Genomic DNA, 72,089 nt, shown 5'->3' with positions numbered 1-72,089 from the left:
CCGGCTGCATGCCGTCTTGTCTCCAAGAGACTAACATATCTGTGTTAACAACATGAAACCTCTCCTGGGCGTTTTGTAGTTGGTACCCGAAGTTCCACTGTCAATTCACTGTAACACTAATACCGTCCTAGTAAGGATGCAACACAGAATCTCCGTCGCGAATGAATACTACAGCCTCCATGACGATTTTTCTTCAATAGACTAACACGGATACAGTCGCTAAATGAAACCAGTCCTGGGAGTCCTGTAATGCGCATCCGAAGCATCAATGCCCACTTACTGTAACCGTCTCACTAGCCTAGTAAGCATGCGGCACAGAAATTGCGTCCAGTTTGAATACTACAAACTCCATGCTGACTTTTCGCCAATAGACTAACACGGATGCGGTCGCCACTTGAAATCTCACCTGAGAGGCCTGTAGCATGTATCCGACGCAGCAATGACCTTTTACTGTAACTGTCGCACTGTCCAAGTAAGAGTGCGACACTGAAATTGCGTCGCGATTGAATACTATAGGCTCCATGCCGACTTTCCTCCGAGAGACTAACGTGGCTGCGGCCTCCACATGAAACCTCTCCTGGCAGTCCTGTAGTTTGTATCTGTCGCACCACTGCCCATTTACTGTAACATGCATACTGTCCTACTAAGGATGAAACACAGAACTTGTGTCGCGAATCAATACTAAAGGCACCATGGGGACTTTTCTCCAAGAGACTAACACATCTGCGGTCGCCACATGATACTTCTCCTGACAGTCCTTTACTTTGAATCCGACGCAGCACTGCCCATTTACTGCAGCAGAATCCTAGTAAGAATGCGACACAGAAATTTCGTCGCGAATGAATACTACAGGCTCCATGCCGACTTTTATATGAGAGACGAACTGGGCTGCGGTCACCACATGAAACCACTCCTGGGCTTCTTGTAGTTAATGACCGATGCTCCACTGAGAATTTACTGACCTAGTAAATATGAGACACAGAAATTGAGTGTGATTGAATACTACAGTCTTCATGCCGACATTTCTCCAAGAGACTAACACGGCTGTGTTGCCACATGAAACCTCTCCTGGAAGAATTGTAGTTTATATCTGACGTACCACTGAGTATTTACTGTAACCCTCGCACCATCCTAGTAAGGATGAGACACAGAGATATCGTCGAGATTAATTAGTACAGCCTCCATGGCGGTTTTTATCCAAGAGCCTAACCCTGCTTTGGTCGCCACATGAAATTTCTTCTGGGAGTACTGTCTTCATGCCGACATTTCTCCAAGAGACTAACACGGCTGTGTTGCCACATGAAACCTCTCCTGGAAGAATTGTAGTTTGTATCCGACGTACCACTGACCTCTCACTGTAACCCTCGCACCCTAGTAAGGTGACGTCACAGAAATTGCGTCGAGATTGAATACTACAGCTTCCATGGCGGCTTTCATCCAAGAGACTAGCACTTCTGCGGTAGCCATATGAAAGCTCTCCTGGGAGTCTTGTAGTTCATATCCGACACACGACTGACCATCTACTGTAATCCTCGCACCATCTTAGTATGGATGTGACACAGAAACTGCGTCGAGTTTAAATACTACAGACTCCATGGTGGCTTTTCACCTAGAGACTAACACGGCTGAGGTCTCCACATAAAAGGTCTATGGGAGTTTTGTAGATTGTATCTGACGCACCACAGACCATTTACTGTAAACCTTGCACCATCCTATTCACGATGAGGCACAGAAATTGCGTCGAGGTTAAATACTACAGTCTCCATGCAGCTGTTCTCCTAGAGAGTAACACGGCTGTGGTCGCCACAAGAAAGCTCTCCTGGGAGACCTACAATTTGTATCCGACGCACCACTCACCATTAACTGTTACCTTTGCATCGCCAAAATAAGTATGCAACACAGATATTGCGTTGGGATTGAATACTACAGGCTCCATGCCACCTTTTCTCCAAGATACTAACGGGCTGCGGTCACCACGTGGAAACTCTAATGGTCATCTTGTAGTTTCTATCAGATGTACACACAAATTGCGTCGCGATAGAATACTACTGGGTCATTGCGGACTTTCATCCAAGAGACTAACATGGCTGTAGTCACAACATGAAATCTCTCCTGGCAGTCCTTTAGTTTGTATCCGTGGAACCACTGCCCATTTACTGTAACCCTTGCTCCATCCTAGTAAGGATGCGACTGAGAAAATGTTTCGCGATTCATTACTAAAGGCTCCATTTTGCCATTTCGCCAAGCGAATAACACAGATCTAGTCAGCGCATGAAACCTCTCCTGGGGGTCTTGTAGTTGGTATCCGACGCACCCCTCTACTAAGGATGCGACACAGAAATTTAGTCGAGATTAAATACTATAGGCTCCAGGGCGGGTTTACTCTTACAGAGTAACACAGCTACGTTCGCCACATGGAAGCTGTACTGGGATTCTTGTAGATTGCATTCGACGCACTAACGCCAATTTACTGTATTCCTCGCACCCTTCTACTAAGGATGCGACAAAGAAATTGCGTCGACATTAAATACTATAGGCTCCAGTCTGGGTTTTCTCCTACTGAGTAAAAAGGCTAAGGTCGCCACATTAAAGCTGTACAGGGAGTCTTGTTGTTTCTATCTGACGCACTACTGCCCATTTAATCTAACCCTTGCACCTTTCTACTTTCAATGCGATAGAGAAATTACGTCAAGACTAAATACTATAGGCTCCAGGACGGGTTTACGCTTACAGAGTAACACAGCAACGTTCGCAACATGAAAGCTGTACTGGGAGTCTTGTAATTTCTATTCGACGCACTACTGCCCATTTACTGTAACCCTCGCACCCTTTTAGTTATGATGCGACACAGAAATTGCGTCGAGATTGAACACTATAGGCTCCAGGACGGGTTTACTCCTACAGAGTAACACAGCTACGGTCGGCATATGAAAGCTGTACTGCGAGTGTTGTAGTACATATCAGACGCAGTACTGCCCATTTACTGTACACCTCGCCCCCTGCTACTTAGGATACCACACAGAAATTGCGTCGAGATTGAATACTATAATTTCCAGGGCGGGTTAACTCCTACAGAGTAACACGACTACGGTCGCCACATGTAAGCTGTACTGGGAGTTTTGTAGTTTGTATCCGACGCAGTACTATCGATTTACTGTATTCTTCGCACATATCTACTTTGGATGCGACACAGGAACTGTATCGAGTGTAAACACCATAGGCTTCAGGGTGGGTTTTATCCTAGAGAGTAACTTGTCTGCGGGCTCCACATAAAAGCTCTCCTGTGAGTCTTGTAGTTTGTATCCGCCGGACTACTGCCCATTTACTGTAACCCTCGCACCCTTCTACTTAGGATGCGACACGGAAATTGCGTCGAGATGAAATACTATAGGCTCCACTGCGCGTTTACTCCTACAGAGTAACACGGCTACTGTCGCAACATCAAAGCTGTACTGGGGGTCTTGAAATTTGTATACGACCAACTAAAACCCATTTACTGTAACCTATGCACCCTTCTACTAATGCTGCGTCACAGAAATTGGGTCGAGATTAAGTACTGTAATCTCCAGGACGGGTTTTCTGCTACAGAGTAACACTGCTACGGTCGCCACATGAAAGCTGTACTGGAAGTCTTGTAGTTTTTATCCGACGCACTACTATCCATTTACTGTAATCTTCGCACAACTCTACTTAGGATGCGACACTGAAATTGCGTCGAGATAAATTACCACAGGCTCCAGAGCAGGTTTTATCCTAGAGATAACACGTCTGCAGCCCCAACATGAAAGCTCTCCTGGGAGTCTTGTAGTTTGTATCCGACGCACTACTGCCCAGTTACTGTAACCCGCGCACCCTTCTATTTGGAATGGACACAGAAATTGCGTCAAGATTGAATGCTATAGGCTTCAGGGTGCGATTACACCTACAGAGTAACACGGCTGCGGCCTCCACACGAAAGCTCTCCTGGGAGTCTTGCAGTTTGTATCCGACGCACTACTGCCCATTTCCTGTAGTCATCGCACCCTTCTATTTGGAATGGACACAGAAATTGTGTCGAGATTATATACTATAGGCTCGAGGGCGGGTCTTACTTCTACACAGTAGCACGGCTATGGTCTTCACATGAAAGTTGTACTTGTAGTCCTGTAATTTTTATCCTGTAACAGTTTTGATACTAAATGTAACTGGGTTTTCTCTTTTGATACTAGTCAATTGTCAGGATGAGCATTTCTGCAAAGGGCATTTGTTTCTAAAGCATTATGTCAGTGTGAAAATTCTAAATTAATTAATTTTTCTCTCTTAACAACCTGTGGGCAGGGTGGGTTCTTCCTTGGCTCGGCTATGAGGTAGAATGAAACAGCATATTTACATAAGATAACTTTTATTGCAAGTTTCGTACTACGGTTTTCTTACTGGATTGTACTGGCTCGGAGAGCAGCAGCTGTGTTCTCTAAGCGCCCGCGTGTGTTGTGCGTTGGCCAGTGGAGCGGCAAAGTGGGGGAAGACCAGTGTCCCGGACGCGAACAATGGTCTCCCGCTTGCCAGACTTCGGCTGACAGATCTTCATCCCAGCTCAAAGGCGACTGCTGATGTGAGGCCGTCTCCTTCCCATCCTCACGTGTCACCCGGGCACAAAAAAATCAGACTTCAAACACCTTTTAACTTCTGTCTTCTGGCGCCGAGGCTGCTGCTTGCTATTCCATTACAGTGGCGGTCTTGGTGCGTCTGTGCATGATGTAGTCTCTTCTTGCATGACGGTCTTCAGCACCGAAACCGACTGGAAACTACTGCTAATCTTCTCTTCTTCCTTCGTCTTCTTCGTCTCTCGTCTCCGTCTGTCGGGCCCACTGCGTCTCGCGTATTTATTCACTTCAGTTTACTGGAGGTGAACGACTTCACGGTCATTGCCTCTTCTGTCACGTTGAGAAGCTTCTCGAAGAATCTTCTTAATGTCGGTCATTGGCTCTTGGAATGTAGGCGAGGGCCTTTGCTCACATGCGACAACTGAGAAACATGTGTGCCGGTCGGGCGATGGCCTGACGGCTGAATCGACAGTGCCTGCTTATGTGGAACTTGCTGACTTCACAGTCATTGTCTCTTCTGCTCTGCTGTTCTGCCCGCTGTTTGCCAGTATGTAACTCTCTAAACTAAACCAAGTGTTTCATTTATATTCTAATTTCTACTTCACTTTGATTTCACTAATTTATTTACTTAAGTACCACTCACCATTCCTCCTCCCTTCAGAGAAATTCGCCCTCGAATTTACCACTCAACATTCCTCCACTCTTCACATGGCAAAAGAACTAACAGAAGCAATGAAATCTCTCCACTTAGAAGATTACACACGCTTCACATTAAGTATGTTGAAAATACTTTATCACCTTACAAAAGCACTGTACGCTCATGAATCACATAGTTCACACATATAAGAAGTGTAACAAATCTTGATGACAATGAATAAACAAAAATAGATTATTCACTTAGAAAGTTACATAGCAACACCTGTTTAATCTACCCTATATTAATGCTAGAATATCTATTCTACAGTATTGTTTACTTTAACATAAGACTGTTTAGTAAAGAGTGAAGTACAATAAACAAAATTAATACACTAATGCTCACAAGTAACCACTGAAGTACACCAGTTAAGAGTGTGGTATCCAATTAATGGGGATTTGATGAAGTGGTATATTATTATTTGGCTTATTTTTTCGTCTTAAATAAAAGAAAACTGTACAAAGCAGAAACACCAACACAAAGGTTCCAGATATACCCGCTCCTAGCATTATAATTTCAGTTTTGTGTTCACTTTTTAATTTTAAGACATGTTGCATCACAACATTGGCATCAATTTTGCCTTGCTGTGAGTTTATGAACATATCTAATGACTTCAGAATGGAACTGTTAAGGGAGCCATTGAGTTAGGATAGGTTTTGTGAAGGAAATGCTTTGCATGGCGTTTTCTGAAAAGAGCAAACAACGTGGTTATGGTCCTACGATCCTAGTAAAAACAAAAACAAGAAAAAGAAGGAGTTAACTTCAAGATCAACACGCTTCTACGTTCAACTTTGGTTTTCCTAAATAATAAACCATTATCATTTATTAATTATTTAGATTTGTATACTATCCACAGTCAACTACGAGTCAACTAGGACATTCACACCCTTGGTCGAAGATTGTATGGTGCCATGTCTGTATGTTGTGCTGGCGTGACCACTCTTTTTCCTTTTTGGGTACTACCTCCACCCTTTGGAAAAGCAGACACTATTGTTGAAGGAATTACATCTGGAGCGCCCTTAAAAGGTTTTAAACGACTTGCATGGACAATAATAGTTCGGGTGGGAAGTTGCAGTTTAACGTGGACTAGTGACGTGATCTCAATAATTTGATAAGGACCTCTGTAGTTTGTTACAAATTTCTTCGTTTTTCCTTTCGCAATATATGGGGTAGACAGCATCACCCACTGACCGATTTTGTAATTTGGATATTTAGCTTGGGCGTTACCTATTCTTTCCTGTCGTTCCAAAGCCTTTGTATTAGATTTTTGAACCTTTTTCCATACATCCTTCATCATTCGACTGAAATCTCTTACTGTATCTCCGACTTTTCCGTTTTTCTGCCTGATTACATCAAAAGGGGATGGCATTTTTCTGCCATAGACCACTTCATAAGGTGACATGCCAGTTGCTTCATGCGTTTTGGCGTTGTATACCGACACGATTATTGGTAAATACGTATCCCAATTAGAATGTTGTTCGTTAATATAATAACTAAGCATCTTGCCAATTGTCCGATGGACTCTTTCTGTGCGTCCGTTGCACTGAGGGTGTAATGGAGTAGTGCGTAATTTACGTATTTTTAGTAAGTGGCATAGCTGTTTCAAACTCAACAATACGACGCAGTACTGTCCATTTACTGTAACCCTCACAGTCTTCTACTTATGATGCGTTACAGAAATTGCATCAAGATTAAATACTATAGGCTGCAGTGCGGGATTACACCTACAGAGTAACACGGCTGCGGCTTCCACATGAAAGCTCTCCAGGGAGCCTTGTAGTTTGTATCTGACGCACTGCTGCCCATTTACTGTAACCCTCGCACACTAAGGATGAGACACAGAAATTGCGTCGAGATTAAATACTGTAGGCTTCAGGCAGGGTTTACTCCTACAGAGTAACACAGCTACGGTCGCTACATGAAAGCTGTACTGGGAGTCTTGCAGTTTCTATCCGACTCACTATCGCCCATTTACCCTTCTACTAAGGATGCGACACAGAATCTTCGTCGAGATTATATACTGTAGGCTTCAGGTCGTGTTTTATCCTAGAGAGTAACAGGTCTGCGGCCTCCACAAGAAAGTTCTCCTGGAAGCCTTGTAGTTTGTATCAGCCGGAGTACGGCCCATTTACTTTAAACCTCGCTCCTTTCCACTAAGGGTGCGACATAGAAATTGCGTCGATATTGAATACTATAGGCTCGAGGGCGAGTTAACTCCTACAAAGAAACACGGCGCGGCCTCTACATGTATGCTCTCCTGGCAGTCTTGTAGATTGTATCCGCCAGACTCTGTTTGTTCTAAGTCGTGTCTCCCTACGACTTTCGCGCAACGACGCTCTGAGCGTGTTTTTTTAGGAAATTGACTAGTTTGAACATGGGACCTGTTGCTGGTAAGGAGACGCCAGACCACACATGACATGTAGAGTTCAGAAGAGTTCAGTGAGACTTGCGATGATATAACCTAATACTTAATGATTTCAGCGTCAGCTCCACTGCACTCCCTGTAAAAGAATCTTAATGCTAACTAAATTTAGTGGAAGGAGTACAAGGCTTTCCTATTTTTAGTTAGCTGGTAAAATAACGTCGAAAAGCAGTTAAGTTTACCACTGGAAATTTTACTCTACTCTCAAAACATTGTTTATAAATTGCACTATTGATAAAAGGAAATGTTTTAATACAGGATGATAAAAACCAACTGCGTTCAACAAAAATGTGAACGAATATTCCCTGAATGGGTTTCCAAGTTCTATCATGGATCGAAGAATGACCTATGCCATATCTCATCTATAATCTAGGTTTAAATTAAGTTTCACAAAAGAGAAAACTATCAAAATGGTCTACAGTGACCCTCAATTATCTTTAATTACTTATCTAACTTGTCGTAAATTACAGTGGATGATGTGGCTTCTCAATAATTTTATAATAGAAAAATCATCGCGTTTCAGATTTTAACTTATGTAGCAAATGTGAATACCATGAGCATCAATTGACGATCGACACTAGTATTACGTAAAAAGGGGATGTAATAGATGAGACTTCTGCAGTTCTAAGTGAAGTCCTATGCGCTCACCTTGCCGGTGTTCATCAGGGGGCGGCGGCCAGGGCAGCTCCATGCATCTCGCCGTCTCGGAAGCAACTCTTTTCTAACTTCTCCTTACTACAATTTACCGAAGCTGGTTTAAAGAAAAGAAAAACTATCAGGCTGTGTTTTCATCCGACCAATCAGGGTCTCAATGTTAACCTTAAGCTCCACCTACAAAAATTCTGTCTATCCAATGAGAAACGTTATACTTTTCGTGGTGGGGCAATGTTTTTAAAGTTTGCAACGTAACAGAGACGCGAAAAAGTCTCACGCTAAAACTTGTAGCTAGTGTGGCCGTTTTAGTGTTATCATAAGATCTATACTGTTCTTCTGGAGGGCTCTATCTTTTAACACGGGCTGGGGGGTAGTCCTGGCGGTTACTTTTTGTGGTGGGGCAATGTTTTTAACGTTTGCAACGTAACGGAGACGTGGAAAAGTCTCACGCTAAAACTTGCGGCTGGTGTGACTCCTTTTGTTTTATCGTAAGATCTACACTGTTCTTCTGGAGGGCTCTACCTTTTAACATGGGCTGGGGGGTTGTCCTAGCGGTTAGCTGGCGACGTGGGTGTCCGTCCCTTATCGTAGGGCCTTCTAGCTTAACACGGTTCTGCTCTCGGCTTCTGTTTTCGTTTCTGCCCTCGGAAATGCGTCTGTCTCACGGTGGGAAGGTATGACATGCATTTAGGCATTCTTGTGTTAGTCTGTGGTACTTCATTTGCTCACTCGTTACTCGTATTACTTTGGTTAATTTAATGTCACGATTAATTCGGAGCTATGTGACAGACTACTGGATTTGCTTATCATGTCAGGGTTTTCATGGAAGGTGTTGGATTTGCGTGACACCTTACATATCACCACCCTTGAACTTAATTTTTGCACTGAAGTTAGGCAATGATTGAATCGTTGTCCAAGCCAGTCAAAAATTATTCCTTTATCTAAATTTTGTTGCCTACTGTTCAGCCACGTTATTCTGGTTCTATGCTGGTTTGTATTACTAATTTATATTTTTATATTCTTCCACATTATTCTCAAAAATATGTTTATATTGACAAGAGAAGAATATTTTTATATTATTATATATTATTAATTCTTAATTATTTTCTTTCTTTATTTAAGTGTGAAGTTTGTTTTTTGAGAATTTTGTTATCGAAAGTGAGGAGTCTTTCACATCGATTTTCTTAGAAATATTTTTTTTTATAAATGTTGTAATTAAGTAAAATCTATTCCTAACACATTTTCTAAATATCATGTACAAGTAAAATGTTTTTGTTTCTAGACACTCATTTCATCATTGTTACAGTAACAAATAAGAATTATTTCCAAGAATTGCTTTGACAAAGAACTATACATGCACAAGTATTGAGATATTATCCTAACAAATGGTACAAATGTTTAAAAAAAGGGAAAACATCCAACAAGATAATTTTTTATTCTTTGTTTTCATAAGGAGAAAATAAGTAAAATATAGCTAGTTATTCTTTTATTTTTATGAGGAGAAAATAAGTGGCTTATGGTTTTAGAGTTTATTATGCTTTACTTTTGTTCTTTATAAACTGTCCATTTCAGAACTAATGACTTATTTTCATCGATAGTCTATTTCTTACTTTAGTCCATAGTCAATGACTGTTATTTTGTAGTTTAATACTGTCTGGTGTGCTTAACTTATTCAGTTTTTCACACATTTCTTTGCACAATTCCTACATCACATAATTTGATTTCACACATTCCTATTGCGTTGAGATTAAATACAATCGGCTTCAGGGCAGGTTTTTCCTAGGAAGTAACTGGGCTGTGGCCTCCACATGAAAGCTCTCCTGGGAGCCTTGTAGCTTGTATCCGACGCACTACTGTCTATTTACTGTAAACCTCGCAAAATTCTACTATTGATGCGACACAGAAATTTAGTCAAGATCAAATACTTAAAGATCCAGGACGACATTTATCCTATAGAGTAACTCTGCTGCGGCTCAACATGATAGCTCTCCTGGGACTCTTGTAGTTTGTATCCGACGTAATACTGCCTATTTACTGTAAACCTTGCACCATTCTTCTTAGGATAGGACACAGAAACTGCGTCGAGATTTAATACTATAGGCTCCAGGGCGGGTTTTTTCTAGAGAGGAACAGGCCTGTGGCCTCCACATGAAAGCTCTCCTGCGAGTCTTGTAGTTTGTATCCGACGCAATACTGTCTATTTACAGTAAACCTCGCACACGTCTACTGTTGAGGCGACACAGAAACTGCGGCGCGATTAAATACTTAAGGATACAGGGCGACTTTTATCCTAGAGAGTAACTCGGCTGCGGCCTCAACATGAGAGCTCTCCTGGGAGTCCTGTAGTTTGTATCCGACGCACTACTGTCTACATACTGTAAACCTCGCGCCCTTCTACTTACGATGGGACTCAAAAATTGCGCCAAGATTAAATACTATAGGCTCCAGAGCGGAATTACTCCTACAGAGTAACATGTCTGTGGCATCTACATGAAAGCTCCCTGGGTGTCTTGTAGTTTGTATCCGACCCACTACTTCCCTTTTACTGTAAACCTCACACCCTTCTTTTTAGGATGGGACACCGTATTTGCGTCGAGATTAAATACTATCGGCTCCAGGGTGTTTTTTATCCTAGAGAGTAACTGGGCTGCGGCCTCCACATGAAAGCTTTCCTGGGAGTCTTGTAGTCTGTATCCGACGCACTACTGTCTATTAACTGTAAACCTCGCAAACTTCTACTATTGATGCGACACAGAAATTTAGTCAAGATTAAATACTTAAAGATCCAGAACGACATTTATCCTATAGAGTAACTCTGCTGCGGCTCAACATGATAGCTCTCCTGGGACTCTTGTAGTTTGTATCCCACGCACTACTGTCTATTGACTGTAAACCTCGCACCCTTCTACTTACGATGGGACACAGAAACTGCGTCGAGACTAAATACCATAGGCTGCAGGGCGGGTTTTTATCCTAGAGAGTAACTCGGCTCCGGCCTCCACATGGAAGCTCTCCTGGGAGGCTTGTAGTTTGTTTCCGACGCACTACTGCCTATTTACTATATACTTTACACGCTACTAGTAATGATGCGACACTGAAATTGCGTCGAGATTAAATACTATAGGCTCCAAGGCGGAATTACTTCTACAGAGCAGCACGTCTGCGGCAGTCACATGAGAGGACCCTGGGAGTCTTGTAGATTACATCCGACGCATTACTGCCTATTTACTGTAAACCTCGCACCCTTCTACAAATGATGCGACAGCGAAATTGCGTCGGGATTATGTACTACTGGCTCCAGTTTGGGTTTTACCCTAGAGAGAAACTCGACTGCGGCCCCCACATGAAAGTTATCCTGGGATTCTTGTAGTTTGTATCCGACGCACTATTGCCCATTTACTGTAAACCTCGCTCACTTCTACTTTTGAAGCGACACCGAAATTGCGTTGAGATTAAATACATAAGGATCCAGGGCGACTTTTATGCTAGAGAGTAACTCGTCTGCTGCCTCACATGAAAGCTCTCCTGGAAGTCTTGTAGTTTGAATACGACGCACAACTGCCTATTTACAGTAAACCTCAAACCCTTCTACAAACGGTGGTACACAGAAATTACGTCGAGATAAAATAGTATAGGCTCCAGAGCTGAATTAATCCAACAGAGTATTACGTCTGCGGCATCCACATTAAAGTTCCCTGGTAGTCTTGTAGTTTGTATCCGACGAACTACTGCCTATTTACTGTAACCCTTGCTCCCTTTTACTTATGTTGGGACACACAATTTGCGTCGAGATTAAATACTTAAGGGTCCAGGGCGACTTTTATCCTATAGATTAACTCGGCTGAGGCCTCCACATGAAAGTTCTTCTGGGAGTCTAGTAGTTTGTATCCGACGCACTACTGCCTCTTTATTGTAAACCTCGCACCCTTCTACTAAGCATGCGGCAGAGAAATTGCGTCGTGATTGACAACTGTAGGGTCCATAGCGGAATTACTCCTAAGGAGTAACACGGCTGCAGCTTCCACTTGAAAGCTCTCCTGGGGGTTTTGTAGTTTGTATCCGACCCACTACTGCCCATTTACCGTAAACCTCGCACGTTTCTACTTAGGATGGGACAAAGAAATTGCGTGGAGATTAAATACTATAGGCTCCAGAGTGGGTTTTATCCTAGAGAGTAGCTCGCCGGTTGCCTAAACATGAACGCTCTCATAGGAGTTGTAGGTTGTATCCTACACACTACTGGCTATTTACTGTAAACCTCCCACCCTTCTAAATACGATGGGACACAGATATTGCGCCGAGATTAGATACCAAAGGGTCCAGCGCGGGTTTTATCCTAGAGAGTAACTCCTCTGCAGCCTCCACAAAAAGGGTCTCCTCCGATTCTTGTGGTTTGTATCCAACTTACAACTGCCTATTTACTGCAAACCTAAGGATTCGGCACAGAAATTGCGTTGAGATTAAATACTATACGCTGCAGAGTGGAATTACTCCTACAGAGTATCACGGCTGCAGCATCCAATTGAAACCTCCCTGGATATCTTGTAGTTTGTATCCGACGCACTACTGCCCATTAACTGTAACCCTCGCACCCTCTTACTTAGGGCTGGACACAGAAACTGCGTCGAGACGAAATACTATCGGCTCCAGGGCGGGATTTTCCTAGAGAGGAACAGGGCTGTGGCCTCCACATGAAAGCTGTTCTCGGAGTCTGCAGCCGAGTTACTCTCTAGGATAAACCCGCCCTGGACCCTATAGTACCTAATCTCGACGCAATTTCTGTGTCCCATCGTAAGTCAAAGAGTGCGAGGTTTACAGTAAATATGCAGTAGCGCGTGGGATACAAACTACAAGAGTCCCAGGAGAGCTCTCATGTGGTGGCCACTATAGGCTCCACAGCAGAATTCCTCCTAGAGAGTAACACGTCTGCGTCATCCCAATGAAAACTCCCTGGGAGTCTCGTAGTTTGTATCCGACATACAACTCCTCATTTACTGTAACCCTCGCACCCTTTTACTTAGGTCTGCGTAACACGAATACGGCCTCCACATAAAAGCTTTCCTGGGAGTCTTGTAGTTTGTATCTGACATACTGCTGTCTATTTACTGTAAACCTCGCACACTTTTACTATTGATGCGACACAGAATTTGCGTCGCGATTATATGCTTAAGGATTCTGGGCGACTTTTATTCTAGAGAATTAATATCGACGCAATTTCTGTGCCGCATCGCTAGTACAAGGCTGCGAGGTCTACAGAAAATAGGCAGTAATGCGTCGAATTCAAAGAACAAGACTCCCAGGGGAGCTATAATGAGGAGCCGCAGCCGAGTTACTCTCTAGGAGAAAAACCGCCCTGGAGTATATCGTATTAAATCTTGACACAATATCTGTGTCTCATCCTAAGTAGAAGGTTGCGAGGTTTACAGTAAATAGGCAGTAGTGCGTCACATACAAACTACAAGACTCCCAGGAAAGCTTTTATGTGGAGGCCGTATTCGTGTTACGCAGACCTAAGTAAAAGGGTGCGAGGGTTACAGTAAATGGGGAGTTGTGCGTCGGATACAAACTATGAGACTCCCAGGGAGTTTTCATTGGGATGACGCAGACATGTTACTCTCTAGGAGGAATTCTGTTGTGGAGCCTATAGTGGCCTCCACATGAAAGCTCGCCTGGGAGTCTTGTTCTTTGAATTCGACGCATTACTGCCTATTAACTGTAGACCTTGCAGCCTTCTACTAGGGATGCGGCACAGATATTGCGTCGAGATTAAATACTATAGGTGACAGAGCGGAATTAATCCTACAGAGTAACACGCCTGCGGCTTCCACATTAAAGCTGTCTTGTGAGTCTTGTAATTTGTATCCGACGCACTATTGCCTATTTACTGTAAACCTCTCACCCTTCTACTTAGGATGGGGCACCGAAATTACGTCGAGGTTAAATATTATAGGCTCCAGGGCGGGTTTTATCCTAGAGAGTATCTCGGCTGCGGCCTCCACAAGAAGGCTCTCCTGCGAGTCTTGTAGTTTCTATTCGACGCACTATTGCCTATTTACTGTAAACCTCTCACCCTTCTAATTAGTATGGGACACCGAAATTGTGTCGAGGCTAAATATTATAGGCTCCAGGGCAGGTTTAAACCTAGAGAGTAACTCGGCTGCGGCCTCCACAAGAAGGCTCACCTGCGAGTCTTGTAGTTTGTATCCGATGCACCACTGCCCATTGACTGTACCCTCGCACCCCTTTAATTTAGGTTGGGACACAGATATTGCGTTGAGATTAAATACAGTCGGCTTCAGGGCGGGTTTTTCCTAGGAAGTAACTGGGCTGTGGCCTCCACATGAAAGCTCTCCTGGGAGCGTTGTAGCTTGTATCCGACGCACTACTGCCTATTTACTGTAAACCTCACACCCTTCTACTAATAATGCAACACGGAAATTGCGTCGAGATTAAATACTTAAGGCTCCAGGTCGAGTTTTATCCTAGAGAGTAACTCGTCTGCGACCTCCACATGGAAGCTCTCCTGGGAGCCTTGTAGTTTGTATCCGACGCACTATTGCCTGTTTAGTGAAACCTGGCACCCTTCTACTAACCTCTTCAGTCCAGAAGATAAACAAAGAATGGAAAAATGTTCCATTGCTTTTTTGGTGCATATGATGTCAAAGTAACACAAAAAAACTAATTTTGAAATTTTATTTTATATAATGTTTGAGTAATTGAATGTACACAAGTGTGTACATTGGGTCTCAACAGAGAAAAAAATGCCGATCTCATAGTATTTTCATATTTTTACTATCAATGAAAAATGCACACATTACTTCTCATTTTTATGCACACATTACATTTTATGAACACATTACTTCTCATGTTTATGGAATTTAGCCAAACAATTGTTTTTTGATATGCACGAAAAAACTTTGCACTTTTTATACATTATGCAGGAACTTGACTTGTAACCTGGTAACCGACACCTTGAGGCAAAACTACTCTCAATATATTCAGAAAGGTGGTCAACCCTGTCACATTTGCTTCCTCTAGTTGGCTTTGGTACAATTCGTCTTCGTTTTGTGGGCTGATGCTGCTCATCCTCATCAGAACTGCTGACATACTCCTGTGTCACACTTCGGATTTGCTTCCTCTAGTTGGCTTTGGTACAATTCGTCTTCGTTTTGTGGGCTGATGCTGCTCATCCTCATCAGAACTGCTGACATACTCCTGTGTCACACTCGGAGAAATTTCTTTCGACAGTTCCAGTGAGTCTACAATTTTTGAAGACTTTACCAAGTCGTGGGACAAGTGAATTCTGAAGTTTATGAGAGACATCCACTTTTGTTTCGGTATCCCTTCTTTTTGACAATACCTTTCATACATAAGCCATGAATTAATTATGGCTGAATCAGTGAAGTGGTTGAATATTCTGACAGTCCACTTTTTTGTTCTGATGTTTGACTTATAGTATGCCATGTATCTATCACAAAGATCAATGGTTCAAATGGCTCTGAGCACTATGGGACTCAACTGCTGAGGTCATTAGTCCCCTAGAACTTAGAACTAGTTAAACCTAACTAACCTAAGGACATCACAAACATCCATGCCCGAGGCAGGATTCGAACCTGCGACCGTAGCGGTCTTGCGGTTCCAGACTGCAGCGCCTTTAACCGCACGGCCACTTCGGCCGGCAAAGATCAATGCCACCCATATTGCGATTATAGCTTTTGATGATGGCTGGTTGTTTGGCACTAACCTTTGCTTTTTTCTGTAGTGCACCATCATTTGCAGGTACCCTCTGGTTCGCTCCCTAAACGCGAGGATAACAAAGTGACGGATTTATTGTCGTTCCATTTGAGGGCACAAATTTCCTGGTCCTCCCTTACGTACTCATCCCATTGCCCCCGCTGCAGCTCCTGATCTCTCTTGAACTTATAAGCTACTTCTTTTATTCTACTGGCCACCACAGGTCCTGTCTGAAATATATTCCTGTCTAGTAAAAGCTGAACAGATTTTGAACTGGTGAAAAATCTGTCACTGTAAATTACATGATTGTAATCATTGGGTATAGTTCTAGCCAGTAGTTTGAGTATACCCGCTCCCAGGCCATGCGCCTTTTCATCGCTGTCAGGAATTGTTCCTTTGCCAGTGTATATAGCAAAATCAAGGACAAGTCCATCTGATGACGCTAAAATAAAATTTTTGAGGCCAAGTGGATTAGGTTTGGAAGGTACATATGTTCGCATCTTTCACTTCCCCGTGAATGGAATCATCTGTTCATCCACAGAAAGGTGTTGAGACCAGGGTAAACTAATACATTTAGTTCTAAAAGCATCAATTAAAGGTCTAACCTTCCAAAGTTTGTCATTTACGTCATGATCTTCCAAATTATTTACAAAATGCAGATTATTTCGTAATTTGTAGTATCTATCTCTTGTCATGATTGATGATACAAGTGGAATATCCAGTTGCATATTCCAGTAAAGTCTTGCCTGGGGCAATTTCAATGTACCCATCAATATCTCAATTCCGACAAGGGACAAAATTTCATCAGTATTTGTATCCAGACTTTTAGAGTTCTTTTGGCAATGATATAAATTAGTTTGTCCTGCAACATTTTTCCAGAAATTTTTATCGAAGTACTCGAAGAAAAACTGTGAAGTGTTTCTCAGTTCACCATCAGTCTGTTCTTCAAATTTGTCGTCAGAGGGCTGTCGATTACACATCCTGCAAACAAATAGTACCACTGAAAAATACTGATCTAAATCGTGTCAGATGACACACAAAACTACACAAATGTATTGCTTACTTAGATTGCCTCCATCTTAGGGGACGACAGTGAGGAGATGAAGCTGACGCAGGTGCCTCAGGAGTAACATCCACATTGCATCCTTCAACTTCAAGCACACCAATTCGTTCAGGTGGAGTTGGAGGTTCATCAACAGGATCAACTTCGTCTGAAGGAACTCAAGTCACTCGTCTCGAGCAGTTTTATAATTTCATCGTCTATTAGAGCTCAGAAGCGAAAATGAAATAAAGTAACTGTTGATGTAATGGAATAAAGAAATGAAACTGAACCTAATAACAAAATTAAAAACTTTTGAGTTTTCACCAGGATTGGAACCCAGAATCTATGTGTTCCGAATCCAACACGCTACCCATTTTTTTCTTATTTTTATCTCATTTTGTTCTTTATTGTTCGTTCCATTTGTTCGGGGCGGACGTCCTATGACAGCCATTCAGGTTCATCGTTGATCTATTAACTCAGTTTTTTGTTACAGAGGGCGACTAACCCTCTGACCGAACACGCTGAGCTACCGTGCCGGTTCCATTAAACCACAACAACCACAATAACTTACGAGCACTCCTAGAGTATTAGTAGCTAAACTTTCGACTTTAATTTAGATTACGTTTTAAATTACGATTTCAGAATGACATCAGTCTTAGCGTTAGTACCACTAGATTCTGTGAGCTAAGACCGGATGTACACAAATGTGTACTTAAAATTCAACAGTCGATGTTTGTAAAATTACGAAACTATCGGTTTCATTGCATACACATATGACTTTCTTGATGTCTTGTTTGGAGTAAGACACGATAGAAACAGTAATACAATTCAAAAAGGATTATTGAAACTGAATTTACCTTTCTCGCGTGTCGCAGATGACGCCATCCTTCAGATCGGAAGTTTCAGGATGCAAGAAAACCCGCCAAAACTGACTTGCGCACGACCTAGCGGCAGAAACAGAAATCGTATAATGTGCACAGTCGTGGATATCTGGTCTCAATTGAGGAAAACGTCATTTGGCATGGTGACACTACAAGGACCTGATGTGCACATATGTGTATGTCGGGACTGAAGAGGCTAAGGATGCGACACTGAAATTGCGTCGAGATTAAATGCTGTAGGCTCCAGGGCGGGTTCTGTCCTAGAGAGTAACACTTCTGCGGCCTTCACATGAAAGCTCTCCTCGGAGTCTTGTAGTTTGTGTCCGACGCAATACTGCCTATTTACTGTAAACCTCGCACCCTTCTACTAATGATGCAACACAGAAATTGCGTCGAGATTAAATACTATGGGCTCCAGAGCGGAATTACTCCTACAGAGTAACACCGCTGTGGCCTCCACATGAAAGCTCTTCTGGGAGTCTTGTAGTTTGTATCCGACGCAATACTGCCTATTTACTGTAAACCTCGCACCCTTCTACTAATGATGCGACACAGAAATTGCGTCGAGATTAAATACTATAGGCTCCAGGGCGGATTTTATCCTACAGAGTAACACCGCTGCGGCCTCTACATGAAAGCTTTCCTGGGAGACTTGTAGTTTCTATCCTACGCATTACTACCTATTTACCGTAAACGTCGCACCATTCTACCAATGATGCGACACAGAAATTGCGTCGAGATTAAATGCTGTAGGCTGCAGGGCTGGTTTACTCCTACAGAGTAACATGGTTACGGTTGCCACATGAAAGCTGTACTGGGAGTCTTGTAGTTTGTATCCGAAGCGCTACTGTCATTTACTGTGACCCTGGCACCATTCTACTTAGAATGTGACACTGAAATTGCGTCGAGATGAAATACTATAGGCTCCAGGGCGGGTTTACTCCCACGGAGTAACAGGGCTACGGTCGCCACACGAAAATTCTCCTGGGAATCTTTTAGTTTGTAGCCGACGCACTACTGCCCATTTACGGTAACCCTCGCACGCTTCTATTAAGGATGCGACACAGAAATTGCGTCTAGATTAAGTACTAGAGGCTCCGTGGCGGCGTGTCTCCTAGAGAGTTATACGGTTGCGGTCACCACATTAAAGCTCTGTTGGGAGTCTTGTAGTTTGTATCCGACGCACTAATGCCCATTTATTGTCACCCTCGCACTCTTCTACTAAGGATGCGATCCAGAAATTGCGTCGAGGTTAAAGACTATAGGCTCCATGGTGGCTTAACTCCAACAGAGTAACACGGTGCAGTTGCCAAACGAAAGCTCTTCTGTGATCTCGTAGTCTGTAACCGACGAACTACTGCTGATTTACTGTAACTCTCATAACCTTCCACTAAGGATGCAATGATGCGGCATAGAAATTGCGTGGAGATTAAGCTTAGTAAAGGCTACCTCTTTACACCGTCGTGGGCGGAAGGAGGTGATTCATGGTGGCACTGAAGTTTTGATGGAACGTAGTTTATTGTTCCTCACTTCCAGCCCCTGGGACTCTCACCGATATATGGCCTTCCTGGTCACAAATGAAGTGACAGTTCTCAGAGGGACTGAGCAGCTGGCAGGGGGAGAAAGGGAGAAACCCTCCTGCAGCATGAGCGAGCCATTGAAGCGATGCCAACACCACTGACTTCCACTCCTGTCACGGCAGGTGGTCCTGTCACGAAGCCAAAATCCAGGATTGAAGAACAAGTTGAATTACAAACAAATAACATGCAACTCTCCTCTTTATTACATTAGGGAGCAACGAGGGTGATAAAGCCATAAGGGAAACCCTAATTAAAGCAGTAAGCCCTAGAGCTGACATAATAAAAGTTAAAGCAATAAGGAACACAGCAATCACAGTAATTCTTCAAACTGAGACACAAGCAGACAGAGAAGAGGAAGATTATAGAAGAAACAGCAAGCTTAAAGGACATAAGATGCGAAGAACCCAGAAAAGTAAGATACTACTGGCAGGACGCAAGATTCCAACAACACTATCAAATCAAGACTTTCTAGAAGAACTATCAGAAATAAATCTCAGTGACCACATTAACAAAAGGGAATTTTAACAAGAAGTCAAAATACAATTCAAAACAGGTCCGAAAGGGAAAAGAATGTTAAATAATAGTCTACAGGCGACTCCGCGGGTCAGATCACTGTCATTAGATAGGGATAGGGAAGCTTTCTGCGGGAAATGTGCAAAACCCGGTCATAAAAAGTTCCAGTGCCATGAAGAATAGCTGTAGGCTGTATTCCTTGCAAGAACAGGAAAAGAACATGTAACAAAGCCGGAGAGATTGGAGTACGCTACTTACAAAGAACTCTACAAAAGGCAAATACAATGAAAGGAGTATGACGTCACCAAAAATGTCAACTAGCACACACCAAAACAGAAGCACTGAGACAACACTCTTTGGATTTCTAGGAAGAGATATGAATCCAAGTATCAGCTACGGAAATGTACAGAAGTCCTCTCAACAAAACACGGATATTATCACCAGGATCCGACCTCGCAGAAGTAAACAGAAATCACCAGCAACCAAAACAAGAGCGTGGCGACGTGCAGTAGCCTGGAGGCAACAACTTGGGCCGCTGCTAACCACAAACACTCCAACGGATATGAATCCCATCAATAGTTGCGATATTGTGGAAGAAAAATATTTAGGCGAACAGATTACATCGGGGATGTGTGTTTCTACTGCGCCATGGACTATATGTGGCGAGGCACATCAAACACGAGTTTTCCTGTGGGAAACACTCCAAACGCTGACTTTTCTTAGAATAATAGAACTGGAAGAGGAAGCCCTGAGTGAAGAAGAGTTTAAAAACAACACACTGCCCACAACAGAAGTACATAAAGATGGCGATGGACATCCAAGATAGGGTCATGCCCACCAAGACAAGGACCATGACACAGTCGTTAAACACAACACATCACACACAACAGAAGTACATATAAATGACAACAAAAGTCCGAGGCACGGTCAAGCCCATCTAGAACAGGATTATGACACAGGCATAACACCAGTATCTCTAGACACACGGAACCGACATAAACGTAAATTAATTCTTCCCGCGCCAGAGAATAAGTTACCATATAATGAAATAACAGCTTTAGAAAGGTGTGAATATGACGCATCAAAATGTAAACCATACATGTAAAATATACGTTTCGTCTACGGTGGCAGCGAACACAAAAAGACAACTCAGGAACAAGAGACAGTTGTCAATGAGAAAGAAACACAAACAGAAAACTTCAGTCAAACAAAAAGTGACTACACACCGTTTGGATACGAAAAACAATATGAACGCACAAAAAGCTCACACTACAAATCACACCAATCCTCAACTGATGAGACATCACATCACCGAAAACCGGAAACTACATCAACAGATAAATAACACGAGCCAGAACACCATACAGAGTTACAAAACCATGACTTTAGAAACAAAATACACTACGATGACCGAGCGGGGTGGCGCAGTGGTTAGACACTGGACTCGCAGTCGGGAGGACGACGGTTCAATCCCGCGTCCGGCCATCCTGATTTAGGTTTTCCGTGATTTCCCTAAATCACTCCAGGCAAATGCCGGGATGGTTCCTCTGAAAGGGCACGGCCAACTTCCTTCCCCATCCTTTCCTAATCCGATGAGACCGATGACCACGCTGTCTGGTCTCCTTCCCCAAAACAACCAACCAACGAAGACTACGATGACAGCGAATAGAAGGGCGACTAAATCGACAGGAAAAGAAAGGAGTTTATCAAACTGCACAAAGACTGGCAACAAGGCTGAATCACACATGGGCGACACTATATGCTACCCCACGACGGAACAAACAGACAGAATGATTTTGCGAACCGAAAACCTACCAACACATAAACTCGAACTCAACATCATGTAAACGAAGAAATGAAGAGCTTAACCATGGCAATGTCTACAAGGGCTTGGTAAGGGCGGATGGACGCGTGTACCACGATTACATCCAAGGCGGCCGAAGTTATTTGTTCTTACTAATTTTCCATAGTGAAAGTCTTGCAGCTAAACGGTATGTGTAGCACGGCGGTGGCTGCAGAGCTTGGTAGGCTGGTGAACGAGGTATGCGCTGACATATTGTGTTTCCGAGAACTGTACACAGGAGACGAAAGAATTCCACGCCTTCCGAGGCAGTACATGCAAATCACAGTTACGAACAAGGCCAAGGCTGCAATAATTGTAGTAAACAATAACATTACTGTAACGCACATAACGCAATTGCGTAGACATCATACGGTTACAGTCGAAATAACTTTAGCCAGGGCAACGTATTATCTCGTCGAGCTACGCCTAGTACTCACTTCATATAGAGCTCTTTGCTGAAGTAATAAAAGATATTTCTCGATTTGAAAATGCCAGACGACTACTTACGTTAACTGACATAAATACTAGGTCAACTCTCCGACACTCTGACAGAAAAGATGCCAGGGGACAAATAAAATAGGACGTTATAAACGATATAGCGTCCCCAGTGCCATATTACGAAAAGACAATATTTATAAAGAAGACATTCATAATTTGTAAGAGATTTTTTTTTCATGTAGCCGTAAAATAATAATTTCTCTGTGTAGGTTTAGATTGCAAAGAAATAATTTATGACAGAATGATCTAAAGAGACGCCCAGTTACACTCTTTTGTTAATTTTTTAGTCGACCTTACTTCTTCGCTTGTCTTGAATGTGTCTAGAGGGACATCTTGTGTGTGCTGACAAATGTAAGCATATTTGTATGAGTTAAACATATAATATAACTATTCAATATTATTGTGCACTTTTAATTTGTAAGAGGTGATCCCGATTTCATGTCCGCCTTCCTTGAATTAACCTGCATTCAAGTAATTTACAGCTCAACAATCGCAGCGGCCGATGCAGCCAACGACGCCATTACGTGGCGATATTAACTTATGAAAAATTAGCGGAAGCGGAAAACTCGCCCGCTATTAGCATAATATTAATTTTTCTCCACAGCCGCACGAAGTTGCAGAAATACTTAGCTTTAAGATTCTTATTTTCAGTAGCATAGCCGAGACCCAGAGCCAGGACTCTGACTACAATACAATGGTTAACGGAGGTAAGAAAAATACTCTCGCGCGTGTGTGGGTCGCAATTGTAATTAATAACTAAAGATCTTTTGCTTTAACGTCAACTGACTAGCCGAGGAAATTTATATGAAAAGTTTATTACATTGTTCAACTTAAATATCATTTTTATGAAGGCCCGCCACGTAAGTCGGCAACAATCAAAAAATAATAATAACAATAATAATATATACATTAAATTACGACGGCCGACGGACGCGAGATTGGCGCCGCAACTTTGGGGCCGATTAAAGAAAATACGAAAGTTACGAAATCTGACTCTATTGTAATGAATGTAATTATGTATGTGTCTAATTGTTGTAAAATATTAATGCTTGTATGAATTCTTTTACATGTACAACAACAAAACCACACCCTGAGGAGATCTGGAGAGGAAAAAGTGTAGAAAAGAAAAAGGATTGCGAGAAAGAAAAATAAGTAAGGTAAGGCCTATTGTGCAAGCATCCTGTGTAGCTCTGTGCGGAATATCGAACCCATGTGCACATGAGATACCTTCGGTGTTTTGTGTGTTTATGTGTTTATTTTTGGAGGGGATAATTATTCGTTTCGTTTATTTGTGTGTTTATTTTTGGAGGGGATAATTATTTGTGTGTGTATCAGTGTTAAAGATTTGTCAGTAGCTTAAAGTGAATTTAGTATGGGTAAGATAGGACAACCTAAAGCATCCGTACCAGAAGAACAAAATTCTGTTAATATGGAAAGTGAGGATCATTTGCAATACGTACACGAATCCCAAGCCACCGCCTCGGATAACATAATTTCCGGAGCGGGGGGCGAGGATCTGTGGACGATGAATGACACTCCACAGCAGAATGGGAATACAGTAACAACTCCACTGCCTGGGCAGGGGGGCCAATCGAGTGCTAGATTAAGCGGGGCACCAGTATGCTCACCGATTGCAGACCCATTTGCAGAATTTCTGCGCAGGTTAGAAGAAAGAGATAGGGAGAGAGATCAGAAATTGGCTCAGATGCTCTATGAGCAAGAGCAACAAAGAGAGCAGAAAGAAAGGGAAAAAGAAAGAATGTTAGAACAGAGGGAAAAAGAAAGAGACGAAAAACTGGCTCAGATGCTACGTGAGCAAGAGCAGCGCAATGAAGCGAAACTAGATAGGATCCAAAGCGAACTAGCCGAGATGCGGGATGCGTGCAAAGAGATCCCCGATCTTGTGCAAAGCTTAGCCGGAGAGATGCAAAAATTACAGATATCGCAGGCTAGGCTTGAAGACAATGTCCAGACTTTAACCAACCGCGTGGATAATGTGGAGATAGATGCACGGAAAAGTATTGATGCATATTTGGAAGTGCAAGCTCAAAAAGTAGAAAAAGAATTAAATGAATGGCTAGAAGTAAAGGATCGCGAGATATCTGCAAAGATTGAAAGCGACGTAAAAACAGCTGTAGAACAAGCGACTGCGGCCGCGAGTGTAAATATTGACGCCAGCGCTGCCGCACTACATGCCGAATTAACACAGATTAAGTCCCGTGTGACTGCGGAGTTGCCAAATTGGCAACAGGAGGTCGCGCGGAGACTGTCTGCGTTGGAAAGCAATGTAAACAGTGGCGGACAGATCATGAATCAGACTCCGCGTACTGATTACTATAATAACGCTGACGGTAGCCAGGGTGCGAGTGCGCAACCGCAACCTAATGCGAATTATGAGCACGAGCAACACGCGATACCGTGCAGCGCACATCACGAAGTGATGAATGTCCCAGAATGTAGCAATCAGATGTGCAAAAAAGAGGACAATGTAATAAAACACAGGACATTCCAACCCTTCAATAGCGAAAAACGAAATGTCCACCCTGTTGTATTTATTAAGAGCTTCAGGAATGTGTTTCCCAGGACATGGACGGAAAGACAAAGAATACAGTTCGTGGTCTCCTTTATTCAAGGTGACGCAGCACTGTGGGCCACCGACGTGTCCGAAAAATGTCTAAGGATGCAACAGTTTGAAGGTACCTTCTTGCAAAAATTCTGGTCCGATAGCGTCCAAGAAAGACTGCGAAAGGAGTTGTACAGTCCAGAAATGTACAATCCTAAGATGGGAACGTTACGCAAATATTTCGAAAAGTATATAAACAAAACCAGGTACTGGGACGAGCCAATGTCCGATCGTGATATAATCAGATTAATAAAATTGAAGTTGCCCAGTGAAATTAAAAGATATTTCATCAATGTGCCGGAATACGATATAGAACAATTCATGGAAATAGTGGATTCTGTTGACCTATTGATCGAAGATATGAAAACCGAAAACAAGTGGAACCATGCAGGCTATAATCAACAAAAAAACGATTACAATAGCAGCCACAGTAACGGTAGTAACTTAGTACCAAATGGTAACGGGAATAGGCAAGAGCACCGGCAACAGAATCAAGGCACAAACAATGGCAATGGTTATAACGGCAACGGTTATAATCGTGAAAATCGAAAGAGACATCATGATGGACGCATGAGTAATGGATATAATGGTAACGGCAATCCGCAATGGCGGAACAACCGAAACCAGTGGCGTGGTCGTAACGAACCGACACCACAGTGGCAACAAAACACAGCGCCACAATGGAACGCCAACCCAGGTCCGTCACAGAACATGTCAGGGAGTTACAACCGACCACCACAAAACCAGAGCCATACACAATATCAAAATAAACCATCGGGGAGGCAGGGCGGCCAACCCAACAGTAGCAACAACAACAACCAGAACCACAATGTGAGGTTAGTGGAAGTGACAGACAACTGTCAACCCACTAATGCTCATCCGTTAAACTAAAGACAGCCACAATACGCTCTCCGTTGTTGGCTGCAGGATGGTGTAGTGAGGGCACATTCACAGATGACAGCCATAAACTTTGTATGCTGAGATACAATGAAGGAACAAAAATAGAAAAGGAACTTGTAGACATACCGCAGACATGTAACCGAACCGACAAAAGTGTTGTGCAGGCTATATTGCAAGCAGATATGTATGGAGCACCAATACACATAATAGTCGATACCGGTGCGTCAACCAATGTCATGAGCGCAAATTTTTACAAGTACTTGAGTCAAAATAATAGAATACCAGTATTGCCAGTGAAGAATTGTCGTGTTACAGGTGCAATAGGTGCACAATCTCATATCATAAAGCACCAGGTGCAAGTCGAGTTTACGGTAGGAAATGAAGCAATGAAAAGCTCGTTCCTAGTAGTTAAGGGATTAGGTGTTGCTTGCATCCTGGGGATGGAATTTTTACGCCAGAGGGACGCAAAAATCGACCTCTTGTGCGGGGAAGTAAGCCTTATGAATGAGGATAGACGTGTAATTTTGCCGTTGTTGAGGACACGGGAAGTGCACGGTAAATATTGCCGGAGCTTTCAAACGAGATTCGAAGGAATACAGGTAATGAATTTATATTCTGACTTAAGTACAAGACAAGTATATTTTAAAGATTTTATTACTGAAGACAGAGAGGAAAAAAGGAAACTGATAGCCATGAGAGTTAGGGAGTCAGAACATTTGACTGAAGCACAACAAAACGAATTGACCCACCTACTTACAGATTATGAGAATGTGTTTTCGGAAAAACCCGGTGTTATCGAGGGCTACACCTATAACATCGAAGTGGTACCTCACGATACTTTCTGTCACGCAAACTACATCATCCTGTGGTCGAATAAGGAGGCAATTACGAAGTAAACAAGAAAAATACTTACAAAGACTTAAAGAAGTTCGCTCAGTAGAGCAACGTTTACATATGTGTAGTAGGTTAAGTTTAGAGTGTATTTTTTTCTGTGTGTAAATGTTAAGATTTTAGTGTAACATTTAAAGACAATGAGGCACACAAGATTAGTGCGATTCAATTTTGTAGATGTTAAGGAATAATAGTATTTTTAAACAATTGCATTTTGAAAAAAAAAGTGAACGTAGATCTAAGAATATGTTAAAAATTTCATGTTGAAAAATGCTTTAAAAATATTTTTAAAAAAAATCAATAACATGTAATGATGATAGAATTTTTCATTAGTGTGTCATGAATATTTTTGAACTGTAGTAGTAACGCAACTTATGAAATTTAATATTATAGTGTATATGTTGTTCTATGTATTTATGTCTATACCGATCTTGAAATATGCTCAATCATAATTTACTAAACAACATGAGTGCAGGGTGTACATCACCCAAGGTACCTCATGTGTTATGGACAAGGTACAAAGCAAATCAGTAAACGCGACTACCGCTATGCACTGTTAAAATATATTGCCATCTGCTAAGGCAGAGATTTGCACGAATTTGTAGTGCAAACAAAAGTCACAAATCTAACATTAATCTAGGAACTTGCACGCTAGGCCTAGATTATAAAATGTCTACAATAATGCGAGAGGCAAAGTTTTGTAAAGTCGAGCCTGGCTCTGGAGAGCAAGTACGCAATGAGTGGGCAGACATGACATGGGGACTTACCTCAGATGAGACGGAAATACAATTGTATAGTCAAAAAATCTGAAGGCAAGTACGACTCTAAGTGGAAAAGGAAAAGAGACAAGTAGTGCGAGAGACTGGTAAAATCCAGCACAAGCCAAAATCCAGTTCAGACTGAATGAAATACATTAGTGTTTGTGAACTAATCGAAACAGTTACTTTAAACAGTGTGAAATACTGTGAAGGTGAAACTGTGATATGGACAGTGAAGTGCTAGTATTGAACGTTCAACAGCGGTGAGAACGCCAAACGCCAATATTACGCACGAAAAACTGTGAATTTGCTTATAAATGTGAACTGTTAACGTGAAGTGAACCCACAGTCAATATTTTTGGGACAGACTGTAGTTTCAGTGAGCACAATAATGCGAGATTGGAATGCGATGCGTGGACTGTTGCAAAACAGCGACCGCAGAAACGGCGAATGTTTGTGCTAAGCTCGTATTGGGACACTCACCAGTGCCTGCGAGTGCGGCGAAAACAAATAATTTTGTCAAGACAAAAACTGACGTGTGATGGAAATAGTATTGCATCAAAACTGCATTCACGGGAGAAGGTCCATGTCATGTATTCTGCAAGACAGTGCTGGCTTGACACTCGGAAACTGGCGAAAACTTAACAACTTCTGCCGCACTAATAAATTCTTCTTTCCCACTAGCGTAACCATCTGCGGCGGGAAACAAACATTACGTTGGTTGTGTGTATGTTTCATGTACTACGTCGGAGATGCGTAGCAGAGCTGACTCCTGCCAACAAGAGCGGGGGGCGGATATCATCCCACTCCGCCACACCCGGCCGAGACAGAAGCGCATCGCCAACGGTGCAGCCGATCAGCTGATTCTGACGTTCCGCGACGGCGAGACACACGCTGGCGTCGAGCGGGCGTTGACCTCTCCGCAGCCGCCGCGAACGCCGAGCACCGAACACACCAACCGACGCCGGAGCCAAACGTCGCGGCGTAGATCATCAACGACACCGCAATCAATTGTTATAATGACCTCATTTTTTGCATAGTGCAACAAAAATATTTGTATGCACATCCTGTACTCCAATGACATTCCAGAAACAATTAAGTGAAAGTGACCAAAGCAGTTAGTCTGTCGCTCCGCCGAGGTTTTCCCCAGGTTTCCCTACGGCCGCGCCAAATGGGGAGCGAACAGTTGACACCCCTGGGACTTCAAATATTCCGGACTAACTCGTGGTTGTATACCTTGAACCTCATCTACATTTTGTGTGCAACGCACCTCAGTAATTACAACATACGATGTGACATATGTAAACTGTGAAAGAAAAATCTGCGTGTGGACACTGTGGACATGAAAGTGGAAATATTTATGTCAAAAAACACGAACATTTTTTATGACATAAACATTTCGGGGGGCAATATAGCGTCCCCAGTGCCATATTACGAAAAGACAATATTTATAAAGAAGACATTCATAATTTGTAAGAGATTTTTTTTTCATGTAGCCGTAAAATAATAATTTCTCTGTGTAGGTTTAGATTGCAAAGAAATAATTTATGACAGAATGATCTAAAGAGACGCCCAGTTACACTCTTTTGTTAATTTTTTAGTCGACCTTACTTCTTCGCTTGTCTTGAATGTGTCTAGAGGGACATCTTGTGTGTGCTGACAAATGTAAGCATATTTGTATGAGTTAAACATATAATATAACTATTCAATATTATTGTGCACTTTTAATTTGTAAGAGGTGATCCCGATTTCATGTCCGCCTTCCTTGAATTAACCTGCATTCAAGTAATTTACAGCTCAACAATCGCAGCGGCCGATGCAGCCAACGACGCCATTACGTGGCGATATTAACTTATGAAAAATTAGCGGAAGCGGAAAACTCGCCCGCTATTAGCATAATATTAATTTTTCTCCACAGCCGCACGAAGTTGCAGAAATACTTAGCTTTAAGATTCTTATTTTCAGTAGCATAGCCGAGACCCAGAGCCAGGACTCTGACTACAATACAATGGTTAACGGAGGTAAGAAAAATACTCTCGCGCGTGTGTGGGTCGCAATTGTAATTAATAACTAAAGATCTTTTGCTTTAACGTCAACTGACTAGCCGAGGAAATTTATATGAAAAGTTTATTACATTGTTCAACTTAAATATCATTTTTATGAAGGCCCGCCACGTAAGTCGGCAACAATCAAAAAATAATAATAACAATAATAATATATACATTAAATTACGACGGCCGACGGATGCGAGAACGAATGTAATGTTTTCGTTTCAAACAAAGCAGGTCAGCCGCCAATTTATCACAGAAATAGTAGAGTAGGCAGCACAAGGCAATTCTTTTGCAAACAGATTATCATTAATACAGGTAGCGAACTGGCAGGTGCTCGATAAGAGAACACTCAGTGATCATAACGCAGTAATTATATACACTAAAACTAAGCCAGACCCAGACACAATAGAACACCCAATGTTGCTGCAACGCAAAGCGAACTGGCAAAAACTAAGGCACGTGACTGAAGAATTTCCTCCATTAATCACCCAAGGAAGCATAGGTTACAGAGCTCACATTTTTACAAACATCTTACAGAGAGCACAACCTACAGTAATACCTGCAGCACGCGACGCACCTAAACAAAGGGCACCATGGTCAGCACTATTAACAAGACTAAGAAAACACTCTCATGATGAGCAACGATACCAAACATCAAAGAAAGCCCAGGGGAGAGAAATTAGACTTTAACATTATCGTGAAGCTAAAACACGATACAAGACGAACTGCATACGACCAAGAAAGATCACTGGGACACATATGTTTGGACAAACCTACAGGAAAACATCTTCGGAGAGCAGTTTAAGTGCAGAATGAACGTATAAAGACCCCTTCAGTATTATCAACACTGTAGAAACGAGATGGTACTACCACAACAGGCTGGAGATTCACAGCACAGCATCTCCTCAACAGACTACTTCCTGACGACGACCGCACTCGGGACAACCAACTTCACACCGCCCTTTGCAGACTACCTTACGACAAATACGAAAACGAAGGTATCACCAGCCCCTTTGCACGCGAGGAAGTCGCACTGGCAATAGAGAAAATAAAGAAGAAAAAGCCTCTGGACCCTGACTGCATCCACCCTTGAACTATCAAACAAGCTGCTCCACTTATCCTACCATACCTGACAGACTTACTCTACTCTAATAAAAGGACGAATACCGAATACATGGAAAATAGAAAATGCAGTTATAATCAAGAAAGCGAAGGACAAAGATCCGAGTGACTCTAAGACATACGCACCAATATGCCTCATTAATATTCTGTCATAGGATTGATGTATGACAGACTTCAGTTGTACCGACAGATCTTCGGGATATAGAGATGACACAGACAGTACATGACAAATACATAGTAGCAATCCTAGTTGACATAACTGGTGCTTTCGACAACCTTGGTGGCCGGCGCAGTTTGCAAGATTTAGAGAGATGAATATTCCACTTGCTTTACACAACAGCCGTAGATATTATTGTAAAAACAGGATGGTAGAATGGAAGACTGGTGACCAATAGGTTGTAAAGAGTGTAAGAAATGGGTGTCCGCAAGGACATGTATGCGGACCGATTTTCTGGGACATACCCATAGAACCTCTACTGAATGCACTAAGAGACAACTACATGGCTGAGAGGGTGGTTGCGTAAGCCGATGACCTTATGTTCACGGCATCTGCAAAGTCCACAAGTTCCAATCAGAGAATAAAGCCCCGCTGATCCACGCGTTCACTGGTGAATGGTGCACGAACAACAAAATCACGATAGCAACAAACAAAACAGTTCACTACTTCTAAGAAGCACACTGAAAATAAATCCAATTATAAACAACATATCTACAAAAACGAAAGCTACGATAAGATACCTCGTCATTTATAAAGACGAACATAAACACTTTAACGGACATCCCAGATTGACAATTAACAAAGCGACGAAAATTATGCATATACTTGCAAGACTGAAGTCTATAAGATACAGACCACTTCTTCAGACAATGAGCACATGTTACACAGCACTTTTTGAGCCAATAACTTGTTTTTAGGCTAGTGCTTGGGCACATCGATTACGCTTAGGTAACGGTACGCATAAAACCATTGTGAGGCGCGGCCAGAGTAGTATTCTAGTCAGAATCTTGGGGGCTTTTTGGCACGACCTCGACTGAGGCACTGTGCGTGATACTGGGACTTTTCCCTGTAGATATTACGATTCCCCACACAGCAGCTGCTTCCTGCCCGAAATGTGAAGACGCAACGAAATAAGAGAAATAATTGGACAAGACATAACCGACAAACGGAGATTAAACAAGTGGAGAATTGATACGTGGCAAACAGAATGGGACACAACAGACAGGGGAAGAGGAATCTACTCTTTCCTCCACAGTATACGAGAGCAGATGAATTTAAATTACATAAATCCAACACGCGGAATGGTGCACTTTCTCAAGGCCATGGCCCGTATTCTGTGCATCTCCACAGGTTTGGCGTAAAACAGACTCACAGTTATTCTTGTGGTGAGAATGGTACATGTGAACACATAGTTCAGACACAGAAGGCCAAGTTTAGGAAAACAGGACCTAGGACAGTTAATACACAAGGACATAGGACAGTTAATACGCAGACAAGTTGACTGGAAATCTATAAACAACATCACAGACGAAGTATCGCGAACACTACATGCAGCATACAAGCAGGAAAGACATACTCTAGAATAGGACAGGCTCCACATCGAACAGGTCAGCAGTACATAGTAAACGACACAGACACAAATCGACACGGAGTCGGAAGCGGTATCAAAAACAGAAAGTGAAGACGAGATAGACATACAAACATTGCAAAATCCACAGTAAAAGAGCGCAGGCGACTTCTGTGTATAAGAAGGGTAAAAGGAGGGACCCACAAAATTACAGATATACTTCTTAGTCCAAAAATAAATGATAACCATTCCCAATTGCAAGATAAATGTTGATGGTATTACCAAATCCTTCTAACAGCTTATGACGTGTAACCAAAGATATTATTCCAACTCATAAATGCACTGACCTTCACAACCACACAGCAAGATCAACTATAGCATCACTTAATGTGTTCACAAAATTGTTAAAAATATAATTGCTACTGCATTTCACAATTACAAATGATAGATAAAAGCATATATGTTGCAATTACATGAAAGTATTTGTATGTACAACGGAATCTGAACTCACAAGGATAAAAAGAAGTATGTTACAGATACTCAAAAATTCTGATAGATGGGACTGGTTTGGAAAACAAAAATATTTTCTTACCAATAACTGATCAAAATAATCCAAAATTCTAAATAATCCCGGGTAAAAAATTAACGTCGGCACCGCTTGAAAAAAATGATGTGAAAAGAAGTCGCTACAGGACTACACAGCATGAGAACACTTTCAGATAACTGCAGTCTCAGATTTTATGAAAGTGTAGTTTTTACTGAGCAGAGGAACATAAGATGCACGTTTTATTTGGGTCGCCAATAATGCGAGGTGCACGTGTTCCTATGTTGGCATCAATCACTTCCAGAGGTGTTGATGTGCAAGCCTTGATATTATAGTAATATGCTATCTAAATGGTAATAATGCCTCAGAAGTAGTTACACAACATACAGTCTCATACAAATGAGAGAAACAGGTAGTAACGGGCCTCAAAATATCAGTGTATTACAAAATATAGAAGTACAAAATCCATGAAAGTAACTAGGTGTTTCTAATTTGTGTTAGCTTCACACCTTCAACGATCCGCAATGCAATGCCTCTTCTACCTCGAATATGTATTTACCTGGTCACAGTAAATGTAATAATTAAGCATCCGAGTAGGATGCCATTCAAAAGCATTCCCACATTTCTCTTACACAAAATGACTAACTTTCAGCGATGCTATGTTACGTCCAAAGAATAGCTTTCTTTTCGGTCGCTGTTCCCCCAAACTTAGGTGAACAATATGTCGGTGCTTTGCGTTCAGTATATTTAAGTAAAACACGAATAAAGGACACGATCTAGCTAGAACTATAATTTTCTGTTAAAAAATAATATAGTGTTCTTGAAAGTTATAGAAACAAATTACAAGAATATAGTGAGAATCGTATGCACATTCAGCTTCACAAAACAAGCTTACATCGTTGGAAGCAGAGTGTGATATTATGCTGATCTTCTCTTTCTCGTAAATTTTAACAGGGAGGAATTGAAGACAAAATTGAAATAAACGCACGTAGAAATTATTCAGAAACCAATTTTTCAACGTATGATAAATTTCTATCCGCTCTCAGCCTACACCACTGCATATAGAGGGTATCCATAACTAAAGTTACAGTACATAGAGAAGAACTGCCCATAATGACATGACATTCTAACAATATTATTGACATGGGGAAACTTCATGGAACAAAAAGATTTAACGACAATATTTACCAACAGATAACGCAGTTGCACATTACTGTTTGATGTCCATGGCAGCACAAGTTCATCAGTTCTGGCACGATCAGTTAGGTAGGTCGATCCACCATGGTAGTGACGTACCACATAGGATGGGTTTCTAATTGCACTCAGCCTACAAGTCACTAAAAAGGTAAAATGACATCGGTTTTTACTTGTAATTCGACTAAAATTATCATAAAAAGCAAGATGACACGGGTTTCTAATTCTTGTGAAACTGCCGCAAGACATGTTAATAATTCTGCCCACTGTTTTCTGCTACAAGCTGATATCTCGAGAAACAACATATTCCCCAACTGATCGCAGTATCTTGGTGATCACGTTCAGAATGCGTTGTGCAATGCGTTCCATTAATTCAGCTACGTCCGTAATTGGAGCACTGAACACAACATCTTTCATATAACCCCACGTAAGACGCACGGATAAAGATCAGGTGACCCGGAAGACCGGCTGTAGGGAAATGACGGCTGATAATTCTAACATTTCCGAAATTCCCCTGCAGCCGATTCATTGGCTGTACAACGTGCGGAAGAGAGCCATCTTGCATAAAAATGACCCTACAGACACGCATGCACGCTGTGGAAGGGTCGGACTGACGTTGGTGCGCTTAACAATCTCGTAGCGTTTACCAGTGACGGTACAGATAATAGGATCAACAGGGCTACTTGCCTCGAAAAACACGATCAACGGCGTCGTCATCCCGAGCCGCATAGTCGCCTTTGCAGATGGAAGTGGTACCGACTGATGTGCGTGTGGATTTTCTCTTGCCCATACTCTGCATTGAAATGTCTCTGGAGGTCTTCGTTTGTTCGTTTGTCCACCGAATGTTGCATAGTCAGTCATTGTCCACTTACAAGTGAACAAGAAATTCCAGAGCGAAAGTTTGTCTTGCTAGCAAGTCAGCAGGAAGCAACCCCTGAACATGGGTCATCTTGTACGGTTAGAAATGCAGGATGTTTCGTAGGACTTGCTCGTAGGCATGTCCAACGTTCGGGCAGTTCCCCATGCACTGCATTTTTGCTCACTACAAAAAAAAAAAAAAAAAAAAAAAAAAAAAAAAAAAAATGTTTCAAATGGCTCTGAGCACTATGGGACTCAACATCTTAGGTCATAAGTCCCCTAGAACTTAGAACTAGTTAAACCTAACTAACCTAAGGACATCACACACACCCATGCCCGAGGCAGGATTCGAACCTGCGACCGTAGCAGCCTCGCGGTTCCGGACTGCAGCGCCAGAACCGCACGGCCACCGCGGCCGGCTTTGCCTCACTACCACTCGATCCCTACAACAGTGCTGTGTCCATACCTTCGACAGATGTCACATCAAGTGCTTTCCTCCCTATGTTACACTGCACTAAAAATTAAAAAGGTATATAATGAAATGAAGGTCTATCTTTTCGAATTTTGTAATGATTTTTCTCCATAACCCAAGCATACATCGGACCAGTGCCTTTTTCCATACCCCTGAGTGTCCGAAGCTTCTGCATGGCTACTGGCACACAGCCACCGTTCTGGTAAAAAGAGCTCTACCAGCAGCGCGCGACCCTTCAAGTAGACAGCCATGCTGGGCGTGTCGGAGCAAACTGAGGGACAGCCGCGTGGCGCGCGTCTGTCTGTTGTGGAGCGTACTCTGATGCTTACTACTGGTCAATTTTTTTTTTGACGTTTCCCCCCCCCCCCCCCTGTGTCAGTAATATGATGTTAAAATATGGCGTCATTCTGAGCAGTGTTCTCTTTCTACAACGTTTTGAAACTGGTACGTTGATTACGGGCACTTTGTAGATATATGCGAGTGAAAACCGGAACGTGGAAGAATGCAAAGTGACGACCGAATTCACCTTAAATGGTACCATAGAATGCCGCACAAAAAGAAAATTTTGAATTATTTTTTCCAGCAATCTTGCAAGCAGTACAAACTATTCAACATTACAACTCTCCATGAGGCAAGCATAGTTTAATCAGAATAGTATGCTACATTAAATATAGCTCCAAACCAGACACGTCTCAACACTCCAAGCACTGTACACGAATGTGTATTCGCACACCAACTTCAAACAAGGAGCACATACGAATTCTCCGTCACCAATGAGAACTTTCCAATGCAGTGGCAATGCAAAGGGTTTGCAAATATGTCAGAATAGATTTGTATTGAAGGTTAATATCGCAGACATAGTCGTGACATAAACATTACTGATTTTGAGAATGAGACAATAGCTAGTGTGAAAAAGAAAGAACTAACAACAGACAGCTTCAGTAGGCCTTTGGAATCTTCACACTAAACTATCTGCCTACAAAAAACTATTGAGACTGGGAAAACTGAGGAGTCTGAAGAATGTTTTTCGAAATATTCATTCTTTGCCAGCTCTATCACGTGTACCTTTACCGCGACACATAAATATATTTATCACTGATATATGTTTTTGATTATGATCAGTGTTGTTTTTCTGGGGGAACGCTGGGGGATGCGTACCCCTAAACTTTTTCGTCAACAAAGTACACTACTGGCCATTAAAAATGCTACACCACGAAGATGACGTGCTACAGACGCGGAATTTAGCCAACAGGAAGAAGATGCTGTGATATGCAAATGATTAGCTTTTCATAGCATTCACACAAGGTTGGCAACTGTGGCGGCACCTACTATGTGCTGACATGAGGAAAATTTCAAACCGATTTCTCATACACATACAGCAGTTGACCGGCGTTGCCTGGTGAAACGTTGCTGTGATGCCACGTGTAAGGAGAAGAAATGCGTACCATATCCTTTCCGACTTTGATAGAGGTCGGATTGTAGCCTATCGCGATTGCGTTTTATCGTATCGTGATATTGCTGCTCGCGTTGGTCGAGATCCAATGGCTGTTAGCAGAATATGGAATCGGTGGGTTTAGGAGGGTAATACGGAACACCGTGCTAGATCTCAACGGCCTCGTATCACTAGCAGTCGAGATGACAGGCATCTTATCCGCATGGCTGTAACGGATCGTGCAGGCACGTTTCGATCCCTGAGTCAACAGATGGGGACGTTTGCAAGACAAAAACCATCTGCACGAACAGTTCGACAACGTTTGCAGCAGCATGGACTATCAGCTCGGAGAACATGGCTGCGGTTACCCTTGACGCTGCATCACAGACAGGAGCGCCTGCGATGGTGTACTCAACGACGAACCTGGGTGCACGAATGGCAAAACTTCATTTTTTCGGATGAATCCAGTTTTTGTTTACAGCATCATGATGGTCGCATCCGTGTTTGGCGACATCGCGGTGAACGCTTATTGGAAGCGTGTATTCGTCATCGCCATAATGGCGTATCACCCGGCATGATCTTATGGGGTACCATTGGTTACACGTCTCGGTCATCTCTTGTTCGCATTTACGGCACTTTGAACAGTGGACCCTACATTTCAGATGTGTTACGACCCGCGGCTCTACCCTTCATTCGATCCCTTCGAAACCCTACATTTCAGCAGGATAATGCACGACCGCATGTTGCAGGTCCTGCACGGGCCTTTCTGGATACAGAAAATGTTCGAGTGCTGCCCTGGCCAGCACATTCTGCAGATCTCTCACCAACTGAAAACGTCTGGTCAATGGTGGCCGAGCAACTGGCTCGTCACAATACGCCAGTCACCACTCTTGATGAACTATGGTATCGTGTTGAAGCTGCATGGGCAGCTGTACCTGTACACGCCATCCAAGCTCTGTTTGACTCAATGCCCAGCCGTATCAAGGCCTTTATTACAGCCAGAGGTGGTTGTTCTGGGTACCGATTTCTCAGGATCTATGCATCCAAATTGCGTTAAAATATAATCACATGTCAGTTCTAGTATAATATATGTGTCCAATGAATGCCAGTTTATCATCTGCATTTCTTCTTGGCGTAGCCATTTTAATGGCCAGTAGCGTAATTTTTTTTTTTTTTTTTTTATAATGTTGAGAACTTGGAAGAGTGCCAAAGATTTATTTCACGAAAGTAATTTTTTTATTTCATTTTATCGTGTTGTTAATTGCAATACGAACGACACCAGTGCAGTTTTTGGTGGGAAAAGATATGTCGTTGACTGTTTCAAGCATTTCGAATCTGCGGCAACGGTTCTTGACAACTGAGTCGCTGGCAGCCAGTTCGACGAGCATGTAGTGCCCTCGCCCGCTAATAGTCGGCGATGGTAGTGCAAAACGGATATCCGTATGCTCAAACGCCGAGCTACCGATAGATGTCTCTTCGGTCCCACTACTATGATCCTTCGCGATTCATCTTTGTTCTGTTGTTCTTGATACGTTTGCGTTGAACGAGTGAATGTGAACGTGGGTTTTCCCAAATGAATCTGATCGTCTCGCCAACAAGAGCTTCATTTCATCTTTGCATAGTCAGCAAGCCGATGTTCATAAAGTCGGTTGGTCCTCCACTGATGCAGTTCCAGCCTATGGACTATGTACGCTCTTAGTTCACGAAAGGCAGACATCTTGCTACTGATAGCAAGAGTAAAGTAAGAAAGCGTCAAGACCAGCCATGAACTAAAGTCAGTTTGGAAACTGTTGAATTGCTATTAATGTAAGTTATACTGTAGTTTTAAAGTGAAATAAAATTTCAGCAGTATTAAAAATTGGGTCAGTTGAAGCATGGGATACCACCCATCAACTATGCCATTTCGAGAGCCAAACCAGGTTACAAAATATTTTTGTAATATAGTTTCTATTGTTGTTGATCATAGGTGTGGATGGTTTTTGTTGTATTGTGTCTTTTAGTGGTGTTTTACAGGGTAAAATATGTGTTCGGTAAGATTTCCTTGTTTCATTTGAGGTCTATTATAGGTCAGTTGAAGTGTACGATACCATTTTTTTCAATGGTCGGGGGTTGATGGGAATCGCATGCTTCATTTTAGGTGATATAAACTGAAGTCTTCGATATCACATTCGCTTGTCTGTTTGGGTGTTTCTCAGTATCGCCTGCTTCGTTTGAGTTGGAAAGTGAACTGAAGAGTCCGATACCATTTTTTTGTAGTTCGACATGTTGATGACGTATCCCATGCTTCGGTTACAAGTAATTTTCACTGCATTATATTCAATGTCGGAGTACCCTCAAACTTTTTCTTACAAAAAAAGCACTGATTATAATGGAAAAGTTTTTGTAGTCATACAAGAGGTAGTTGGCAAATCGATGAGACTTCCACTTCAGAGACTGACGTTATTAAGTGATAAATGTCATATGAAATTCATTGCGCTAAAATGGAACTATAGCAAAAAATATACGTACAGAGCTGCGTGAACCAGTGTTTAGGCTAAATACGACAATCGGAACAAAACCCTCAGACAGAGGACATCCTGCATAGTTTAGTACATCCACACGTGTTATCCGTCTCTGTCTAAGTCTTGCTTGTCCTGTGTCGTCTGTTGTCTTTTCCATTGTTCGTTTTTATTCTGTGTGGGTGTTTGAAGTTTTGAAAAAAGGGACCGATGACTGTAGCAGTCTGGTTCCTTCAATCCCACAAACCAATCAGCCACACATGTTATCAGCACACACATTCTAAAGACTAAGCTTGTTTACTGTTGGGATGATTCATTACAGAGTGCATCGAAAGTGGCTTAAATGTGGATTTTAGTTTTATATTTTACTTTTACGTCATGTTGTGTTTGCGTCTTGTGATGTCCGTCACTGTCAATAATGAGCAATGCACCCCTCTGGTGCTGTTAATGGCCCGCTGTTCGTATACAGAAGAACAAATTGATGTCTACTGGTGAGCTCCGCCAAGCATTTTGAAAGGAAGGTGTTTTAAAGAAATTTTGATTATACATTTCAATGACATTCCTCGTTTGGAATCCTCTTCTGAATCACAGTTGTCTTGGGAGAATATCCTGACCTCTAGGATCGCCTAGGCTTGTATTAGTGACAACCTCTGTCACATTCGCTGCTCAACGTGACCATCAAAATTAATACGCGTAAGAGCGATTATCATAATTAAAAGTTGTATTTTTATTACGTGCAACGGATAATTAGGATGAAAAAGGTATTCTTCATGACAGGCATGTGAGAGAAGGGAAGGCTGATATGCAGACGACAGGTAGTTTGTAAATAACATGAACAGCTTCGCACTCGTTTACTCCCTGTCTCAATTTCAGAGCTATTAGGCGTTGGGCGACCATCTATATTTCTGATCATTTAATGCAATGGAGTAGGGGCCGAGGACGAGCAACTTTGGGTACTTCTGAAGCGTGAGATTCAGAAATCAAAGTATGAATTTATTATCTCGAATGAAAAACGGCCCACAGTTGCACTAATTATGTCTATTCTAAACCTTGACCATGTTATAATAATATAGCCTTCTTCAGATATCCTGTTTTCACAGTTTTTAGGACGTATTCATATACCTATGTGCTGCCTTCACTAACTGGGCAGGTACGTATTTCATTATTTTCATTAGAGACAATTTCGTAACGGTTGCTGGTGTTGCTGCCATGATGAAAATAATGGCTTTATTAATTTAGCAATAACACTCTCTACCGTATCACCCTTCGTCGTCGGCGTTGTCGCTGTTACCGTGAGACACCGTTATACCAAGAGGAAAGGCGCGTCGATCTTAGAGCATGAGATATGATGACCTTAAGCCATTGACAACACACAACGGTCACGCTAGCACCTGATTCCAGAATAGCTGCAGTAGTTAAGATCTACGAACTATCCCTTGTTGACCAGGTCCCCAAAACTTAACTCGTAACGAGATCCCTTCAAAGCAAATTGTCATAACGATCGTCTATAAAGGCTTCGTACAACGAGAAGAAATGTTACGGTTGATTGAATAATAGCAGATACGACCAAACTGTCTTGTCTCTTCTGCTTTATTTAATATAACTTCGTTCACAGTTTCATTTCGCATTCACCACTCATTCACCGAAACCCTTTGATGAACAGTTTTGGTTGCTTAACACCAACAGTCAATGATAATGATACATCTTTTCTCCTTTTTATAAATTGAAGCCCGCTCTCCGTGATATAATAAAAAAAAACCGGTCTCAATACCGCGTCCCTCGTGAGATGCGAATAGACTTATCCCGGAATTGACCGCCCTCTAGGTGTACTCAATTTAATGACCACACTTCGCTGTCCGCTATTTCGCGTAACTGAATGTCCATTTGTTAGTCTGATTATACACTGTAGCTATTTAAAATTCGCCCCTATATTTTTCACAACGCACAACTAGCACTTCGTTACTTATTTTTTTTCTTTCTAAGAGTAAACGAAAAAAAAGACGCCGTATAATCGGCTTAGTCGACATAAAGCAAAATACCTTAATATGCCCAATTTCACCTCTTCTTATAGGATCGCCTACTTTACTTATTAATTTACTACATATTGTTTCCAATAACACTAAACAGGTATCGCCGTTATATTTTAATTGTATTCAAAAGCATGTTACTACTATTATGACCAACCAAATCGTCACAAATCGCGCGGCGTGCGTTTTTAATGGTAACTTTACGCTATTCAATTTCCGTTGCAGCTATCTTGACTCGTAATGTTACACGGGCCCCCAGACTGTGATGTCTTGAAGAGGGTTCCAGATAGAACAGGCTTTTTTTGTACAGTGACAGGAGAGGGTATTTGTTTCGGTGAATACACTCACTCTCAGATTCACTCAACAAGTCAGTACATACATTCTACAATATTTAAGTTGAGTTAATGGGCCTAGACAAAGTGCCTAAATTCCACATTTGTTTATAGGTTGTCTTAAAAACACTTCGCACTAATCACTTCATATTCACACCATATACTTTTCTTGGATGAAGCCATCAGTTCTTCAACCGACTGTGCAAGGCAGGGATCACAGCCGGGTTCGACGATTGGCATCCTAGGCCAAAACCCTTATTAGGCCAATTGCTTAACCAGAGAGCATTTGGTCTTTTTCTGTTCCTCTTAATTCCACTTTTAAATCATCCATCCTCGCTGTTCGGTGAGAGGATAAATCGTATTTCAGCGTCGACATTGTTGCTGATACCAAGAAGGTATCTCATGGAAATCGTCGGTACATTCTTTAATTTTCTTTGTAAGTTGGTATAAGTACGTATTTATCCACTGGTGCTTTTATTTAGTCCACTGAGTGTAGCCTTGGTATCATTCAGTGTTTCTTGAATCTATATTTTGCTCATTATTGATAATACTTCTTCAGGTCTATGTGAGGGAACAAGCCTTTAATTACATCACTATCACAATCTGCCAAAAGGTAGCTCCCTTCATGAGGTATTTTCATTATTTTGTAAGGACCTGTATATAAATATTGCCATTTCTTATTCATTCGTTTCCTGGTTGATGCTTTTGGGTGATTTCTCAATAAAATTTCTTCCCCTACATCATATGTGACTACTTTCTTCACATTTTTATCAAATCGGGTTTTTCTCAATTGTGCTTGATGCTTCAGGTTTTCGTAGACCTTCTTCACCATTTCTTCTTTCTTGGTAATCTTTTGTTCTATCGCAGGTATTTTCTCCATCCATTCTGGCGCAATACTTTCACCAAATACTATTTGGTTAGGTGAATAACCAGTCGATAAGTGTGGTAAGTCATTATACACTTTCTCAAATTCATAAATCCAGTCGATCCATTTATAATGTTGTTTGGGTATGTACGTCCGTAAAAATCGGTTCAACTCTCGGAAGATTCTCTCAACCGGATTTCCACAAGGGTAAAATCTTGAGATGTAAATGTGCTGGATTCCTTGTTCTTTCATAGTGTCTCTCCATACTTTGCTTGTATAATAAGCAGCGTTGTCTGTCAAGACCATTATAGGTTTGCCAAGCTCAGTTATATAGTTGTTGATAAATTTGCGTGACATGGGTCGAACGTGGAGATTTTTCAAAGGATATAATTTCACATATTTTGAAAAGAGATCATAGAAAGCCAATACATATTTGAACCGTCCACGTGTCATGGGACATGGCCCACAGACATCACATGACACCAACATTAAAGGTTGTTGTGGGATGATAGGATGTAATTCTATCTTCCGACAATAGTTTATGGGTTTCGCCTTCTGACATATTTTGCACTTCTTAAGAATATTTGTAGCTATACGTCCCAAATTTGGATGATAGAAGTATTGTGCTATTTTGGTTGTACATTTAGCGGCACCAAAATGAACCCAATTCAAGTGAGTCTACCATACTAGTGATTCTAAATATTTATTTGGAACACAAACTTTCCAAACATCTTCTTCATCCTTCTTTCGATACAATATTCCAGATTTTAATTGATACTGTTCTTGAGAGTGACTTAGCGTTTTGCTTTCAACAGCATGCCTAATGGCTTTCCACAACTTATCATCTTCTTGCAGTTGTGGAAGACTTCGACATAGCTGTGAAATCTGCCTCTCACAATATTGCCTTGATAAATTCATAACTTTAAAGTCAATAGTCCGTTCTTCACACTCGTCGTCATTCTTTCTTTTCGGTAGTCTTGAAAGAGCATCGGCTATGATGTTGTCTTGCCCTCTGATGTATTTGAGCATAATATCATATTCTTGCAGTAGCAAGGCCCACCGGGTTAAACGTGAATGGAACATCCTTCCTGTTAAAATAAAAGATAAAGCTTTGTGGTCACAGAATACAATGATCTTCTTTCCATATACAAAATAGCGAAACTTTCTAAGGGACCAGACCACGGCCAGTACTTCCAATTCAGTAGTACAATATGCACGTTCACAGCTAGAGAGTGTTCTGCTGGCAAACCCAATTATTTTGATGGTACTGATATCTTCTGGATTGTCCATCTGGAAAAGAGTGGCACCCAATCCTGTTTCAGAAGCATCCGCAGCAATATAAAAATCTTGATCAAGTCTCGGATAATGTAATAGTGGAGCATTAGTAAAAGGCATTAGTAAAAGCATTGCGAATGTTATCAAAAGCTTGCGTGCATTCGTAGTTCCACTCCCACATGACATTTTTTATTAACAGCCGTAACAAACAGTCTTGGCTTCCTAACTGATTGGGTAAAAATCGTCAAAAAAATGAAACAGCCTATAAATGACTTTAGTTCCATCCTATTTTTTGGATATGCACATCTGTTAATCGCATCCATCTTTTTAGGATTTGGTTTTAACCCTTCAGGAGTGATTATATGTCCAAGAAATTTCAATTGGTTATGAGCAAACTTGGATTTGCTCAAATTTACAGTAACTCAGTATTCTAAAAATTTCGCAAAAACTCTTCTTAATAAGTCCAAATGTTCCTCCCAAGTTTCAGAAGCAATTAGCAAATCATCCACATATAACGTAACTTCATTCAAAAGGTCTCTGCCCAGTACGGTATCTAATGCCGATATGAAAACACCACCACTTATTTTCAACCCAAATGGCATGACGGTAAACTGGTAACTTCGGCCCAGAAAAATGAATGCAGTATATTTTATAGATTCTTTCGATATTCTAGTTTGCCAATATGAACTACGCATATCCAAAGAAGTTAAGAAACGGTCACCATAAAACTTTTGTACTAACTCTTCTAGGTTTCCGGTCGCGTTTGTACAGGTATAATGATCTTATTGATCTCTCTGGCATCCAACACCAATCTGATGTCACCATTGGGTTTAATTACCGCCACAAGAGGGTTACAATATTCGGAATCTGAGGGCTCAATAATACCCCATTCTAACATTTTATTGATTTCTTTTCTGACTACTTCTTTCTTTGTCCATGGGATAGAATAGGAAGTATGACAAAAGGGTTTATGTGCATACGTCTTTATATGGAATTCAAAGTCTTTTATTATACCCGGACGTTTACTAAAAATCGACTGATATGCATCCAACAAGTAGTACAGTTCGTCCCTTTGGATAACAGATAAATATTCTGATTCTAACACCTTTTCCTGCAATGACATTTTATCAATCATTTCTTCAGAACATTCAATAAGGCATATATCATACACATTTTCATCATCAATACTGACATATTTTACCATTAGATTCATACACAACTGATTTGGAATTACTCGGCCCTTTCTCAGTGTGGCTGTCAAAACATTACCATTGGAATTAAATATACATTCACCTTTCTCTAAATTAATGATTGCACCGGTCTCACATAAAAAATCCAAACCCCAGACACATGGTACTGTCATTTTAGGAAGAACCAGGAATGTACTTTCTATTTGAGCCCCCCGTATTGTAACGTCGACACGTACCTGTTTCACAACTATTTGCATTTTTGCGCTGAACGCGCCAGACACGGTACATCCTGTGATAGGAAAAGTGGGTATTTTTACCCCTCGGCTTATCTGTTTTAAACAGTCCAGCGTCATGACACTAATAGTTGCTCCAGTATCAATTAATATTTCAACATCAACATTATTTATACTTGTTGGAATTATTGCCTGTAAAATTTGTCCGCATTTATTAGAAACTTCAGGTTTTTCTTCAATTAATTCATTCCTTATATCCTGATCATTATTGTACCTTAATACTCTCAGTTCAAGTTGATGCCTGCCTTCCTTCTCCTTTCCAGTCATCCTAGGAAGGCATTTGGTGACTGGTATTAGTTTAATCTATCTCGTTGAGTCATCGGTGGGGGTTCATGAACTTCCACAATCCGTACAGTATGATCCGAGTTATGGTATTCACCTCGTCGCACATTGGAGGCTCCTTCGCCCATTGGTATAACTCCTTGTGCTGGATGAGGACTTGAGGCATTTGTTCCATCCTGCCGATGAACATTATGCTTCGAATTATCTTCCCAAGGTCGAATACAATTGGGATCATCACTTGGGTACCTGTTACTCATATTACTATCATTACTATGCACACTCGCGTCACCATATCGAGGTTTACCTCTAGCACAGTAAGTATCACTTCTATATTTATTATAATCATTGTTTTTATTGCAACCATAGGATGAAGATTGTCCACGCTCCTGTGATGCGGGTTTGACCTGGTTTTCGGTATTGTTATTATCATATGTTAAATTATTATTATTATTATTATAATTATTCGTATTACTATGAGTGTGAGTCGACATTTGATTACCACTCATTTGTCTTGCGTCTTCCATAATCATATCTATAGAGTCAATCACCGACAAGAACTGTTCTGCATCGTGGTCAGGAACATTTATTAACTTTTCACGTGTATTTATGGGCAACCTTCCCTTCAAAATTCTGATCACTTCCTTGTGAGAAATTGGATCACTCCAATAACGTGTCTTATTTATGTACTTTTCAAAATATTGCCTTAAAGTACTCCCTTTACTGTTAAAATACTCAGGTTGGTAAACCTCTTTTCTTAATTTCTCTTGTTTACTCGACGACCAGTATTTAGCCAAAAAAAGTTGTTCAAACTCAGCGCAAGTATGGCAACTTTCACTTACTTCAGCGGCCCATAATGCGGCTTCTCCGGTAATTTTGGATACTATAAATTGAAGTCGGTCGTGTTCTGACCAGCTACGTGGAAATATTCTTTTGAAATTATTGATAAAGATTTTCGGATGCAGGTTGTTCTTTTCAGTGGAGAATGTTGGGAATTGTCTACTTTTAAAAATGCTGTTCTCCACCTTTAAACAAGACAAATATCCTCGCTGACCAAAAGAATCATCATCTTTACCAACCGAATCATCAACTTCCCAATGCAAATTTTCACCACAATTGCACTTCGTATTTTCACATGTTCGGTTGTTTTTCAACCTATTCGCCGAACGTTCGTCCTCTGTCAACAAATTTTGTTATGACTTTCGTTCTAACTCCGCCAATTTATGATTGGTTTCCTTTTGCCATTTAGGTAACTCATCAACTATTTTCTCTTTTATTTTCTGAATTTTGCTAGTGAAGAGCTTAATTAATTCATCATTTCTACTTAGGTGCTCATTGATATTTTCATTTGGCAGGGATCCAATAGTAGTCTTAACCTTGTCTACAATTTCCTTTTCTTTTATTTCTATCCATTCAGATAGATCTTCGTCAAGTCTTTTAGTTTGATCTACTAAATACTTGTCAATCCCCTTACGAGCATCGGACTCAAACTCAACTATTTGTTTCGAAAGCTCTTCTATCTGTGCGCTAGCATTGAAACAGCTGCTTTCACACTTAACCATCCTATTGGACAGGCCATCTTAACTCTTCGAAACTACCTCATATTTCTTTTCTACGTCATGAAGTTTTCCCATTAAAATATTATATTGCCTTTCTAAGGTGTTAGAAAACTCTACATCTAGTTCTCCAAATTTCGCATTTAATTGAGTCTCCCGGTCCGCCTTTAATTCTTTCTTAGTATTTTCCAGTTTATAATCAAAGGTGTTCAGTTTGCTTTCCAAAGAATCCATTTTAACTTCTAATGAACCAAATTTGGCCTCAAATTTTTCCTTTAACTTTTGATTGTCCTCTTTTAATTGCTTATTATCTTTTTCTAGTGAACCAAGTCTTCCATTCATTACACCCATTTGAATATTTATTGATACCAGCATATCAAACATTTTTTGATTAATATTTCCATTTTGAGGATCAACTTGCCGATCTACTTCCGAAACCTCAAGATCTTTATGTTCTCCCACGCTGCTTACCTTACTTATCATTGTACTTGAATCTCCTAACGGCTCTAAATCAATAACTGTATTATTATCTGTACATGTCTCCTGTCCCAGATTGAGCTCATGGGATGCATCATCCATATCCTCTTCACTTTCCTCTCTCTACTCATTACTCTACTCAACTGCACATTATTATGTATTCTTTTCGTTCGTTTTAACATGATTATTCACTACCAAGACATACACTTATTTTCACAATGGATTTATATATATTTCTCTACCGAAAACACAAGTCTCAACTTCTTTTTTTTTATAATTACACAGTTATTTTAATCATACCTGGTAGTATCGCTCACTTTTAGCGATTATTGAAGAATACCTCTTTCATTGGACAGACTCACTGGCTGCTACTATATTTTCCAACTCTAGGGTTCGTGAATCCGGATGACACTCGACTCGATGCAGCAATCCTCGATCGATCGAGCCGCACGTTGTGGCGCCACTTCTACCGTATCCTCCTTAGCCGTCGGCGTTGTCGTTGTTACCGTGAGACACCGTTATACCAAGAGGAAAGGCGCGTCGATCTTAGAGCATGAGATATGATGACCTTAAGCCATTGACAACACACAACGGTCACGCTAGCACTTGATTCCAGAATAGCTGCAATAGTTAAGATCTACGAACTATCCCTTGTTGACCAGGTCCCCAAAACTTAACTCGTAACGAGATCCCTTCAAAGCAAATTGTCATAACGATCGTCTATAAAGGCTTCGTACAACGAGAAGAAATGTTACGGTTGATTGAATAATAACAGATACGACCAAACTGTCTTGTCTCTTCTGCTTTATTTAATATACCTTCGTTCACAGTTTCATTTTGCATTCACCACTCATTCACCGAAACCCTTTGATGAACAGTTTTGGTTGCTTAACACCAACAGTCAATGATAATGATACATCTTTTCTCCTTTTTATAAATTGAAGCCCGCTCTCCGTGATATAATAAAAAAAAACCGGTCTCAATACCGCGTCCCTCGTGAGATGCGAATAGACTTATCCCGGAATTGACCGCCCTCTAGGTGTACTCAATTTAATGACCACACTTCGCTGTCCGCTATTTCGCGTAACTGAATGTCAATTTGTTAGTCTGATTATACACTGTAGCTATTTAAAATTCGCCCCTATATTTTTCACAACGCACAACTAGCACTTCGTTACTTATTTTTCTTCTTTCTAAGGGTTAACCAAAAAAAAATGACGCCGTATAATCGGCTTAGTCGACATAAAGCAAAACACCTTAATATGCCCAATTTCACCTCTTCTTATAGGATCGGCTACCTTACTCATTAATTTACTACATATTGTTTCCAATAACACTAAACAGGTATCGCCGTTATATTTTAATTGTATTCAAAAGCATGTTACTACTATTATGACCAACCAAATCGTCACAAATCGCGCGACGTGCGTTTTTAATGATAACTTTACGCTATCCAATTAAATCGCGCGGCGTGCGTTTTTAATGATAACTTTACGCTATGCAATTTCCGTTGCAGCTATCTTGACTCGTAATGTTTCAACTCCATCTCTCGGTGTCAGTAGACTTTCAGCACGCAAATAAAATAAATTGACAAAACATGTATAAACACATAAGCTATCACAATCTGGCTTTCGAAAATGGTGAGCTTTGTTAAGAAAAAGACAGGAAGCACTCAGTCCACTTGTGTGTATGCTCAACCAGAAAAGGAACAATAGTTGCACTGGAATCCATTCTTATTCCACTGACCTGAGGGAAGTCGATAGTGTTAGTGAAATGCGTCAGACCTGTGAAAGAATTTTCAGAATCAGTACCCAAATGCAAGGAAAAAACTTCAGCAACTTAAAGAAATTGTCTTCATGAACAGATGGTAATTTTGCACTGTAAAATGACCATGGTGAAACGTTTGGAAATACAGATCCGAAATGGGGAACTCAGGATGGGAGCGTGCAAAAAAATCTGAGCCATTTGTAGCTATTCAGTCAATCCAACGCATCCTGGACACGTGGAAAAAGTCACCGTTAGTGCAGGTGCGGAATACCAACCACACTCCTGAAGTCTACTGACCTCACTCACTAGACAAACTCACCATATTCAACGTTTTCCTCCTACAAACATATGTTGACAATGCAAACACACGGTTCTTCGAACTATGGCCACTCTGGATGTATCTGCAAAATACTCATGCATGCGTTCACTCACACACAAGCACATACGCGGAAAATGAGAATAAATCGGGAAGTTCAAATATGAGTGAAGAAGACGAAGTTTGTTCCTCCCTTTTCCAGAAGCTACTTCTATTGACAGATTGATACATCAAACGGGCTTAACACTGCCCGAATGTTAAGAAGCCAAATGCTCTTCACATTCATGAAACGATTCAGCTGACTGCTTCAGTTATACGCGATTATTTTCGTTAAAACCCGGTGACTAACCTTTACTACAATTTACAGAAGGCTAACAAGTACATCTAAACCAAAGTGTGTGAGTTAATATGCAAAGAGAGAAAATTACGTGAACGAAGAAGACTTAAAACACGGAAGGAGTTTATGATAAAGAGATTTTTTTTGTTACGATCAAGAATTGCTGTCCTTCACAGTAATTTCTGCTGACATTATAATTACAATATTTTTGTCAGAAAGGCTACTGAAACAAGAGAAAAGTAATGTGAAGTACTGGCGTCAAGAAAATAAAGACTAATCTAGTTAGACACTGATGTGCACTTACTACATTCCATATAAATCGAGTACATTACTTTATTCGTATTAAATTTTGTGTTACACGTACATCGGTTGTCATTGCACACTATTTTGTAAGGATAATACTAACATGTTAAGGGAGCACAAGGAGAACATGCGGTTCATCAGGAATGGTTGTGTTCTTACTTTATCCTTCTTGGCTCCTGCTATCGCATGAAATAATGCAGAAGAAGGGGGAACACTGAACGATAAAAATGTCCTAGATGGTGTATGTTGGCAAAGACAGATAATACATTAATGATGTATCAGAAGAAAATCTATCTGATGGTCACGTAGCTGAGGAAGATCGTTTGTTTCAAGGTGACAGTCATTTAAATAGTCTTGACGAGGCATACAGAATCAGTACCGAGCGGAATGCTGATCCGACAGCGTACTGTGCCACCCTTCAGATACCACTCGTAGGAGATATATTGTATGAACTGGCTCTAACAATACTCCAATACATAGGTGAAAGGCAACGTTGGATAATGTAGTTCACTCTCGTAATACTACAATAAGTTGTACGAACACTACGTTGCTGCATTCAACGACGTAGTCAGTGTGATTTGAAATAAACGTCTCTACATCACGTAATGTTTGATATTCAACTTCTCACACTACAACTTAAAACTGCAGCTGACTACGAATCACTGTGTACAAAAGGATGGACACAATAACACTTTTCGTGGTATAAAGGGGACAGTGGTAAGTATCTGAATGTTTATTACAACACCTCATCTGACTATCAGGATCCACCACGCTGGAAAGATAAACTACCACCAAAGCTAGTGTCAGTCACCTGAAAAACACTAGATGCGAAAGTCCACGGGGAATGGAAATGGTTTATTTACTATACCAGTAAGAACAACCTATAGCGAAGCGTTCTCTGTGTACTCTGACAACACAACCAAACACTTTCTCAACAACGTAGCTACCGGAAACGACTGCTTCCATGAGTAAGTGACGAATATGTCATATAGATCCGTTGCCTCTAGTAGTTACTCGTCTTTTAAACCATCAACGAATAATCATATGTATAAGCAATCAGAGTAAAAGTTATAAATTTTTACGTAAATAAGAGAATACGTTCACAAGGCAAAGATATAATTTAGTATTGTTTGTCTTTCGTTGTCAATCAACGGTAACCTCTATAATTAGCTCCTTGCAACAACAGTATCCTTGAACCTTTTGTAATTTTATTGTAATAATCTATTTCGTCAGTCTCTACTTTCCAGAATTAAATGGAATAACGTTTCATTTATAATTAATAACTTTTCAATAAAATGTAAACTTGCTTTCCCTGTCTAAATAAAGGTTAATTACAATCCTTTTTCGTTGCAAGTTATTAAATGAAGAATACTATTCGTTCTCGTTACGATTTTAATTTCTTTGAACTTTACTTTTACCAAAACGCCAGTCTTCCCTTATTGGCCTTTCTTTTTACTTTGATACGAAAAGACATATTCGAAATAATAGTCTGCTTTGAAACAAATTTTTGAATATATTTCTTGTAATAGTTTAGGGATAAAGGACAAGTTGGGTAGCGACTTTTTCAGTTTGAAACAGTTAATTTTGTATTCCCTGCTATTGATTCGTTTACTGCTATCTCTCAGCGTTTTATTTTACGAGTGCTGATTCTCTATTCAAAACCCCACTAAGCGGAAATGTAGTAATGTTTTCTAGAAAAATATTCTCTTTGTCTGATCACGATGTTCTTATAAGCACTTTCTAAACGACGCCTTAATTTTCGTGGTAGCATACATTCAACAGAAAGTAATTTGAAACACAAAACACACTGTAGACGTTTTCCACTGTAGACAACAGCGGGCTTGAAACCGCCGTCTAAGTACTTACCACCGCATTTCCTATGCTTTTGTTTTATATCTTCATTACCACTTTCTTTGTTGTCCTCAAAATCTCATTTTTTTACTTCCACGTGACAAATGTAAAAACTTTTCCATAGCTTATCACCCTTACCAATTTTGTAAGACGTCGCAAAATAGCAAAAGCTGGTTGAAAAGACAACAATCATCGATGCTGCTAAGTGTAACACGCGATTGTTCAACTTTGCAGTCTGACTAACAACTGAAGCAGAATTCCGTTCAAATCACATAGGTTGATACCAGAAATGAAACTGCCAACAACTGCCTTCTTTGCCACTGTGAAAATACTACGGCGCCCCTGGCGGTCGTTCATGGCACTCCAGGGCGCTGCGGCGCGCTGTTTGAAGACAAATGCTTTAGTGTTGTGGACTTCATAGTCCGTGACAAGAAATCATTGAAGCGAAAATGTCTGAGTGAAGCTAACAGTCCTGTTTCCGTTCGGCAGAGAATCGTCACGACATCAGGTAGACTTAATCTTCAGATGTTTGTGAGTGGACTTCATGTGCAAAGCTCCCAGATGGACAGTGTTGTTTTGGTTGTTGTTATGGCCTAGACGGGTTTGATGGAGACTACACAATTCCTTTACGATGTAGTTCCTTTTTACAAAAATGAATTATACCCTACGTTTTCCCAACTGTGTCGTGGGTTTGATCTGAAAAGCTAATCATCTGCATGTAAACGCATAACACTGCACTTCAGTCAGTTTGCCGTTTGTTACATGTCGCCTTCATGGTCAAGATCCTGCAATTTTATTGGGTATTCGTGTACGCCTGTTCCTTGCGTATTTAATTACAAATTTCATGCGTAGTGATTATTTGTTACTGAACACAATTATTTACGAAAGCACTAGTGTGTTTCCCGAGAACTCGTGGGTCCGTTGTCTTGGCTGGCTGGGAGTGCTTATTCTGCCTTCCTCGGCAGCTACGACCGTTGTAATACGCCATAAAAACTGCGAAGTGATAGACACGTAAGTCTCAACTGTGAGAAATGACGCAGAATTTTTCAGTACCATTCAACTGTACGTTAGTAGTGAACGAGAAAGATAATTGTTAACGAATGAAAAACGAAGTAGTCTGAAGCTGACATGTAGGAAGGAGGTAATATTCTTTTAGCTGGCTGTCATGTTAACAGCTGTTTCAAGGACTGTTGAATCAATACCGAAGGGTAAAGCCATTCGATAACATCTGTTTTCTGTGCTATACAATATTTTTGTTCGTGAACTTCAGTATCTAGTATTTTATCAGATACTTTGATGTCATCAATTTAATTTATCCTGTTTCACACTCTCCGAATTAATAATCTAGCGACTATCGAGTACCACATAAGCTACTATTCAGATCAGAAAAGAAACATCGGGCAGGGAAATAACAGGTAGGAAATTACCGGTAGCACTGTGAATGTGTACAGTGAGAATCTCTTCCTGTGTTACATGAATGGAGCGACGGTTGTTACAACACGTTTTTTGTTATTATTTATTGACTATCTTAGTCAAATGCTATGCTCTAAAATACCACATACATTGCATGTGAAATTTCTCAAGTAATATGTAATTATTAATTATTCATGTTTTTACCAATCTCTGTTGCAAAACAGCCAAAAGGTCACCTGGCCCCAAATGCAGTTTGCCTATGCCACGGCTTGTAAGTGCAACAAAAAAACTGATAGCAACATTTCATAGAATTTTGGAGCGATGTTAAAAATTGAAAGTGCTGGAATGTCATACTCACTAAGAAGAATATTGTTGCATTAAAGATTACGTACAATAAGGCAAGTATTAACACATTTAAAACAATAATCAGACGTTGATGTTGTTTTATACTCAAGAAACATACTCCTTTACCAATCGGTGTTGGCGGGTACAAGGCGTTGGCGGAGGGGGGAGGGAGGGGTAGGGAGGATTACTTGTAAAGAAACGAAAACGAAAACTACACTCCTGGAAATTGAAATAATAACACCGTGAATTCATTGTCCCAGGAAGGGGAAACTTTATTGACACATTCCTGGGGTCAGATACATCACATGATCACACTGACAGAACCACAGGCACATAGACACAGGCAACAGAGCATGCACAATGTCGGCACTAGTACAGTGTATATCCATCTTTCGCAGCAATGCAGGCTGTTATTCTCCCATGGAGACGATCGTAGAGATGCTGGATGTAGTCCTGTGGAACGGCTTGCCATGCCATTTCCACCTGGCGCCTCAGTTGGACCAGCGTTCGTGCTTGACGTGCAGACCGCGTGAGACGACGCTTCATCCAGTCCCAAACATGCTCAATGGGGGACAGATCCGGAGATCTTGCTGGCCAGGGTAGTTGACTTACACCTTCTAGAGCACGTTGGGTGGCACGGGATACATGCGGACGTGCATTGTCCTGTTGGAGCAGCAAGTTCCCTTGCCGGTTTAGGAATGGTAGAACGATGGGTTCGATGACGGTTTGGATGTACCGTGCACTATTCAGTGTCCCCTCGACGATCACCAGTGGTGTACGGCCAGTGTAGGAGATCGCTCCCCACACCATGATGCCGGGTGTTGGACCTGTGTGCCTCGGTCGTATGCAGTCCTGATTGTGGCGCTCACCTGCACGGCGCCAAACACGCATACGACCATCATTGGCACCAAGGCAGAAGCGACTCTCATCGCTGAAGACGACACGTCTCCATTCGTACCTCCATTCACGCTTGTCGCGACACCACTGGAGGCGGGCTGCACGATGTTGGGGCGTGAGCGGAAGACGGCCTAACGGTGTGCGGGACCGTAGCCCAGCTTCATGGAGACGGTTGCGAATGGTCCTCGCCGATACCCCAGGAGCAACAGTGTCCCTAATTTGCTGGGAAGTGGCGGTGCGGTCCCCTACGGCACTGCGTAGGATCCTACGGTCTTGGCGTGCATCCGTGCGTCGCTGAGGTCCGGTCCCAGGTCGACGGGCACGTGCACCTTCCGCCGACCACTGGCGACAACATCGATGTACTGTGGAGACCTCACGCCCCACGTGTTGAGCAATTCGGCGGTACGTCCACCCGGCCTCCCGCATGCCCACTATACGCCCTCACTCAAAGTCCGCCAACTGCAGATACGGTTCACGTCCACGCTGTCGCGGCATGCTACCAGTGTTAAAGACTGCGATGGAGCTTCGTATGCCACGGCAAACTGGCTGACACTGACGGCGGCGGTGCACAAATGCTGCGCAGCTAGCGCCATTCGACGGCCAACACCGCGGTTCCTGGTGTGTCCGCTGTGCCGTGCGTGTGATCATTGCTTGTACAGCCCTCTCGCAGTGTCCGGAGCAAGTATGGTGGGTCTGACACACCGGTGTCAATGTGTTCTTTTTTCCATTTCCAGGAGTGTATTTAGAAACGAAGATGATCTGGAGGAATAAGATAAATTACTTCTTACGGGAATAAATTGGTTTAGCTGATTGAGTTGTTCCTCTGACAAGCAGTTATTCACATCCAGAAGCCAGAAAGCACAGTACGTGATAGTATGCTACACCACAGATTCTTAGAACTCTACATCATGGTAAGCGTTACTGCTGTAGTGAACAGTTCAATACCAGCTTGAAAAAGACGTAACGGTATTTTAAACTCAAGTTTTTGAGTAGTTTTTTGCATATTCATGACAGCTTTTATTTTTGCGTGTATCTACCAATCCTTTTTATTTCACAGAAGTAGGTTATTGGTGTCAAGGACTTGGATAAGAATAACAATACGTATTTGTAATTTTTCCCTCTCCGCCTTTCAAATGTGCCATGCTAGTTGCTGAAAGTTACTGGTACTGATGATATCTTCTCGAGTTTCAGTCCTCGTGGCTACGCCGAATTTCCACGACGTTTCGATGAGTGCCATTGTCATCAGCTTCTGGCGAAGCGTCGAGATCGTGCGGGTGTGCCTTACAAATCAGCATATTAGATTTTGCAAATAAAAGGTTAGTTTACAGAACAGTCGACGTCTTTTCACAAGGAAATGAATACAGAGTAGCGACCTGCTTTCCTTCCTTTTTTGTTTAGAAAACTGTGAAGAAGCACAAAAGTAAAGTGGATCTTGCTGCACATAAGGAAAGTGTGGTTTCAGTTGCGTGAGACTACAGTTGTGTGTGTGAGACTTACCTTTGCGCGCTCGTGTGTGTGTGTGTGTGTGTGTGTGTGTGTCTAGTGTTGACGAACACCTTAATGGCAGAAAGCTTTACTTGTGAGAGTCTTTTTGTTGTGTCTATCTTTGCTTATAATACTATTGTTAAAAAAAAGTTTTGTTGCACTTGATGCACACTGGTAGCCCGTGTTGCCCTCTCTTTCTCAATAATGGCAGCACAGCGTCTCGGCATATCTCGAATCAGCTTTCGAATGAAATCCTGTGGTGTTTCTCGCCACTCCTCTAGTAAGGCTCCCTCCAAATGCTGCACCGTTTCCGGAGCATCTGCACACGTCCTGAGTCTTCTCTTCAGAAAATCCCATCCTTGTGCTATGTAGTTTACGTCGGGACTACATGCTGGCCACTCTAGAACACTGATATTGTGTCGCCGAATAAAATTTTGCTCTGGGGTTGCAACATGGTCGTGAGCGTTGTCGTGATGTCGTGCATCAGAAGAAATCTTTACCAAACATCTTGTGTCGAAGGTTGTAAATTAGGATCAAACATTTCGTTGATGTACCTCTCCCCTATTAGACGTGTGTTATTCCTTCTGTGATCCATGACCAGTTCTTTTCCAGTGTACACTGTAATTACTTCCCACAGCGTTACAGCGTATTCTCCAAAATTGACTGTTGGAGACACTGCAGCTTCCTTATTATGTCTCTCACGAGTTCAGAAATGGTTCAAATGGCTCTAAGCACTATGGGACTCAACGTCTGAGGTCATCAGTCCCATAGACATAGAACTACATTAAATCTAATTAACCTAAGGACACCACACACATCCATGCCCGAGGCAGGATTCGAAGCTGCAAACGTAGCAGCGGCGCGGTTCCGGACTGAAGCGCCTAGAACCGCTGGGCCACAGCGGCCGGCCCCTCACGAGTTCTCCATACCCCGATACGACCATCGTTTCCACGGAAGTTCACTCTACTTTCGTCGCAAAGCAGCACTTTACTCCAATGCCTTAACGACCGATGCCTGTGGTATTAGGTAAAGTGCAGCCTCCTTTTTTTCATGTAAGTTCAATCTGCCATCTTTACCTAAACTGATTCTCGTGTAGTCTGTTATGAATTGTTTGGTGTATTTTTCACTGATAGTGGAACTGCAACAACCAGCAAAGTTTACTCTTGTGCAAAAGATCTCAAAGTACTAACAGCAATTTTCTTTGTTTTTCTTTTCGATTAGTGTATATACATGAGCGGCGGCTGCCTGTCCGCAGGCCCATGGCGTACAAAGGGAGGGGGTGGGGGGGGGGGGGTAGGGTCCCTGGTGACTCATCATGCGTCGGGGGGCGTGGACCAGCGTTAACTGCTGCCTATATTGGAGGCGTGGGGCTGATGGAGCAGGGCTCCACGCCAAACTCCGCTGATAGCCCTAGCTCGATAGCCACCAAGTAGACACAGTGTTTCTGTTTTCTCAAATTCCAAAGTATGTCCCTCGCTGAGGCTGTTTGCTGCCACTATGTCCCTGATGTACGAATCTAATGTGTTCCATCCAGCGTTGCGGGATGCTGCCCTGTGTTTGCCCAGAGTGTTGGGAGCCCCATTCGCAAGGGATGTGCAGTATACACCGTGTATTTGCAGTTCTAGTTGTCCTTTATCGAGCCAAGCGTATTTTTCGTTTCTCGTAAGGATCGAACAAAGGCCTTGATGTTGTTTCCGACGATTCTCGCAGTTTTGCCTGAAGGAGACCCAGTATAGAGGACAGAAGCGAGTTTGTGTTCCTCTCTCTCTCTGTCTCCTATTTGAAGATAGCTGCATCATTCCTTTTCTTCAGTGTACGTCTAATACGCGCTTCTCTGTACACATTTTGGCTACACAGCTGTAAGGTGTGTATCTCGGCTATGAGGCTGTCTTCATCACAAATGGCACGCTCGCTGTGTACTGGAGTCTTCAGAACGGTGTACCGCTGCGCCGGCTGGTGACAGCTCGCTGCACGACGGCACGGATGTGAGTGGTTCTTTCTTCCATAGACGTTATGTCCTAGGACACCGTCTGCATGCCTTCTTATTACAACGTCCAAAAAAATGGAAGACTTCCGTTATGTTCTAGCTCCAACGCGAACTGCAAGTATTCACGGATGTTTGTTCAGACGGACCGGCAACTGAATCAGAGCTTCTCGACCATGTTCCCACACACCAAAGGTGTCACTCTCGTAAATTATTGGCGTTGTATTTGGAAACGATTGCGATGAAAGTGATCTCTACCGTCGAATTGGTTTATCTGAAGTCACAGAGATATAACTGTTCGCTTCTTGACATCTTCACTAACGCTGGCACGTATGTGTCCCATGACAGGTTATCAAAGAAGCATGATACTGGTGTAATTCAATGTTCAAAGCGTAAAGGGAAGTTTACCAACAGTTTTCAGAATTCTTATAATTAGACAATTGCACCTGAAGGTTGTCCTGTCTCAGTTTTCGTTGTTAAGAAGCCACTGACTGTTTCATTTTCTAATATACCTCTTGTTCATTAGAGGTTTGTCTAAAGATATTACCTATGGCTGCTTTTGCGTAATCAGCTAAAATTTTGGAAATTTGTGGTAAGGACTATGAGACCAAAGTGCTGAGGTCATCGGTCCCTAGGCTTACGCACTACTTAATCTAACTTTAACTTACGCTAAGGACAACACAGACACCCATGCCAGAGGGAGGACTCGAACCTCTGACGGGGGGGAGCTGCACGAACCGTGACAAGGCTCCTTATGCCGCCCGGCTATCCTGCGCAATCAGCTAACCTAATAGGGAAGTTAACAGTACGAATTAAGGTGAATAATAATTTTACTGACTGAAATAAATGCTTACTGGTGGAACTGGTAAGAAAACCAATATTTCCTGTTACTTACTTTTAAGTACACGAATAGATATATTGACGATATATCGACATGCCAACACAGATCGACTACGGTGGCACAGATGTAACTCGTGCACTGTGCACACCTCTGCCACCAAACAACGTCTCTGGCGCATTTGCATCTGTGGCCGCATGCGCATTTGCGCGTTACACGAGTATAAAGGGACGAAGCGAGCACAGGAGCGGCTGCTACCCTACCTATCAACTCGTCCAAGTCCTGGTCAGCCTTCCGTCGCCTTACCAGAACTAAGCCCTCCCCCTACTATCCTCTTCTCCATGATGATCACCCCTTCCCTGACGCCCTTAGTAAGGCCAATCACTTTGCCTCCTACCTGTCCGATGTGTTTTCCATCCCCGATGATCCCCAGTTCGATTACTCCCTCTTCCCGGATATCTGCGATCGAACTGACACCTCTGTCCCTCCCCTCGCTCCTGGTTTCCAGTACTTGGACAACATTGCACACACGGAACTCAATGCCCCTATCACTACACAGGATCTCATAGCTACACTCTGCACAAAACGCAACACCACTCCTGGTCACGATCGTGTCACCTACCGTCACCTTCGTGAAGCTTCTGTATCTTTCCTCTCCACCCTGGCCAGGCTCTACAATGTAGTCCTGTCCACCGGTTACTACCCCGACCTCTGGAAAACCTCCCATATCCTCATGTTCCTTATACCTGGCAAACCGCCGTCCGCCGTCTCCTCCTACCGTCCCATCAGCCTTACCTCGGTCTTCAGCAAGGTCTTGGAATCTATCCTCACCCGACGCATCCACCAGCATCTCCGTCAGCACCATCTCCTTCCCGTTACCCAGTGTGGTTTTCGGCCTTCCTTCTCTTCCAACAACCTTCTCCTTCACCTCACTCATTTCCTTTCCGACCAGCTTAATTGCCGTCGCTCCGCAATCTTCCTCTCCCTGGACATCGAACGTGCCTATGACCGCGTATGGCATTCCGGTCTCCTCTTCAAGCTCCAAACCTTCGCCCTTCCCATTAACTATGTCCGTCTGATCGGCTCCTTTCTCTACCGCCCTCCTTCCTATGTCACCATCCATAACACAGATTCCTACACCTTTTTCCCCTCCGTCAGTGTGCCCCAAGGCTCCGTCCTCTCCCCCCTTCTGTACCTTTTGTACACGGCGGACATGCCGCCGCCGTCACCCCCCCTCCACCTTCTCCAGTTTGCCGATGACACCGCCTTCCTTGCCCTTGCCCCCACCCTGCAGCGCTCCCAACACCTTCTCCCATCTTGCCCAGTTCACCGCTTGGTGCAACCAGTGGTTGCTCAAGGTCAATCCCTCCAAAACCCAGGCGATCATTGTAGGCAAAACCACCCCTTCCTTCCGCCTCACCATCTACGGCCGTCCTATCGCCCTCACTCCCACCCTTAAGTACCTTGGCGTCACCCTCGACCGTCGCCTCTCCTGGACTCCCCACCTCCGGATAATCCAAGACATCTACCCCTCCTACCAACTTTGATCCTCCCACATTCCTCCTGTGCTTGCTCCTCTGGGCACCCTCCCTCCCTTCTTTCCCTTTTCCCTCCCTCCTCCATTTCTCCCCACTCCTCCCCCGGGCTTCCCCTCTCCTGTCCCTCTCCTCCTGCCCCTGTGTCATCAGCCATTGGCATCCTTGTTCTCCCCTCTCCCCCACCTCACCCCTGTTCCCCTCTTGGCAGGTCCCCGGACTCGCACACGCTAAGTGGACATTCGCGCGCCGGAGATCACCGCCATCAGTGTCTCGTGTGTGCCGTCATGTTTAGTGTTCAGTGTTCACCGTCACACTCCATCGTTCGCCAGTGCCATCGTCTTCTTCAGTGTTTGTGCATCGTATCAACAGTTTACAGTGTGGATTATCGTCGAGTGTGAACGGCTCCGTGTTTGTTTTTATGTGTCTCCTGTTTTATTGCCCACCATTCTGTAACTTATGTGTCTTCTCCGTGTTTTTTTCTCATTGTGTATCCTCTAGCTGAAGAGCAGCGTAGAATGCTGCTGACAGCCTGCCTGTTGTACAGGTTTAAAATAACAATAAAGAAAAAAAAACTGGAGCGGCATTCTTGTGGCTCACTCTGAATATGGCTGAATGTTATACAGCCGAAATATTAGAAGAAGAAGGAGCATTCTTGCGGCGGAACCCGAAACTTAATGGAACAGTCTTTGTGCCGCCAAAACCTGAAGATTGACGTCAGGTACCTCAGTGGGGAGGAGATGGTTTTATGTGTTCGGCGATTGGATAAGCTTCGACACTTGAGAGCAAGATTACTGAGCTCCTTAAGTTTCCTACTAAGGTGCCGTGAAAAAGGGCATAATTCCGAAGTTTGCCAGATTACTACATTTTATAAAATGGATGTCTATGAATAAAATTTTAACCAAAGCTGGTTCTGCTTTTGTTAAGGAGAGGATCCACTTTACTCGCCGAAAATTAGACCTGGTTTCTGAAGAACTTTATCGACATTACCTGAAGATGTCTGTGGTGATACCCTATGATTCCTGGAATTGGACTGATGGTACAACTTGGGCTAAATCAGACTGGATTCGTGAGGTGGCCACGTCCAGACAGACTGCAAAATTTAGTCGACTGAAGACGACATCGCAGCGAGAAACTGTTATTCGACGCCCTGTCATTAATATGATAGGTAGAGATTTGGACGATACTATGATGATGGTCTTGAGTGGAGGACTGAATTTTGCACCCACGCCACAGGTCCTCCCATTACCTTCTTTTATCAGCGCCACTGAAGAAGTGGTTCGGCCACTTCCCTCGGATTCAGCAGAGGAAATAAGACGTGAAACATGCCGCGCAATTATGAAGGCTCGCCCACAAAGGAGCAATGTATCTGTGGCAGTGAGGGCTGCACTACGTAAGCTTCGCCAGGATACTCAGACGGTGGTACTCCCAGCGTATAAAGGTAATGCTACTGTTTTATTGTCTCGGGACGAATACCATGATAAAATGTACAATTATTGAGTGAAAGCATCTACCGGGAGGTCATCAGGGATCCCACGAATTGAGTGGCGAAGAAAACTGCTTCGCTTCTGAATGATTCTCCCTTCCCACCAGAGGTTTCCCGGAGATTGAAACCAAGTGGTGCAGTGCCTCCTAGATTTTATGGACTACCAAAGGTCCACAAGAAAGATGTTCCTCTCTGCCTCATAGTGAGTAACATAGGCTCTCCAACCTATGACGTGGCCAAACACCTGGCATCGTTGTTGAGGCCTCTTGTGGGATAATGTGCTCACCACATAACAAATTCAGCTGATTTCATTAGTAAACTCAAATCATTGAAACCAAACCCTTCTGATATATTAGTTAGTTTCGATGTGGTGTCTTTATTCAAAAAGGTTCCCCTTCCAGAATCTCTACAACTTGTTGAAAGAAGTATCAGAAAAAAGATTTCAGCTTTATTCAAACATGTTCTGATCTCTACATACTTCTTATTTAACAACGAATTTTTTGAACAGATGGACGGAGTCACCATTGGTAGTCCCTTATCCCCCCTGGTGGCCAATTTATTTATGGAAGACTTCGAGGAGAAGGTGCTTGAATCTGCTGACTTGAAACCCATGGTATTCTGGAGGCATGTGGGACCTTTGTAGTTTGGCCCCATGGTGAAGATAACTTGCAAGACTTCTTAAGACATCTGAAATCCCTCCACAATCAAATAAAGTTCACAATGGGAATAGAAAAGGAGGGATGCCTTCCATTCTTGGATGTTCTGGTTCGGCGCAGAGATGATGGTACTTTGGGACACGAAGTGTATCGGAAGCCGATGCACACTGATTTGTATTTACGTGCAAATAGCTGCCACCATCCTGCACATCCCCCCATGAACCATGGACCTTGCCGTTGGTGGGGAGGCTTACGTGCATCAGCGATACAGATAGCCGTACCGTAGGTGCAACCACAATGGAGGGGTATCTGTTGAGAGGCCAGACAAACGTGTGGTTCCTGAAGAGGGGCAGCAGCCTTTTCAGTGGTTGCAAGGGCAACAGTCTGGATGATTGACTGATCTGGCCTTGTAACAATAACCAAAACGGCCTTGCTGTGCTGGTACTGCGAATGGCTGAAAGCAAGGGGAAACTACGGCTGTAAATTTTTCCCGAGGGCATGCAGCTTTACTGTATGATTAAATGATGAAGGCGTCCTCTTGGGTAAAATATTCCGGAGGTAAAATAGTCCCCCATTCGGATCTCCGGGCGCGGACTACTCAAGAGGATGTCGTTATCAGGAGAAAGAAAACTGGCGTTCTACAGATCGGAGCGTGGAATGTCAGATCCCTTAATCGGGCAGGTAGGTTAGAAAATTTAAAAAGGGAAATGGATAGGTTAAAGTTAGATATAGTGGGAATTAGTGAAGTTCGGTGGCAGGAGGAACAAGACTTCTGGTCAGGTGACTACAGGGTTATAAACACAAAGCCAAATAAGGGTAATGCAGGAGTAGGTTTAATAACGAATAGGAAAATAATAAATGCGGGTAAGCTACTACAAACAGCATAGTGAACTCATTATTGTGGCCAAGATAGATACGAAGCCCACACCTACTACAGTAGTACAAGTTTATATGCCAACTAGCTCTGCAGATGACGAAGATATAAAAGAAATTATTCAGATAGTGAAGGGAGACGAAAATTTAATAGTCATGGGTGACTGGAATTCGAGTGTAGGAAAAGGGAGAGAAGGAAACGTAGTACGTGAATATGGATTGGGGCTAAGAAATGAAAGAGGAAGCCGCCTGGTAGAATTTTGCACAGAGCACAACTTAATCATAGCTAACACTTGGTTTGAGAATCATGATAGAAGGTTGTATACATGGAAGAAACGTGGAGATACTAAAAGGTATCAGATAGATTATATAATTGTAAGACAGAGATTTAGGAACCAGGTTTTAAATTGTAAGACATTTCCAGGGGCAGATGAGGACTCTGACCACAATCTATTGGTTATGACCTGTAGATTAAAACTGAAGAGACTGCAAAAAGGTGGGAATTTAAGGAGATGGGACCTGGATAAACTGAAAGAACCAGAGGTTGTACAGAGTTTCAGGGAGAGCATAAGGGAACCATTGACAGGAATGGGGAAAAGAAATACAGTAGAAGAAGAATGGCTAGCTTTGAGGGATGAAATAGTGAAGGCAGCAGAGGATCAAATAGGTAAAAGGACGAGGGCTAGTAGAAATCCTTGGGTAACATAAGAAATATTGAATTTAATAGATGAAAGGAGAAAATATAAAAATGCAGTAAATGAAGCAGGCAAAAAGGAATACAAACTTCTAAAAAATGAGATCAACAGGAAGTGCAAAATGGCTAAGCAGGGATGGCTAGAGGACAAATGTAAGGATGTAGAGGCTTATCTCACTAGAGGTAAGATAGATACTGCCTACAGGAAAATTAAAGAGACCTTTGGAGATAAGAGAACCACTAGTATGAACATCAAGAGCTCAGATGGAAACCCAGTTCTAAGCAAAGAAGGGAAAGCAGAAAGGTGCAAGAAGTATATAGAGGGTCTATACAAGGGCAATGCACTTGAGGACAATATTATGGAAATGGAAGAGGATGTAGATGAAGATGAAATGGGAGATACGATACTGCGTGAAGAGTTTGACAGAGCACTGAAAGACCTGAGTCGAAACAAGGCCCCAGGAGTAGACAACATTCCATTAGAACTACTGACGGCCTTGGGAGAGCCAGTCCTGACAAAACTCTACCATCTGGTGAGCAAGATGTATGAAACAGGAGAAATACCCTCAGACTTCAAGAAGAATATAATAATTCCAATCCCAAAGAAAGTAGGTGTTGACAGATGTGAAAATTACCGAACAATCAGTTTAATAAGCCACAGCTGCAAAATACTAACACGAATTCTTTACAGACGAATGGAAAAACTAGTAGATGCCGACCTCGGGGATGATCAGTTTGGATTCCGTAGAAATACTGGAACACGTGAGGCAATACTGACCTTACGACTTATCTTAGAAGAAAGATTAAGGAAAGGCAAACCTACGTTTCTAGCATTTGTAGACTTAGAGAAAGCGTTTGACAATGTTGACTGGAATACTCTCTTTCAAATTCTAAAGGTGGCAAGGGTAAAATACAGGGAATGAAAGGCTATTTGCAATTTGTACAGAAACCAGATGGCGGTTATAAGAGTCGAGGGGCATGAAAGGGAAGCAGTGGTTGGGAAGGGAGTAAAACAGGGTTGTAGCCTCTCACCGATGTTATTCAATCTGTATATTGAGCAAGCAGTAAAGGAAACAAAAGAAAAATTCGGAGTAGGTATTAAAACCCACGGAGAAGAAATAAAAACGTTGAGGTTCGCCGATGACATTGTAATTCTGTCAGAGACAGCAAAGGACTTGGAAGAGCAGTTGAACGGAATGGATGGTGTCTTGAGGGGAAGATATAAGATGAACATCAACAAAAGCAAAACGAGGATAATGGAATGTAGACGAATTAAGTCGGGTGATGCTGAGGGTATTAGATTAGGAAATGAGACACTTAAAGTAGTAAAGGAGTTTTGCTATTTGGGGAGCATATTAACTGATGATGGTCGAAGTAGAGAGGATATAAAATGTAGACTGGCAATGGCAAGGAAAGCGTTTCTGAAGAAGAGAAATTTGTTAACATCGAGTATGGATTTAAGTGTCAGGAAGTCATTTCTGAAAGTATTTGTATGGAGTGTAGCCATGTATGGAAGTGAAACATGGACGGTAAAGGAAAATGAAGATGTAGGGTGTAGAGATGGAGGGTAGGGGGGACATAACGGTGAAGACGTGGCGGGGGGCGGGGATGGGAGAGGAGAGGAGCAACCAAATAGTTTGGACAAGAAGAGAATATAAGCTTTCGAAATGTGGTGCTACAGAAGAATGCTGAAGATTAGATGGGTAGATCACATAACTAATGAGGAAGTATTGAATAGGATTGGGGAGAAGAGAAGTTTGTGGCACAAATTGACTAGAAGAAGGAATCGGTTGGTAGGACATGTTCTGAGGCATCAATGGATCACCAATTTAGTATTGGAGGGCAGCGTGGAGGGTAAAAATCGTAGGGGGAGACCAAGAGATGAATACACTAAGCAGATTCAGAAGGATGTAGGTTGCAGTAGGTACTGGGAGATGAAGAAGCTTGCACAGGATAGAGTAGCATGGAGATCACAACAACAACAACATCCTGCACAGACGATGAGTGTTGTCCAAACTTTGACCCATAGATCGCATATTATTATATTATTTGTGACGAAAGCAAGATGAGGTTTCCCATCTACAAAGAGTGTTTGAAGACAACAGGTACTCGCCACAGCAAATACAGAAGGCACTGAAAATGAAACCGAAAGAGGCCACAAAGAAAGCAGAAGAAGACGAAGAAACCTTTAAGCCGATGGCCTTCCTGCCACATGTTGGTAGCCCCTCAGCAAAAATAGGTCGGATTCTCAGCAGTAAAAGTGATTTTTCGTCCTACACCCAAGACAGCTGCAGTCGTGGGCTCCATCAAAGATGATTTGCTGCTCCGAACATGTGTAGTTCACAAAATTCGATGTGAATGTGGCCTTTCTTACGTTGGACAAACAACTCGTACTGTCCAAGAAAGATGTACAGAGCACCGGAGGTACACTCTAACAAGTCGACAGTGGCAGAGCACTGTATTGATATAGGTCACAGTATTTTGTATGACAACGTCGAAATTTTGCCAACTAAATCATCTTTTTGGGACTCGATAGTGAAGGAGGCAATTCAGATTCGCTTGACGACAAATGTAATTACTAGAGATAGTGATTTCAACCTTGATAAATCATGAAATCCGGCACTTGGTGTAATTGACTCACAAAGAGGTCGTCACAGTGCAACTCACAATGATATATGGACATGCCAACACCGATCGACTACAGTGTCATAGATGTAACTCGTCCATTGTGCACGCCTATGCCGCCAATCAACGTCTCTGGCGCATTTGTATCTGTGGCCGCATGCGCAGTTGCGCGTTACACGAGTATAAAGGGACGAAGCGAGCACTGGAGCGCCCCCCCCCCCCCAAATCTATAAGTCCCTCCAAATCCTTGAGCGTCATGCACTCTGCCTCGCCTTCCGTATACGCCTCCCATCCCCCATGCGGATCCTCTATGATCTCATTCCTTTCCCCCATCTGCTCCTATTCCACAAACATATCCGCATCCTCTACACCCCCGCCGTCTTGAACCCCATCACCCCCTGGTTGCTCCTCTCCTCTCCCATCCCCGCCCCCTGCCACGTCTTCACCGTTGTGTCCCCCCTACCCTCCATCTCTACACCTTACATCTCCTTTCCCAAGGTGGCGTCCATCAACTCCCCGTCCCAGATGATGCCCTCTCTCCCTCCATTTATCCTTCCTATCAACTCTGATCCTCACTACCCCTCCTTTCCTCTGTCCTTTCCCTGGGCTCCCTCTTCCCCCCTTCCGTCCTGTTTTCTCCCCACTAAACCTCTCCCTACCTCCATTCTCCCCCCCCCCATGTCCTTTTGTATTCCCCTCCTCTGCCTACCCCTGTCACGTCTGCCCAGCGCCCTCCCGCCCCTCTTATGGATCCTCATTTTCCATCAGCTCATTTCCTGGTTCCCCCCCCCCTTTTTTATTTTCCCATCGTCTGTCCAGTTTCCCCCCCACCTGCTCTCGGCTGTGGTATGTCACATTTGCCAACTTTTTAGTGCAGTGTTCCAGTGACTGTTCAGTGTTGTTCGTCTTTCTCGTGTTGTGAACAGAAACCATGCTGTTGCTGGGTGTGAATTTTATGTCTTTTGCGAACAGACACCAGACTGTCGCTGTGTTTTTTTAATTGTCTGTCTATTGTTTTACCTGTCTGCTTTGTATGTATTTTCTTAGCGTCATCATCCCTCTGTTCTTTGTTTTAAGTTCCACGATTTCTTTTCGCCATGTTACTCTTTAAGTCTCCGATTTTATCGCCTGTTTTTATTATTTATTCTCTTCATCTTTCTAACAAAGTCTGTAGGCTGAAGAGCGGCATACTAAGCTGCTGCCAGCCCGCCCCCTTTGGGGGGAATTGAAATTCAATAAAGGAAAAAAAAAAAAGTGGAGCGGCAGTCTTGCGGCTCACTCTGAAGGTGGCTGAGCGTTACACAGCCTAAATATTAGAAGATCAAGGAGAATTCTTGCGGCTGCAGACCCGAAACTTTATGGAAAAGGTCTGCATTCGGCTATGTCAGCTGCTTTGTGTGTTTGGCCATCTTCTATTCCTCCGGTGCATTGGTGCCTCACTGACAGTTCCCGTAACTCCGTGTTGTGGTCCACTCTCTCTAGCCTTCCACCTTTTTTCTGACAAAGTGGTGTTCTACAGGGTCTTTTCCTGCACTCTACCACTCTCCACCCTCCAGAACTTAATCCCACTGGTGTTCTTCCACATTTCCCTTTCGTTGAAGGCATTATATTTTAACGTGGTTCACGATATTATAAAAGTGTGCAAGTTATTTTCTTTAGTTAAGTAAATCATTTCAGTTTTAACATTTTTTATTACCAGTCTCCCAAAGCTTAATGTACTAAATCAAGTCTAGCTGTCAGAATTGGTCTCCTCTAGTTTCCAGAACTGGCGAGTTAGCTGTTACTTTTGAGTGAAGCTGTCCCAGTTACCCTGGTTATGCTGTGCAGAAACTCTAACACGTCTGTCTTCGTGCTCCTTGGACATATTGTGCAATATTAAGTAAGGAAACAGGGCAAAAACTAAATAAGTCGTCGAATATGAATTGTTACAATACTAGAAACAATAAACAATGAACGGTGCTTCAAGTACAAATTAATAAAACGGGTGATGAATTCTACGATTTGAAAGTCATAGCAACACAACTGCAGAAATGAGTGTAGAACAGCCCATGTTAACCAATAACCCTGTTATAATTTTTAACAAAAGTGATTATTCAGAATGCTGCCCGGAAAGTCTGTGGTTGGAGGACATTTAGGAATCGGTAGAATCCTTAGCAAGCTTAGGTTATTTCTTAGTTGGCCAACCTTGTATAGGTATATGTGGAGTTTCGAGGGGTGAGTGCCATAACTGTAAAATTCCTAAACACAATTTTAATACTGTCAGGGGATTTTCACAATCTTGAAGAGAACACTCTCCCATTGATAAACTCTTTGTTGATTATGTCGGCCGCCTGCCACGTACTGGTAGTGTCAGTCAGTATGTCCTGGTCGTGACTGATGACACCTCCAGATTTGTCTGGTTCGTACACAGTAGTAGGCTGACAGCTGGGTTAATTATTCGTCAATTGTCGGAGATATATTCCACATTGGGCAATCCCGATACCATTGTCAGTGAGAACACTTCTCCTTTCCTCTCACAAGAGTTTAAAAGACTTAGCTTCGGTAATGTGATAATTCACTCCACAATTGTACCGAACTGTCCACAACCTTCATTTATGGAGGGACTGAACTGCAGTCTGAAGACGTCCTTAATTATTTTCCATTCCCTTTACTCCACAAGCGCGGTTATTCAGTAGCATGTCTCAATTTGGTGTTTAATTCCGCCAACCATGTAGCCCTTAAAACCACCTTCACTTCCTTGGTGTTTGGTCATCGTTTCAACTCCCCATTGTACAATCTGTGATGAGTTAACGATCTGTTCCCTGAGAATATCACACCTAGCCTGATTCAGGAGAACTGGTCACAAGTGGTAGGAAATATTAATGTCTCACCCAAGAGGCAGGCGCGCCATTACAGTCTTGGACAAAGCAAGTTTAAGGTGTGTGGTAGTGATAAGGTTTCGTTTACAAAATCTTTCTCCCAGGGATCAAAGTACGGCGCAATTCCTGATAATTGGCACCTCGCTTAGTAGGACCTTGTGAGGTTATCTAGGTTCTTAATCTTAATCCAGTCACCCTACTGGTACGTAACATCGCTACAGGAAAGTTTTCTAGAGTACATGTCTCCAAGGTCAAGGGAGGGAGCTAAATTTTCTGTTCTCTGTTTGAGATAAATTGGCAGACGGGCTCTCTTGAGTTTTTGGTGGGAAAGGATGAGCCGTGGCGCTCGATTCGATATATTGCTAGTGGGCTCGTTAGCGATTCTTGCATGCAAAACTGGCTGATTGATGGTGTGAGGTAAGTCCAAGAGAGGGTGTGAGTGGTACGTCAGCAACGAGTGAGGCCAATGGATACAGAGTGGGCGCCGAACCGTGAAGTGCAGAGGCAGTCAGGAACATGGTGTGGCTGCGAGGAGTGGCATGTGTGGAGACAAAGAGAGGAACTATGCACTGTTTGCGGGGCTGCTGCCTGCATGTTGCCGCTTGTGGTGTCTGGAAACTGATACCACTGTTGGGTGGAGCCACAATTGTCAGGTGCTAACTTCGATCCAGGACGTCTCGGCATCCTGTGTGGCCAACTCCAGTTCCTGAATCTGGTAAGAACATTCGTCCGATTAGTTCTTGTTTACAAGTAAAATACATCTTGCACTGCTTTTAAGTTCAAGTGGAACTGACGGACAAGAATTCTATCATTTTATCCGGCGTAATGAGCCAGCGCTTGGGATAGCCTATGATCCAAAGCAGTATAACATGTGACAGTCAAAATGTTATATAGTTGTGACTGTTAGACAGGTCGCTGTGCCGTCGTAAGTCTAATTTTCTACCTTGAGTTTAGGGGCAGATATTGATGTTCAGGTAACTGCCCGATTTGTGGCTGAGCTCCCAGTTTCTTGTTACTTGAATTCAAAGCCAAGCAGTGTTTAAGGAGACCAATGTAGGAAAGTCACTCTCACTTCCCTTAAGCGGAATTGGTTTATTCCCCCTTTGCAGTTGTTCATCCTGGTGTGCGACAACTTGTACATTTAGAATTTTAGTCTGTTTCAGTTCAGTCCATCCAGGGCCTTGTGAAATCCTCCCAGGTAACAGGCGAGAGCTTAGGGCGGGGTTTCCACTGCCCTGGTCGGCCACGGGTCTGGCGCTGCTCTCACAGTGACCGACCGACCGACGTGCCGGTGTTATAAAACGCCGAGCCATCTCCTGTCGGACTGCTGACAGTTCGAGGCAGGAGCTGTAAAACAGGAACAACTTTGTTACTTTGTTAAGCACATCTCTCTTTGCTCTGATGCCTGTCAGCGTTTAAGTTGGGAGAATACTTCGCACTAACCTGCTGATATTTACTTAATCATTAGTGAGCGACCTGGCCTGTTTGCTCCTAAATACATTGTAACCTGAACGGCTGTAAATTAAAGCCTTAGTGAGTGCAGTGTAGCATGTTTATTAATTACAATTATTAATTGGAAGATTATTACTAGAGTTTGCTAAGCGCCAGGCGCACATTTTTTTCTAAAATTGTAAATAATATTCAAATTCTTTTGAAAAGATAAATTGTTATTGATAGATAGTTCAGTAAGCGCTAGCCACTAGCTTTCTTAAATCTAAAATTTACTGAAATTCTTAGTAAAGTCTGGTTTACAGTGTGTCGTGATGTATTTTTCTTAGCTAAAATTTATTTACTGCGTAATTTTCATTTCATTCATGTATTTTATACATGAAGAAATTTTCTTAATTGTGTCCATGCACTCGCTGGTTAAACTTGTAAAAATTAATTGTCATCATGAAAACTGTGAATGATGTTGCTGTTGATGGGTTAGCCCTCCCACTCCACACATTTGTGTGTTGATCTCTCCCAGTGGCCGCCATTTCATTTAGCAATTGTGGAGCATTGACGGGTTCACTACTCCACGAAATATGGAAACGTTTTTATAAGTCTTTCTCGCAGTGAAAGTCCTAGATTTCCACCTGCTGATCAAAACTGGAACTAACCTTTTCCCGACGTAACTCAGATCCAAGTAAACGCATTGGAATATCTACCAAGTTTCCCTGCCGTACTGTCACACTGCT

The sequence above is a fragment of the Schistocerca serialis genome, unplaced genomic scaffold (assembly GCF_023864345.2).
Source record: "Schistocerca serialis cubense isolate TAMUIC-IGC-003099 unplaced genomic scaffold, iqSchSeri2.2 HiC_scaffold_1362, whole genome shotgun sequence".
Taxonomy (NCBI): domain Eukaryota; kingdom Metazoa; phylum Arthropoda; class Insecta; order Orthoptera; family Acrididae; genus Schistocerca; species Schistocerca serialis.
The sequence above is the reverse complement of the archived record's forward strand: the minus strand, read 5'-3'. Positions refer to the sequence as shown.